The 72089-nt window shown below is 42.3% G+C and overlaps 1 protein-coding gene and 1 long non-coding RNA gene across 2 annotated transcripts in view; one reads left to right on the forward strand and one right to left on the reverse strand.

The window, feature by feature from the left end:
* The first annotated feature begins 1655 nt into the window (after positions 1-1655).
* Positions 1656-51925, forward strand: LOC137517939 (uncharacterized). Its single transcript, XR_011020716.1, has 3 exons — positions 1656-1736; positions 49709-49934; positions 51680-51925. It is a non-coding gene; the product is annotated as an uncharacterized lncRNA (long non-coding RNA).
* A 7816-nt stretch (positions 51926-59741) lies between these two features.
* LOC137519273 (uncharacterized) overlaps positions 59742-72089 on the reverse strand; it is a 21498-nt gene continuing 9150 nt past the window's right edge. Inside the window, exon 2 of the mRNA XM_068238183.1 lies at positions 59742-63886. Within this exon, the coding sequence (XP_068094284.1) occupies positions 61573-63882 (2310 nt within the window). The 5' untranslated portion in view covers positions 63883-63886 and the 3' untranslated portion in view covers positions 59742-61572. The remainder of the gene's footprint in view (positions 63887-72089) is intronic.

Genomic DNA, 72089 nt, shown 5'->3' on the forward strand with positions numbered 1-72089 from the left:
CAGCCAGTCTTGTCAGTCAGCACAGCCAGTGCTGTTACACTATACAGCCAGTGCTGTAAGGGTGGATGAGAGAACCGTACTGGTTGTGCAGGCTGACGGGACTGGCTGGACAGGCTCACAGACTCTCCCCTCAGCCCTCTATAACAGGACAGCCAGCCTGTCCAGCCAGCCCTAGCAGCCTTTTCAGCTACTCCTGTCAGCCTGTCCAGCCAGTCTTGTCAGTCAGCACAGCCAGTGCTGTTACACTGTACAGCCAGAGCTGTAAGGGTGGATGAGAGAACCGTACTGGCTGTGCAGCCTGACGGGACTGGCTGGACAGGCTCACAGACTCTTCCCTCAGTACTCTATAACAGGACAGCCAGCCTGTCCAGCCAGCCCTAGCAGCCTTTTCAGCTACTCCTGTCAGCCAGTCTTGTCAGTCAGCACAGCCAGAGCTGTAAGGGTGGACGAGAGTGCTGTCAGCCTCTCCAGCCATTCCTGTTATGGACAGTTATGTCAGCCAGTCCTCCTTTCAGCCTCTCCAGCTAGAAAGATGAGACACACCATTTCAAGATAATTGGTTTGAACTACATTACATCATGAATTATAATAATCATAATGTGTAGATAATTTCATACCAAGTTGAATGCTATGCAGTATGGCTGCACCTCACTGATAGAGAATTCACATGCAGTATTTTTTTCCCCATTACGCCACTCAAAATATTTTATTTGTTATAGTAATATCGTAGCATTACTTTCTATACAAAATCATAATGTCCATTAGATTAAAGAGGATCCGAGATGAACTTTTACTCATTGCATAATTGTGTTCCTTTCCTATCGTTTATAGGGCATTCCTCAAGCCAAATACTTTTGTGTTTTATTACTCTAATTCCCTATAAACTAAACACGCCTCGCCCACAGCTTTTCAGAGTGCTTTGGCATTCACAAACAGTAGCAAGGGCTCATGGGGATCTCAGTCTGGGCAGGAGGAGGGGGAGGTGTTACTAGCCAGAGATTTCAGAGGCAGAGGGGAGGAGGGAGGATTAGGTTTTTTTTGCTCAAGATACAGATAAGCCTGCCTCTGTGTAATGTTTACAAACAACATGGCTGCTGTCATTGTATCACAGGAAGAAATAATCATATTCTATTGAAGCAGTTTGTAGCTAGATTTGCTAAGATATATAGACAAGTTACTTGTTATAATTAGTTTTTCATCTCGGATCCGCTTTAAAGCAATATGGGATTGATATGCAAGGAGACTATGGGCCTGATTCACAAAGCGGTGCAAAGTGTTTGCACGCCTGTGAAAACCCCCTTATAATTCAGTTTCGGCGTGATAAAATGAAACTCGCGCGAAATTCCCGCGCGCAATCGCGCGGCGCACGGTGCAGTGTGCGCGATGCGCCCATTAAACCCTATGGGCGCTGCGTGCGGAATTACGCGATTGCGCGCGTAAAAGTCCCGCGCGATAAAGAGCACAAATCGGTGCTGACTCAGCGGTGCAAAGCTTATCACGCCTAAAGTCTTTTAGACGTGATAACTGAGTTATCACCGCTTTGTGAATCAGGCCCCATATATTTGAACGCCGTGCAACAAAATAAAATAATATTTATTCCATAGTTAATTGTATAATCATATAACTATATTGTATGTTATCCAATCTCCATGCAGTTGAGCAATACAAGCATGGCTGAAGCTCCTCAGAGAAGTCATCAGCCAGGACAATTCTCTTATCCCTCTAGAGACTCAGTGGTAGGTACCTTGTCTGCATCAATTATCCTTCTCAACTATAGACACTGTAGTCACAAGGATTATCTTCACCTGTCTGTCTGCTGCTGAGTCCCTCATTTGGGTGTAATGTGAAGGGGGACAAACATCATTTGACTTGGTGGCTAATTGATGATTAGATTTAATTATTTGGACTAAAATTAGAGCCCAAAAGTGCATGACTAATCATCCAAACAACCAATTTGGGGCCAAAATTTTAAGGTAGCCATACACTGGTCGATTGCCACCAGATCTACCAGCAGATAGATCCCTCTGTGATTGAATCTGATCAAAGAGGGATCTATTGGCTGCCTACACTGCAAAACAGATTTTGAATCGATTTCACTATGAAACCGATTCACCATCTGTGGAGTTGCCGCTGCCGCTGCCCCCCCCCGATACATTACCTGATCCGGCCGGCGCGAGTCCCCCGGTCTCAGCGATCGAGCAAAATCTTCCGCGCGGACAGATCGACGGGAACGATCAATTTTGGACGGAAACCGATCGTTCATTCGGCGTTTACGCAATGATTTTGCAGCAGATTCGATCACAGTGATCGAATCTGCTGTATATCGGTGGGAAATAGTATAAGTGTATGGGCCCCTTTACACATACAGTGGAGGAAATAATTATTTGACCCCTCACTGATTTTGTAAGTTTGTCCAATGACAAAGAAATGAAAAGTCTCAGAACAGTATCATTTCAATGGTAGGTTTATTTTAACAGTGGCAGATAGCACATCAAAAGGAAAATCGAAAAAATAACCTTAAATAAAAGATAGCAACTGATTTGCATTTCATTGAGTGAAATAAGTTTTTGAACCCCTACCAACCATTAAAAGTTCTGGCTCCCACAGAGTGGTTAGACACTTCTACTCAATTAGTCACCCTCATTAAGGACACCTGTCTTAACTAGTCACCTGTATACAAGACACCTGTCCACAGAATCAATCAATCAAGCAGACTCCAAACTCTCCAACATGGGAAAGACCAAAGAGCTGTCCAAGGATGTCAGAGACAAAATTGTAGACCTGCACAAGGCTGGAATGGGCTACAAAACCATTAGCAAGAAGCTGGGAGAGAAGGTGACAACTGTTGGTGCGATTGTTCGAAAATGGAAGGAGCACAAAATGACCATCAATCGACCTCGCTCTGGGGATCCATGCAAGATCTCACCTCGTGGGGTGTCAATGGTTCTGAGAAAGGTGAAAAAGCATCCTAGAACTACACGGGAGGAGTTAGTGAATGACCTCAAATTAGCAGGGACCACAGTCACCAAGAAAACCATTGGAAACACATTACACCGCAATGGATTAAAATCCTGCAGGGCTCGCAAGGTCCCCCTGCTCAAGAAGGCACCAGGGCCGGCGCTACCATTAAGGCAAAGGAGGCAGCTGCCCCAGGGCCCCAGAGCTTGTAGGGGCCCCCAGTGGCTACAAGAGGAAAAATTTTTTTTGCAAATCGGCCTTATAGTTTTTGAGAAAATCGATTTTAAAGTTTCAAAGGAAAAAAACAAAACACATTTAAAAACCTGTCGACTTTAATGGTTAATAGCAAATCCACCTTAAATGCTAGAAACCCTAAATTTGCAGGATATGTTAAGGAGATCGTTAGGAATAAGAGGAAAAAATAATTTTTCAAAAAGACCTTATAGTTTTTGAGAAAATCGATTTTAAAGTTTAGAAGGAAAAAAGTATACTTTTGAATGCTGTAAATGTCACTTTTAGTAGCAAACCTAACGGTAGTGTAATTTTACATGCATCAAACAAAAGCGCAATAAATTTTCTGACGGGGTTTCCAGGGGGTCTATACGCAGCCGCAGCGCTTTGGCCAGGGATCGCTATACAGCCGCAATATGGCTGTATGAAGATCCCTGGCATTTTTTCCTATTTTCCCAATTTTTTATGTTTCGAGTGTGGGAATTTAAAAAAAAAAAATTATGTGGGGTCCCCCCTCCTGAAACTTTTTAACCCCTTGTCCCCCATGCAGGCTGGGATAGCCAGAATGTGGAGCTCTGACCGATTGGGACTTTACACCCTGACTATACCAGCTGCAAAAAAGGTCCTCTAATGCCGACTTTTGTTCCAGGGTATATGTTGGGGGGTCCCCCAGGTTTATTTTGCCCTGGGGCCCCATTGTTGCTTAAACCGGCCCTGGAAGGCACATGTGCAGGCCCGTCTGAAGTTTGCCAATGAACACCTGAATGATTCTGTGAGTGACTGGGAGAAGGTGCTGTGGTCTGATGAGACCAAAATAGAGCTCTTTGGCATTAACTCAACTCGCTGTGTTTGGAGGAAGAAAAATGCTGCCTATGACCCCCAAAACACCGTCCCCACCGTCAAGCATGGGGGGTGGAAACATTTTGCTTTGGGGGTGTTTTTCTGCTAAGGGCACAGGACAACTTAATCGCATTAACGGGAAAATGGACGGAGCCATGTATCGTGAAATCCTGAACGACAACCTCCTTCCCTCTGCCAGGAAACTGAAAATGGGTCGTGGATGGGTGTTCCAGCACGACAATGACCCAAAACATACAGCAAAGGCAACAAAGGAGTGGCTCAAGAAGAAGCACATTAAGGTCATGGAGTGGCCTAGTCAGTCTCCGGACCTTAATCCAATAGAAAACCTATGGAGGGAGCTCAAGCTCAGAGTTGCACAGAGACAGCCTCAAAACCTTAGGGATTTAGAGATGATCTGCAAAGAGGAGTGGACCAACATTCCTCCTAAAATGTGTGCAAACTTGGTCATCAATTACAAGAAACGTTTGACCTCTGTGCTTGCAAACAAGGGTTTTTCCACTAAGTATTAAGTCTTTTATTGTTAGAGGGTTCAAAAACTTATTTCACTCAATGAAATGCAAATCAGTTGCTATCTTTTATTTAAGGTTATTTTTTCGATTTTCCTTTTGATGTGCTATCTGCCACTGTTAAAATAAACCTACCATTGAAATGATACTGTTCTGAGACTTTTCATTTCTTTGTCATTGGACAAACTTACAAAATCAGTGAGGGGTCAAATAATTATTTCCTTCACTGTACATTGTTGTGACATGTTCTAAGATGTTTATTTGACTTACTAGTTTGGATGCGTGGTGGAAAAACAAATTTGTGAAAAGCAACTAACACAACAAAACACCAAATGCTGTCCACAGAATGTACAATGTACCCCACCCACCTCAGTGCACAGTGTAATAAAATGTATTTGTATGTGGCTACCTCCTGCTATGTGCACCCTCAGACGTCCATACACTCTTTTTTCTTATCTCATTCCTATTAATTCCACATGCACACAAGTTACTAGTCAGACAAGTATTGCACATGTAATACAGGATCTTCTCAAAAAATTAGCATATTGTGATAAAGTTCATTATTTTCTGTAATGTACTGATAAACATTAGACTTTCATATATTTTAGATTCATTACACACAACTGAAGTAGTTCAAAGCCTTTTATTGTTTTAATATTGATGATTTTGGCATTTAGCTCATGAAAACCCAAATTTCCTATCTCAAAAAAATAGCATATCATGAAAAGGTTCTCTAAACGAGCTTTTAACCTAATCATCTGAATCAACTAATTAACTCTAAACACCTGCAAAAGATTCCTGAGGCTTTTAAAAACTCCCAGCCTGGTTCATTACTCAAAACCGCAATCATGGGTAGGACTGCCGACCTGACTGCTGTCCAGAAGGCCATCATTGACGCCCTCAAGCAAGAGGGTAAGACACAGAAAGAAATTTCTGAACGAATAGGCTGTTCCCAGAGTGCTGTATCAAGGCACCTCAGTGGGAAGTCTGTGGGAAGGAAAAAGTGTGGCAAAAAATGCTGCACAACGAGAAGAGGTGACCGGACCCTGAGGAAGATTGTGGAGAAGGACCGATTCCAGACCTTGGGGGACCTGTGGAAGCAGTGGACTGAGTCTGGAGTAGAAACATCCAGAGCCACCATGTACAGGTGTGTGCAGCAAAATGGGCTACAGGTGCCGCATTCCCCAGGTCAAGCCACTTTTGAACCAGAAACAGCGGCAGAAGCGCCTGACCTGTACTTGACACTGGACTTCAGGCATTTTGGCATTTCCCTCTCCCCAGTCTTCCTCCAGACTCTGGCACCTTGATTTCCGAATGACATGTAAAAGCTGCTTTCATCCGAAAAAAGTACTTTGGACCACTGAGCAAGAGTCCAGTGCCGCTTCTCTGTAGCCCAGGTCAGGCACTTCTGCCGCTGTTTCTGGTTCAAACGTGGCTTTACCTGGGGAATGCGGCACCTGTAGACCATTTCCTGCACACGGTGGCTCTGGATGTTTCTACTCCAGACTCAGTCCACTGCTTCCGCAGGTCCCCCAAGGTCTGGAATCGGTCCTGCTCCACAATCTTCCTCAGGGTCCGGTCACCTCTTCTCGTTGTGCAGCATTTTCTGCCACACTTTTTCCTTCCCACAGACTTCTCACTGAGGTGCCTTGATACAGCACTCTGGGAACAGCCTATTCGTTCAGAAATTTCTTTCTCTGTCTTACCCTCTTGCTTGAGGGTGTCAATGTTGGCCTTCTGGACAGCAGTCAGGTTGGCAGCCTTACCCATGATTGCGGTTTTGAGTAATGAACCAAGCTGGGAGTTTTTAAAAGCCTCAGGAATCTTTTGCAGGTGTTTAGAGTTAATTCATTGATTCAGATGATTAGGTTAATAGCTCGTTTAGAGAACCTTTTCATGATATGCTAATTTTTTGAGATAGGAATTTTGGGTTTTCGTGAGCTGTATGCCAAAATCATCAATATTAAAACAATAAAAGGCTTTTAACTACTTCAGTTGTGTGTAATGAATGTAAAATATATGAAAGTCTAAAGTTCATCAGTACATTACAGAAAATAATGAACTTTATCACAATATGCTAATTTTTTGAGAAGATCCTGTATATAGTGTAATGTTCCCGGAGGGGCAGGGAACAATAAACACTATGGGGGACAAGGTTATTGGTTTTGTTGTGTTTGGGGTTTGTCTCTATATTGATAATCATTACTTCAGCGTACCTGATCAATCACGCTGGCCTAACAGTTTGCTTCATTCCTGAAAACAATATATATGACTATGGTAGGATTAGAGTGTGAGCTCCTCTGAGGACAGTCAGTGACATGACTATGTACTCTGTAATGTGCTGCAGAAGATGTCAGTGCTATATAAATACATAATAATAATATGGTAGGACATTAGACTATGACTATGGTAGGATTAGAGTGTGAGCCCCTCTGAGGACAGTCAGTGACATGACTATGTGCTCTGTAATGTGCTGCAGAAGATGTCAGTGCTATATAAATACATAATAATAATATGGTAGGACATTAGACTATGACTATGGTAGGATTAGAGTGTGAGCTCCTCTGAGGACAGTCAGTGACATGACTATGTACTCTGTAATGTGCTGCAGAAGATGTCAGTGCTATATAAATACATAATAATAATATGGTAGGACATTAGACTATGACTATGGCAGGGATTAGAGTGTGAGCCCCTCTGAGGACAGTCAGTGACATGACTATGTACTCTGTAATGTGCTGCAGAAGATGTCAGTGCTATATAAATACATAATAATAATATGGTAGGACATTAGACTATGACTATGGTAGGGATTAGAGTGTGAGCCCCTCTGAGAACAGTCAGTGACATGACTATGTACTCTGTAATGTGCTGCAGAAGATGTCAGTGCCATATAATACATAATAATAATATGGTAGGACATTACACTATGATTATGGTAGGATTAGAGTGTGAGCTCCTCTGAGGACAGTCAGTGACATGACTATGTACTCTGTAAAGTGCTGCAGAAGATGTCAGTGCTATATAAATACATAATAATAATATGGTAGGACATTAGACTATGACTATGGTAGGATTAGACTGTGAGCTCCTCTGAGGACAGTCAGTGACATGACTATGTACTCTGTAATGTGCTGCAGAAGATGTCAGTGCTATATAAATACATAATAATAATAATATGGTAGGACATTAGGCTATGACTATGGCAGGGATTAGAGTGTGAGCTCCTCTGAGGACAGTCAGTGACATGACTATGTACTCTGTAAAGTGCTGCAGAAGATGTCAGTGCTATATAAATACATAATAATAATATGGTAGGACATTAGACTATGACTATGGTAGGATTAGAGTGTGAGCTCCTCTGAGGACAGTCAGTGACATGACTATGTACTCTGTAATGTGCTGCAGAAGATGTCAGTGCTATATAAATACATAATAATAATATGGTAGGACATTAGACTATGACTATGGTAGGATTAGACTGTGAGCTCCTCTGAGGACAGTCAGTGACATGACTATGTACTCTGTAATGTGCTGCAGAAGATGTCAGTGCTATATAAATACATAATAATAATAATATGGTAGGACATTAGGCTATGACTATGGCAGGGATTAGAGTGTGAGCTCCTCTGAGGACAGTCAGTGACATGACTATGTACTCTGTAAAGTGCTGCAGAAGATGTCAGTGCTATATAAATACATAATAATAATATGGTAGGACATTAGACTATGACTATGGTAGGATTAGAGTGTGAGCTCCTCTGAGGACAGTCAGTGACATGACTATGTACTCTGTAAAGTGCTGCAGAAGATGTCAGTGCTATATAAATACATAATAATAATATGGTAGGACATTAGACTATGACTATGGTAGGATTAGAGTGTGAGCTCCTCTGAGGACAGTCAGTGACATGACTATGTACTCTGTAATGTGCTGCAGAAGATGTCAGTGCTATATAAATACATAATAATAATATGGTAGGACATTAGACTATGACTATGGTAGGATTAGAGTGTGAGCTCCTCTGAGGACAGTCAGTGACATGACTATGTACTCTGTAATGTGCTGCAGAAGATGTCAGTGCTATATAAATACATAATAATAATAATATGGTAGGACATTAGGCTATGACTATGGCAGGGATTAGAGTGTGAGCTCCTCTGAGGACAGTCAGTGACATGACTATGTACTCTGTAAAGTGCTGCAGAAGATGTCAGTGCTATATAAATACATAATAATAATATGGTAGGACATTAGACTATGACTATGGTAGGATTAGAGTGTGAGCTCCTCTGAGGACAGTCAGTGACATGACTATGTACTCTGTAATGTGCTGCAGAAGATGTCAGTGCTATATAAATACATACTAATAATATGGTAGGACATTAGACTATGACTATGGTAGGATTAGAGTGTGAGCTCCTCTGAGGACAGTCAGTGACATGACTATGTACTCTGTAATGTGCTGCAGAAGATGTCAGTGCTATATAAATACATAATAATAATATGGTAGGACATTAGACTATGACTATGGTAGGATTAGAGTGTGAGCTCCTCTGAGGACAGTCAGTGACATGACTATGTACTCTGTAATGTGCTGCAGAAGATGTCAGTGCTATATAAATACATAATAATAATATGGTAGGACATTAGACTATGACTATGGTAGGATTAGAGTGTGAGCTCCTCTGAGGACAGTCAGTGACATGACTATGTACTCTGTAATGTGCTGCAGGAGATGTCAGTGCTATATAAATACATAATAATAATATGGTAGGACATTACACTATGACTATGTAGGATTAGATTGTGAGCTCCTCTGAGGACAGTCAGTGACATGACTATGTACTCTGTAATGTGCTGCAGAAGCTGTCACTGCTATATAAATACATAATAATAATATGGTGGGACATTAGACTATGACTATGGTAGGATTAGAGTGTGAGCTCCTCTGAGGACAGTCAGTGACATGACTATGTACTCTGTAATGTGCTGCAGGAGATGTCAGTGCTATATAAATACATAATAATAATATGGTAGGACATTACACTATGACTATGTAGGATTAGATTGTGAGCTCCTCTGAGGACAGTCAGTAACATGACTATGTACTCTGTAATGCGCTGCAGGAGATGTCAGTGCTATATAAATACATAATAATAATAATATGGTAGGACATTAGACTAGGACTATGGTAGGATTAGAGTGTAAGCTCCTCTGAGGACAGTCAGTGACATGACTATGTACTCTGTAATGTGCTGCAGAAGATGTCAGAGCTATATAAATACATAATAATAATATGGTAGGACATTAGACTATGACTATGGTAGGATTAGAGTGTGAGCTCCTCTGAGGACAGTCAGTGACATGACTATGTACTCTGTACAGTGCTGCAGGAGATGTCAGTGCTATATAAATACTAATAATAATATGGTAGGACATTAGACTATGACTATGGTAGGATTAGAGTGTGAGCTCCTCTGAGGACAGTCAGTGACATGACTATGTACTCTGTAATGTGCTGCAGGAGATGTCAGTGCTATATAAATACTAATAATAATATGGTGGGACATTACACTATGACTATGGTAGGATTAGAGTGTGAGCTCCTCTGGGGACAGTCAGTGACATGACTGTGTACTCTGTAATGTGCTGCAGAAGATGTCAGTGCTATATAAATACATAATAATATGGTAGGACATTAGGCTATGACTATGGTAGGATTAGATAGTGAGCCCCTCTGAGGACAGTCAGTGACATGACTGTGTACTCTGTAATGTGCTGCAGAAAATTTCAGTGCTATATAAATACATAATAATATGGCAGGACATTAGACTATGACTATGGTAGGATTAGAGTGTGAGCTCCTCTGAGGACAGTCAGTGACATGACTATGTGCTCTGTAATGTGCTGCAGAAGATGGCAGTGCTATATAAATACATAATAATAATATGGTAGGACATTACACTATGACTATGGTAGGATTAGATTGTGAGCTCCTCTGAGGACAGTCAGTGACATGACTATGTACTCTGTAATGTGCTGCAGAAGATGTCAGTGCTATATAAATACATAATAATAATATGGTAGGACATTACACTATGACTATGGTAGGATTAGATTGTGAGCTTCTCTGAGGACAGTCAGTGACATGACTATGTACTCCGTAATGTGCTGCAGGAGATGTCAGTGCTATATAAATACATAATAATAATATGGTAGGACCTTAGACTATGACTATGGTAGGATTAGAGTGTGAGCTCCTCTGAGGACAGTCAGTGACATGACTATGTACTCTGTAATGTGCTGCAGAAGATGTCGGTGCTATATAAATACATAATAATAATATGGTAGGACATTAGGCTATGACTATGGTAGGATTAGAGTGTGAGCTCCTCTGAGGACAGTCAGTGACATGACTATGTACTCTGTAATGTGCTGCAGGAGATGTCAGTGCTATATAAATACATAATAATAATATGGTAGGACATTAGACTATGACTATGGTAGGATTAGAGTGTGAGCTCCTCTGAGGACAGTCAGTGACATGACTATGTACTCTGTAATGTGCTGCAGAAGATGTCAGTGCTATATAAATACATAATAATAATATGGCAGGACATTACACTATGACTATGGTAGGATTAGAGTGTGAGCTCCTCTGAGGACAGTCAGTGACATGACTATGTACTCTGTAATGTGCTGCAGGAGATGTCAGTGCTATATAAATACATAATAATAATATGGTAGGACATTAGACTATGACTATGGTAGGATTAGAGTGTGAGCTCCTCTGAGGACAGTCAGTGACATGACTATGTACTCTGTAATGTGCTGCAGAAGATGTCAGTGCTATATAAATACATAATAATAATATGGTAGGACATTAGACTATGACTATGGTAGGATTAGACTGTGAGCTCCTCTGAGGACAGTCAGTGACATGACTATGTACTCTGTAATGTGCTGCAGAAGATGTCAGTGCTATATAAATACATAATAATAATAATATGGTAGGACATTAGGCTATGACTATGGCAGGGATTAGAGTGTGAGCTCCTCTGAGGACAGTCAGTGACATGACTATGTACTCTGTAAAGTGCTGCAGAAGATGTCAGTGCTATATAAATACATAATAATAATATGGTAGGACATTAGACTATGACTATGGTAGGATTAGAGTGTGAGCTCCTCTGAGGACAGTCAGTGACATGACTATGTACTCTGTAATGTGCTGCAGAAGATGTCAGTGCTATATAAATACATAATAATAATATGGTAGGACATTAGACTATGACTATGGTAGGATTAGAGTGTGAGCTCCTCTGAGGACAGTCAGTGACATGACTATGTACTCTGTAATGTGCTGCAGAAGATGTCAGTGCTATATAAATACATAATAATAATAATATGGTAGGACATTAGGCTATGACTATGGCAGGGATTAGAGTGTGAGCTCCTCTGAGGACAGTCAGTGACATGACTATGTACTCTGTAAAGTGCTGCAGAAGATGTCAGTGCTATATAAATACATAATAATAATATGGTAGGACATTAGACTATGACTATGGTAGGATTAGAGTGTGAGCTCCTCTGAGGACAGTCAGTGACATGACTATGTACTCTGTAATGTGCTGCAGAAGATGTCAGTGCTATATAAATACATAATAATAATATGGTAGGACATTAGACTATGACTATGGTAGGATTAGAGTGTGAGCTCCTCTGAGGACAGTCAGTGACATGACTATGTACTCTGTAATGTGCTGCAGAAGATGTCAGTGCTATATAAATACATAATAATAATATGGTAGGACATTAGACTATGACTATGGTAGGATTAGAGTGTGAGCTCCTCTGAGGACAGTCAGTGACATGACTATGTACTCTGTAATGTGCTGCAGAAGATGTCAGTGCTATATAAATACATAATAATAATATGGTAGGACATTAGACTATGACTATGGTAGGATTAGAGTGTGAGCTCCTCTGAGGACAGTCAGTGACATGACTATGTACTCTGTAATGTGCTGCAGGAGATGTCAGTGCTATATAAATACATAATAATAATATGGTAGGACATTACACTATGACTATGTAGGATTAGATTGTGAGCTCCTCTGAGGACAGTCAGTGACATGACTATGTACTCTGTAATGTGCTGCAGAAGCTGTCACTGCTATATAAATACATAATAATAATATGGTGGGACATTAGACTATGACTATGGTAGGATTAGAGTGTGAGCTCCTCTGAGGACAGTCAGTGACATGACTATGTACTCTGTAATGTGCTGCAGGAGATGTCAGTGCTATATAAATACATAATAATAATATGGTAGGACATTACACTATGACTATGTAGGATTAGATTGTGAGCTCCTCTGAGGACAGTCAGTAACATGACTATGTACTCTGTAATGCGCTGCAGGAGATGTCAGTGCTATATAAATACATAATAATAATAATATGGTAGGACATTAGACTAGGACTATGGTAGGATTAGAGTGTGAGCTCCTCTGAGGACAGTCAGTGACATGACTATGTACTCTGTAATGTGCTGCAGAAGATGTCAGAGCTATATAAATACATAATAATAATATGGTAGGACATTAGACTATGACTATGGTAGGATTAGAGTGTGAGCTCCTCTGAGGACAGTCAGTGACATGACTATGTACTCTGTACAGTGCTGCAGGAGATGTCAGTGCTATATAAATACTAATAATAATATGGTAGGACATTAGACTATGACTATGGTAGGATTAGAGTGTGAGCTCCTCTGAGGACAGTCAGTGACATGACTATGTACTCTGTAATGTGCTGCAGGAGATGTCAGTGCTATATAAATACTAATAATAATATGGTGGGACATTACACTATGACTATGGTAGGATTAGAGTGTGAGCTCCTCTGGGGACAGTCAGTGACATGACTGTGTACTCTGTAATGTGCTGCAGAAGATGTCAGTGCTATATAAATACATAATAATATGGTAGGACATTAGGCTATGACTATGGTAGGATTAGATAGTGAGCCCCTCTGAGGACAGTCAGTGACATGACTGTGTACTCTGTAATGTGCTGCAGAAAATTTCAGTGCTATATAAATACATAATAATATGGCAGGACATTAGACTATGACTATGGTAGGATTAGAGTGTGAGCTCCTCTGAGGACAGTCAGTGACATGACTATGTGCTCTGTAATGTGCTGCAGAAGATGGCAGTGCTATATAAATACATAATAATAATATGGTAGGACATTACACTATGACTATGGTAGGATTAGATTGTGAGCTCCTCTGAGGACAGTCAGTGACATGACTATGTACTCTGTAATGTGCTGCAGAAGATGTCAGTGCTATATAAATACATAATAATAATATGGTAGGACATTACACTATGACTATGGTAGGATTAGATTGTGAGCTTCTCTGAGGACAGTCAGTGACATGACTATGTACTCCGTAATGTGCTGCAGGAGATGTCAGTGCTATATAAATACATAATAATAATATGGTAGGACCTTAGACTATGACTATGGTAGGATTAGAGTGTGAGCTCCTCTGAGGACAGTCAGTGACATGACTATGTACTCTGTAATGTGCTGCAGAAGATGTCGGTGCTATATAAATACATAATAATAATATGGTAGGACATTAGGCTATGACTATGGTAGGATTAGAGTGTGAGCTCCTCTGAGGACAGTCAGTGACATGACTATGTACTCTGTAATGTGCTGCAGGAGATGTCAGTGCTATATAAATACATAATAATAATATGGTAGGACATTAGACTATGACTATGGTAGGATTAGAGTGTGAGCTCCTCTGAGTACAGTCAGTGACATGACTATGTACTCTGTAATGTGCTGCAGAAGATGTCAGTGCTATATAAATACATAATAATAATATGGCAGGACATTACACTATGACTATGGTAGGATTAGAGTGTGAGCTCCTCTGAGGACAGTCAGTGACATGACTATGTACTCTGTAATGTGCTGCAGGAGATGTCAGTGCTATATAAATACATAATAATAATATGGTAGGACATTAGACTATGACTATGGTAGGATTAGAGTGTGAGCTCCTCTGAGGACAGTCAGTGACATGACTATGTACTCTGTAATGTGCTGCAGAAGATGTCAGTGCTATATAAATACATAATAATAATATGGTAGGACATTAGACTATGACTATGGTAGGATTAGAGTGTGAGCTCCTCTGAGGACAGTCAGTGACATGACTATGTACTCTGTAATGTGCTGCAGGAGATGTCAGTGCTATATAAATACATAATAATAATATGGCAGGACATTACACTATGACTATGGTAGGATTAGAGTGTGAGCTCCTCTGAGGACAGTCAGTGACATGACTATGTACTCTGTAATGTGCTGCAGGAGATGTCAGTGCTATATAAATACATAATAATAATATGGTAGGACATTAGACTATGACTATGGTAGGATTAGAGTGTGAGCTCCTCTGAGGACAGTCAGTGACATGACTATGTACTCTGTAATGTGCTGCAGAAGATGTCAGTGCTATATAAATACATAATAATAATATGGTAGGACATTAGACTATGACTATGGTAGGATTAGAGTGTGAGCTCCTCTGAGGACAGTCAGGGACATGACTATGTACTCTGTAATGTGCTGCAGAAGATGTCAGTGCTATATAAATACATAATAATAATAATATGGTAGGACATACTATGACTATGGCAGGGATTAGAGTGTGAGCTCCTCTGAGGACAGTCAGTGACATGACTATGTACTCTGTAATGTGCTGCAGAAGATGTCAGTGCTATATAAATACATAATAATAATATGGTAGGACATTAGACTATGACTATGGCAGGATTAGAGTGTGAGCTCCCCTGGGGACAGTCAGTGACATGACTATGTACTCTGTAAAGTGCTGCAGAAGATGTCAGTGCTATATAAATACATAATAATAATATGGTAGGACATTAGACTATGACTATGGTAGGATTAGAGTGTGAGCTCCTCTGAGGACAGTCAGTGACATGACTATGTACTCTGTAATGTGCTGCAGAAGATGTCAGTGCTATATAAATACATAATAATAATATGGTAGGACATTAGACTATGACTATGGTAGGATTAGAGTGTGAGCTCCTCTGAGGACAGTCAGTGACATGACTATGTACTCTGTAATGTGCTGCAGAAGATGTCAGTGCTATATAAATACATAATAATAATATGGTAGGACATTAGACTATGACTATGGCAGGATTAGAGTGTGAGCTCCCCTGGGGACAGTCAGTGACATGACTATGTACTCTGTAAAGTGCTGCAGAAGATGTCAGTGCTATATAAATACATAATAATAATATGGTAGGACATTAGACTATGACTATGGTAGGATTAGAGTGTGAGCTCCTCTGAGGACAGTCAGTGACATGACTATGTACTCTGTAATGTGCTGCAGAAGATGTCAGTGCTATATAAATACATAATAATAATATGGTAGGACATTAGACTATGACTATGGTAGGATTAGAGTGTGAGCTCCTCTGAGGACAGTCAGTGACATGACTATGTACTCTGTAATGTGCTGCAGAAGATGTCAGTGCTATATAAATACATAATAATAATAATATGGTAGGACATTAGGCTATGACTATGGCAGGGATTAGAGTGTGAGCTCCTCTGAGGACAGTCAGTGACATGACTATGTACTCTGTAAAGTGCTGCAGAAGATGTCAGTGCTATATAAATACATAATAATAATATGGTAGGACATTAGACTATGACTATGGTAGGATTAGAGTGTGAGCTCCTCTGAGGACAGTCAGTGACATGACTATGTACTCTGTAATGTGCTGCAGAAGATGTCAGTGCTATATAAATACATAATAATAATATGGTAGGACATTAGACTATGACTATGGTAGGATTAGAGTGTGAGCTCCTCTGAGGACAGTCAGTGACATGACTATGTACTCTGTAATGTGCTGCAGAAGATGTCAGTGCTATATAAATACATAATAATAATAATATGGTAGGACATTAGGCTATGACTATGGCAGGGATTAGAGTGTGAGCTCCTCTGAGGACAGTCAGTGACATGACTATGTACTCTGTAAAGTGCTGCAGAAGATGTCAGTGCTATATAAATACATAATAATAATATGGTAGGACATTAGACTATGACTATGGTAGGATTAGAGTGTGAGCTCCTCTGAGGACAGTCAGTGACATGACTATGTACTCTGTAATGTGCTGCAGAAGATGTCAGTGCTATATAAATACATACTAATAATATGGTAGGACATTAGACTATGACTATGGTAGGATTAGAGTGTGAGCTCCTCTGAGGACAGTCAGTGACATGACTATGTACTCTGTAATGTGCTGCAGAAGATGTCAGTGCTATATAAATACATAATAATAATATGGTAGGACATTAGACTATGACTATGGTAGGATTAGAGTGTGAGCTCCTCTGAGGACAGTCAGTGACATGACTATGTACTCTGTAATGTGCTGCAGAAGATGTCAGTGCTATATAAATACATAATAATAATATGGTAGGACATTAGACTATGACTATGGTAGGATTAGAGTGTGAGCTCCTCTGAGGACAGTCAGTGACATGACTATGTACTCTGTAATGTGCTGCAGGAGATGTCAGTGCTATTTAAATACATAATAATAATATGGTAGGACATTACACTATGACTATGTAGGATTAGATTGTGAGCTCCTCTGAGGACAGTCAGTGACATGACTATGTACTCTGTAATGTGCTGCAGAAGCTGTCACTGCTATATAAATACATAATAATAATATGGTGGGACATTAGACTATGACTATGGTAGGATTAGAGTGTGAGCTCCTCTGAGGACAGTCAGTGACATGACTATGTACTCTGTAATGTGCTGCAGGAGATGTCAGTGCTATATAAATACATAATAATAATATGGTAGGACATTACACTATGACTATGTAGGATTAGATTGTGAGCTCCTCTGAGGACAGTCAGTAACATGACTATGTACTCTGTAATGCGCTGCAGGAGATGTCAGTGCTATATAAATACATAATAATAATAATATGGTAGGACATTAGACTAGGACTATGGTAGGATTAGAGTGTGAGCTCCTCTGAGGACAGTCAGTGACATGACTATGTACTCTGTAATGTGCTGCAGAAGATGTCAGAGCTATATAAATACATAATAATAATATGGTAGGACATTAGACTATGACTATGGTAGGATTAGAGTGTGAGCTCCTCTGAGGACAGTCAGTGACATGACTATGTACTCTGTACAGTGCTGCAGGAGATGTCAGTGCTATATAAATACTAATAATAATATGGTAGGACATTAGACTATGACTATGGTAGGATTAGAGTGTGAGCTCCTCTGAGGACAGTCAGTGACATGACTATGTACTCTGTAATGTGCTGCAGGAGATGTCAGTGCTATATAAATACTAATAATAATATGGTGGGACATTACACTATGACTATGGTAGGATTAGAGTGTGAGCTCCTCTGGGGACAGTCAGTGACATGACTGTGTACTCTGTAATGTGCTGCAGAAGATGTCAGTGCTATATAAATACATAATAATATGGTAGGACATTAGGCTATGACTATGGTAGGATTAGATAGTGAGCCCCTCTGAGGACAGTCAGTGACATGACTGTGTACTCTGTAATGTGCTGCAGAAAATTTCAGTGCTATATAAATACATAATAATATGGCAGGACATTAGACTATGACTATGGTAGGATTAGAGTGTGAGCTCCTCTGAGGACAGTCAGTGACATGACTATGTGCTCTGTAATGTGCTGCTGAAGATGGCAGTGCTATATAAATACATAATAATAATATGGTAGGACATTACACTATGACTATGGTAGGATTAGATTGTGAGCTCCTCTGAGGACAGTCAGTGACATGACTATGTACTCTGTAATGTGCTGCAGAAGATGTCAGTGCTATATAAATACATAATAATAATATGGTAGGACATTACACTATGACTATGGTAGGATTAGATTGTGAGCTTCTCTGAGGACAGTCAGTGACATGACTATGTACTCCGTAATGTGCTGCAGGAGATGTCAGTGCTATATAAATACATAATAATAATATGGTAGGACCTTAGACTATGGCTATGGTAGGATTAGAGTGTGAGCTCCTCTGAGGACAGTCAGTGACATGACTATGTACTTTGTAATGTGCTGCAGAAGATGTCGGTGCTATATAAATACATAATAATAATATGGTAGGACATTAGGCTATGACTATGGTAGGATTAGAGTGTGAGCTCCTCTGAGGACAGTCAGTGACATGACTATGTACTCTGTAATGTGCTGCAGGAGATGTCAGTGCTATATAAATACATAATAATAATATGGTAGGACATTAGACTATGACTATGGTAGGATTAGAGTGTGAGCTCCTCTGAGGACAGTCAGTGACATGACTATGTACTCTGTAATGTGCTGCAGAAGATGTCAGTGCTATATAAATACATAATAATAATATGGTAGGACATTAGACTATGACTATGGTAGGATTAGACTGTGAGCTCCTCTGAGGACAGTCAGTGACATGACTATGTACTCTGTAATGTGCTGCAGAAGATGTCAGTGCTATATAAATACATAATAATAATAATATGGTAGGACATTAGGCTATGACTATGGCAGGGATTAGAGTGTGAGCTCCTCTGAGGACAGTCAGTGACATGACTATGTACTCTGTAAAGTGCTGCAGAAGATGTCAGTGCTATATAAATACATAATAATAATATGGTAGGACATTAGACTATGACTATGGTAGGATTAGAGTGTGAGCTCCTCTGAGGACAGTCAGTGACATGACTATGTACTCTGTAATGTGCTGCAGAAGATGTCAGTGCTATATAAATACATAATAATAATATGGTAGGACATTAGACTATGACTATGGTAGGATTAGAGTGTGAGCTCCTCTGAGGACAGTCAGTGACATGACTATGTACTCTGTAATGTGCTGCAGAAGATGTCAGTGCTATATAAATACATAATAATAATAATATGGTAGGACATTAGGCTATGACTATGGCAGGGATTAGAGTGTGAGCTCCTCTGAGGACAGTCAGTGACATGACTATGTACTCTGTAAAGTGCTGCAGAAGATGTCAGTGCTATATAAATACATAATAATAATATGGTAGGACATTAGACTATGACTATGGTAGGATTAGAGTGTGAGCTCCTCTGAGGACAGTCAGTGACATGACTATGTACTCTGTAATGTGCTGCAGAAGATGTCAGTGCTATATAAATACATAATAATAATATGGTAGGACATTAGACTATGACTATGGTAGGATTAGAGTGTGAGCTCCTCTGAGGACAGTCAGTGACATGACTATGTACTCTGTAATGTGCTGCAGAAGATGTCAGTGCTATATAAATACATAATAATAATATGGTAGGACATTAGACTATGACTATGGTAGGATTAGAGTGTGAGCTCCTCTGAGGACAGTCAGTGACATGACTATGTACTCTGTAATGTGCTGCAGAAGATGTCAGTGCTATATAAATACATAATAATAATATGGTAGGACATTAGACTATGACTATGGTAGGATTAGAGTGTGAGCTCCTCTGAGGACAGTCAGTGACATGACTATGTACTCTGTAATGTGCTGCAGGAGATGTCAGTGCTATATAAATACATAATAATAATATGGTAGGACATTACACTATGACTATGTAGGATTAGATTGTGAGCTCCTCTGAGGACAGTCAGTGACATGACTATGTACTCTGTAATGTGCTGCAGAAGCTGTCACTGCTATATAAATACATAATAATAATATGGTGGGACATTAGACTATGACTATGGTAGGATTAGAGTGTGAGCTCCTCTGAGGACAGTCAGTGACATGACTATGTACTCTGTAATGTGCTGCAGGAGATGTCAGTGCTATATAAATACATAATAATAATATGGTAGGACATTACACTATGACTATGTAGGATTAGATTGTGAGCTCCTCTGAGGACAGTCAGTAACATGACTATGTACTCTGTAATGCGCTGCAGGAGATGTCAGTGCTATATAAATACATAATAATAATAATATGGTAGGACATTAGACTAGGACTATGGTAGGATTAGAGTGTGAGCTCCTCTGAGGACAGTCAGTGACATGACTATGTACTCTGTAATGTGCTGCAGAAGATGTCAGAGCTATATAAATACATAATAATAATATGGTAGGACATTAGACTATGACTATGGTAGGATTAGAGTGTGAGCTCCTCTGAGGACAGTCAGTGACATGACTATGTACTCTGTACAGTGCTGCAGGAGATGTCAGTGCTATATAAATACTAATAATAATATGGTAGGACATTAGACTATGACTATGGTAGGATTAGAGTGTGAGCTCCTCTGAGGACAGTCAGTGACATGACTATGTACTCTGTAATGTGCTGCAGGAGATGTCAGTGCTATATAAATACTAATAATAATATGGTGGGACATTACACTATGACTATGGTAGGATTAGAGTGTGAGCTCCTCTGGGGACAGTCAGTGACATGACTGTGTACTCTGTAATGTGCTGCAGAAGATGTCAGTGCTATATAAATACATAATAATATGGTAGGACATTAGGCTATGACTATGGTAGGATTAGATAGTGAGCCCCTCTGAGGACAGTCAGTGACATGACTGTGTACTCTGTAATGTGCTGCAGAAAATTTCAGTGCTATATAAATACATAATAATATGGCAGGACATTAGACTATGACTATGGTAGGATTAGAGTGTGAGCTCCTCTGAGGACAGTCAGTGACATGACTATGTGCTCTGTAATGTGCTGCAGAAGATGGCAGTGCTATATAAATACATAATAATAATATGGTAGGACATTACACTATGACTATGGTAGGATTAGATTGTGAGCTCCTCTGAGGACAGTCAGTGACATGACTATGTACTCTGTAATGTGCTGCAGAAGATGTCAGTGCTATATAAATACATAATAATAATATGGTAGGACATTACACTATGACTATGGTAGGATTAGATTGTGAGCTTCTCTGAGGACAGTCAGTGACATGACTATGTACTCCGTAATGTGCTGCAGGAGATGTCAGTGCTATATAAATACATAATAATAATATGGTAGGACCTTAGACTATGACTATGGTAGGATTAGAGTGTGAGCTCCTCTGAGGACAGTCAGTGACATGACTATGTACTCTGTAATGTGCTGCAGAAGATGTCGGTGCTATATAAATACATAATAATAATATGGTAGGACATTAGGCTATGACTATGGTAGGATTAGAGTGTGAGCTCCTCTGAGGACAGTCAGTGACATGACTATGTACTCTGTAATGTGCTGCAGGAGATGTCAGTGCTATATAAATACATAATAATAATATGGTAGGACATTAGACTATGACTATGGTAGGATTAGAGTGTGAGCTCCTCTGAGTACAGTCAGTGACATGACTATGTACTCTGTAATGTGCTGCAGAAGATGTCAGTGCTATATAAATACATAATAATAATATGGCAGGACATTACACTATGACTATGGTAGGATTAGAGTGTGAGCTCCTCTGAGGACAGTCAGTGACATGACTATGTACTCTGTAATGTGCTGCAGGAGATGTCAGTGCTATATAAATACATAATAATAATATGGTAGGACATTAGACTATGACTATGGTAGGATTAGAGTGTGAGCTCCTCTGAGGACAGTCAGTGACATGACTATGTACTCTGTAATGTGCTGCAGAAGATGTCAGTGCTATATAAATACATAATAATAATATGGTAGGACATTAGACTATGACTATGGTAGGATTAGAGTGTGAGCTCCTCTGAGGACAGTCAGTGACATGACTATGTACTCTGTAATGTGCTGCAGGAGATGTCAGTGCTATATAAATACATAATAATAATATGGCAGGACATTACACTATGACTATGGTAGGATTAGAGTGTGAGCTCCTCTGAGGACAGTCAGTGACATGACTATGTACTCTGTAATGTGCTGCAGGAGATGTCAGTGCTATATAAATACATAATAATAATATGGTAGGACATTAGACTATGACTATGGTAGGATTAGAGTGTGAGCTCCTCTGAGGACAGTCAGTGACATGACTATGTACTCTGTAATGTGCTGCAGAAGATGTCAGTGCTATATAAATACATAATAATAATATGGTAGGACATTAGACTATGACTATGGTAGGATTAGAGTGTGAGCTCCTCTGAGGACAGTCAGTGACATGACTATGTACTCTGTAATGTGCTGCAGGAGATGTCAGTGCTATATAAATACATAATAATAATATGGTAGGACATTAGACTATGACTATGGTAGGATTAGAGTGTGAGCTCCTCTGAGGACAATCAGTGACATGACTATGTACTCTGTAATGTGCTGCAGGAGATGTCAGTGCTATATAAATACATAATAATAATATGGTAGGACATTAGACTATGACTATGGTAGGATTAGAGTGTGAGCTCCTCTGAGGACAGTCAGTGGCATGACTATGTACTCTGTAATGTGCTGCAGAAGATGTCAGTGCTATATAAATACATAATAGTAATATGGTAGGACATTAGACTATGACTATGGTAGGATTAGAGTGTGAGCTCCTCTGAGGACAGTCAGTGACATGACTATGTACTCTGTAATGTGCTGCAGAAGATGTCAGTGCTATATAAATACATAATAATAATATGGTAGGACATTAGACTATGACTATGGTAGGATTAGAGTGTGAGCTCCTCTGAGGACAGTCAGTGGCATGACTATGTACTCTGTAATGTGCTGCAGAAGATGTCAGTGCTATATAAATACATAATAGTAATATGGTAGGACATTAGACTATGACTATGGTAGGATTAGAGTGTGAGCTCCTCTGAGGACAGTCAGTGACATGACTATGTACTCTGTAATGTGCTGCAGGAGATGTCAGTGCTATATAAATACATAATAATAATATGGTAGGACATTAGACTAGGACTATGGTAGGATTAGAGTGTGAGCTCCTCTGAGGACAGTCAGTGACATGACTATGTACTCTGTAATGTGCTGCAGAAGATGTCAGTGCTATATAAATACATAATAATAATATGGCAGGACATTACACTATGACTATGGTAGGATTAGAGTGTGAGCTCCTCTGAGGACAGTCAGTGACATGACTATGTACTCTGTAATGTGCTGCAGGAGATGTCAGTGCTATATAAATACATAATAATAATATGGTAGGACATTAGACTATGACTATGGTAGGATTAGAGTGTGAGCTCCTCTGAGGACAGTCAGTGACATGACTATGTACTCTGTAATGTGCTGCAGAAGATGTCAGTGCTATATAAATACATAATAATAATATGGTAGGACATTAGACTATGACTATGGTAGGATTAGAGTGTGAGCTCCTCTGAGGACAGTCAGTGACATGACTATGTACTCTGTAATGTGCTGCAGGAGATGTCAGTGCTATATAAATACATAATAATAATATGGCAGGACATTACACTATGACTATGGTAGGATTAGAGTGTGAGCTCCTCTGAGGACAGTCAGTGACATGACTATGTACTCTGTAATGTGCTGCAGGAGATGTCAGTGCTATATAAATACATAATAATAATATGGTAGGACATTAGACTATGACTATGGTAGGATTAGAGTGTGAGCTCCTCTGAGGACAGTCAGTGACATGACTATGTACTCTGTAATGTGCTGCAGAAGATGTCAGTGCTATATAAATACATAATAATAATATGGTAGGACATTAGACTATGACTATGGTAGGATTAGAGTGTGAGCTCCTCTGAGGACAGTCAGTGACATGACTATGTACTCTGTAATGTGCTGCAGGAGATGTCAGTGCTATATAAATACATAATAATAATATGGTAGGACATTAGACTATGACTATGGTAGGATTAGAGTGTGAGCTCCTCTGAGGACAATCAGTGACATGACTATGTACTCTGTAATGTGCTGCAGGAGATGTCAGTGCTATATAAATACATAATAATAATATGGTAGGACATTAGACTATGACTATGGTAGGATTAGAGTGTGAGCTCCTCTGAGGACAGTCAGTGACATGACTCTGTACTCTGTAATGTGCTGCAGGAGATGTCAGTGCTATATAAATACATAATAATAATATGGTAGGACATTAGACTATGACTATGGTAGGATTAGACTGTGAGCTCCTCTGAGGACAGTCAGTGACATGACTATGTACTCTGTAATGTGCTGCAGAAGATGTCAGTACTATATAAATACATAATAATAATATGGTAGGACATTAGACTATGACTATGGTAGGATTAGACTGTGAGCTCCTCTGAGGACAGTCAGTGACATGACTATGTACTCTGTAATGTGCTGCAGAAGATGTCAGTGCTATATAAATACATAATAATAATATGGTAGGACATTACACTATGACTATGGTAGGATTAGAGTGTGAGCTCCTCTGAGGACAGTCAGTGACATGACTATGCACTCTGTAATGTGCTGCAGGAGATGTCAGTGCTATATAAATACATAATAATAATAATATGGTAGGACATTAGGCTATGACTATGGTAGGATTAGAGTGTGAGCTCCTCTGAGGACAGTCAGTGACATGACTATGTACTCTGTAATGTGCTGCAGGAGATGTCAGTGCCATATAAATACATAATAATAATAATATCGGAGGACATTACACTATGACTATGGTAGGATTAGAGTGTGAGCTCCTCTGAGGACAGTCAGTGACATGACTATGTACTCTGTAATGTGCTGCAGAAGATGTCAGTGCTATATAAATACATAATAATAATATGGTAGGACATTAGCCTAGGACTATGGTAGGATTAGAGTGTGAGCTCCTCTGAGGACAGTCAGTGACATGACTATGTACTCTGTAATGTGCAGCAGAAGATGTCAGTGCTATATAAATACATAATAATAATATGGTAGGACATTAGACTATGACTATGGTAGGATTAGAGTGTGAGCTCCTCTGAGGACAGTCAGTGACATGACTATGTACTCTGTAATGTGCTGCAGAAGATGTCAGTGCTATATAAATACATAATAATAATATGGTAGGACATTAGCCTAGGACTATGGTAGGATTAGAGTGTGAGCTCCTCTGAGGACAGTCAGTGACATGACTATGTACTCTGTAATGTGCAGCAGAAGATGTCAGTGCTATATAAATACATAATAATAATATGGTAGGACATTAGACTATGACTATGGTAGGATTAGAGTGTGAGCTCCTCTGAGGACAGTCAGTGACATGACTATGTACTCTGTAATGTGCTGCAGAAGATGTCAGTGCTATATAAATACATAATAATAATATGGTAGGACATTAGACTATGACTATGGTAGGATTAGATTGTGAGCTCCTCTGAGGACAGTCAGTGACATGACTATGTACTATGTAATGTGCTGCAGGAGATGTCAGTGCTATATAAATACATAATAATAATATGGTAGGACATTAGACTATGACTATGATAGGATTAGAGTGTGAGCTCCTCTGAGGATAGTCAGTGACATGACTATGTACTATGTAATGTGCTGCAGGAGATGTCAGTGCTATATAAATACATAATAATAATATGGTAGGACATTAGACTATGACTATGATAGGATTAGAGTGTGAGCTCCTCTGAGGACAGTCAGTGACATGACTATGTACTCTATAATGTGCTGCAGGAGATGTCAGTGCTATATAAATACATAATAATAATATGGTAGGACATTAGACTATGACTATGATAGGATTAGAGTGTGAGCTCCTCTGAGGACAGTCAGTGACATGACTATGTACTCTATAATGTGCTGCAGGAGATGTCAGTGCTATATAAATACATAATAATAATATGGTAGGACATTACACTATGACTATGGTAGGATTAGATTGTGAGCTTCTCTGAGGACAGTCAGTAACATGACTATGTACTCTGTACAGTGCTGCAGAAGATGTCAGTGCTATATAAATACATAATAATAATATGGTAGGACATTACACTATGACTATGGTAGGATTAGATTGTGAGCTCCTCTGAGGACAGTCAGTGACATTACTATGTACTCTGTAATGTGCTGCAGAAGATGTCAGTGCTATATAAATACATAATAATAATATGGTAGGACATTAGACTATGACTATGATAGGATTAGATTGTGAGCTCCTCTGAGGACAGTCAGTGACATGACTATGTACTCTATAATGTGCTGCAGGAGATGTCAGTGCTATATAAATACATAATAATAATATGGTAGGACATTAGACTATGACTATGATAGGATTAGATTGTGAGCTCCTCTGAGGACAGTCAGTGACATGACTATGTACTCTATAATGTGCTGCAGGAGATGTCAGTGCTATATAAATACATAATAATAATATGGTAGGACATTAGACTATGACTATGATAGGATTAGATTGTGAGCTCCTCTGAGGACAGTCAGTGACATGACTATGTACTCTGTAATGTGCTGCAGGAGATGTCAGTGCTATATAAATACATAATAATAATATGGTAGGACATTAGACTATGACTATGGTAGGATTAGAGTGTGAGCTCCTCTGAGGACAGTCAGTGACATGACTATGTACTCTGTAATGTGCTGCAGGAGATGTCAGTGCTATATAAATACATAATAATAATATGGTAGGACATTAGACTATGACTATGGTAGGATTAGAGTGTGAGCTCCTCTGAGGACAGTCAGTGACATGACTATGTACTCTGTAATGTGCTGCAGAAGATGCCAGTGCTATATAAATACATAATAATAATATGGTAGGACATTAGACTAGGACTATGGTAGGATTAGAGTGTGAGCTCCTCTGAGGACAGTCAGTGACATGACTATGTACTCTGTAATGTGCTGCAGAAGATGTCAGTGCTATATAAATACATAATAATAATATGGGAGGACATTAGACTATGACTATGGTAGGATTAGAGTGTGAGCTCCTCTGAGGACAGTCAGTGACATGACTATGTACTCTGTAATGTGCTGCAGGCAGCAGGAGATGTCATTGCTATATAAATACATAATAATATGGTAGGACATTAGACTAGGACTATGGTAGGATTAGAGTGTGAGCTCCTCTGAGGACAGTCAGTGACATGACTATGTACTCTGTAATGTGCTGCAGGAGATGTCAGTGCTATATAAATACATAATAATAATATGGTAGGACATTAGGCTATGACTGTGGTAGGATTAGATTGTGAGCTCCTCTGAGGACAGTCAGTGACATGGCTATGTACTCTGTAATGTGCTGCAGAAGATGTCAGCGCTATATAAATACATAATAATAATATGGTAGGACATTAGACTATGACTATAGTAGGATTAGACTGTGAGCTCCTCTGAGGACAGTCAGTGACATGACTATGTACTCTGTAATGTGCTGCAGGAGATGTCAGTGCTATATAAATACATAATAATAATAATATGGTAGGACATTAGACTATGACTATGGTAGGATTAGAGTGTGAGCTCCTCTGAGGACAGTCAGTGACATGACTATGCACTCTGTAATGTGCTGCAGGAGATGTCAGTGCTATATAAATACATAATAATAATATGGTAGGACATTAGACTATGACTATGGTAGGATTAGATTGTGAGCTCCTCTGGGGACAGTCAGTGACATGGCTATGTACTCTGTAATGTGCTGCAGAAGATGTCAGCGCTATATAAATACATAATAATAATGTGGTAGGACATTAGACTATGACTATGGTAGGATTAGATTGTGAGCTCCTCTGAGGACAGTCAGTGACATGACTATGTACTCTGTACAGTGCTGCAGGAGATGTCAGTGCTGTATAAATACATAATAATAATATGGTAGGACATTAGACTATGACTATGGTAGGATTAGAGTGTGAGCTCCTCTGAGGACAGTCAGTGACATGACTATGTACTCTGTAATGTGCTGCAGAAGATGCCAGTGCTATATAAATACATAATAATAATATGGTAGGACATTAGACTATGACTATGGTAGGATTAGAGTGTGAGCTCCTCTGAGGACAGTCAGTGACATGACTATGTACTCTGTAATGTGCTGCAGGAGATGTCAGTGCTATATAAATACATAATAATAATATGGTAGGACATTACACTATGACTATGGTAGGATTAGAGTGTGAGCTCCTCTGAGGACAGTCAGTGACATGACTATGTACTCTGTAATGTGCTGCAGGAGATGTCATGTGCTATATAAATACATAATAATAATATGGTAGGACATTACACTATGACTATGGTAGGATTAGAGTGTGAGCTCCTCTGAGGACAGTCAGTGACATGACTATGTACTCTGTAATGTGCTGCAGGAGATGTCAGTGCTATATAAATACATAACAATAATATGGTAGGACATTAGACTATGACTATGGTAGGATTAGAGTGTGAGCTCCTCTGAGGACAGTCAGTGACATGACTATGTACTCTGTAATGTGCTGCAGGAGATGTCAGTGCTATATAAATACATAATAATAATATGGTAGGACATTAGACTATGACTATGGTAGGATTAGAGTGTGAGCTCCTCTGAGGACAGTCAGTGACATGACTATGTACTCTGTAATGTGCTGCAGAAGATGTCAGTGCTATATAAATACATAATAATAATATGGTAGGACATTAGACTATGACTATGGTAGGATTAGAGTGTGAGCTCCTCTGAGGACAGTCAGTGACATGACTATGTACTCTGTAATGTGCTGCAGGAGATGTCAGTGCTATATAAACACATAATAATAATATGGTAGGACATTAGACTATGACTATGGTAGGATTAGAGTGTGAGCTCCTCTGAGGACAGTCAGTGACATGACTATGTACTATGTAATGTGCTGCAGGAGATGTCAGTGCTATATAAATACATAATAATAATATGGTAGGACATTAGACTATGACTATGGTAGGATTAGAGTGTGAGCTCCTCTGAGGACTGTCAGTGACATGACTATGTGCTCTGTAATGTGCTGCAGAAGATGTCAGTGCTATATAAATACATAATAATAATATGGTAGGACGTTAGACTATGACTATGGTAGGATTAGAGTGTGAGCTCCTCTGAGGACAGTCAGTGACATGACTATGTACTCTGTAATGTGCTGCAGGAGATGTCAGTGCTATATAAATACATAATAATAATATGGTAGGACATTAGACTATGACTATGGAGGGATTAGATTGTGAGCTCCTCTGAGGACAGTCAGTGACATGACTATGTACTCTGTAATGTGCTGCAGAAGATGTCAGTGCTATATAAATACATAATAATAATATGGTAGGACATTAGACTATGACTATGGTAGGATTAGAGTGTGAGCTCCTCTGAGGACAGTCAGTGACATGACTATGTGCTCTGTAATGTGCTGCAGAAGATGTCAGTGCTATATAAATACATAATAATAATATGGTAGGACGTTAGACTATGACTATGGTAGGATTAGAGTGTGAGCTCCTCTGAGGACAGTCAGTGACATGACTATGTACTCTGTAATGTGCTGCAGGAGATGTCAGTGCTATATAAATACATAATAATAATAATATGGGAGGACATTACACTATGACTATGGTAGGATTAGACTGTGAGCTCCTCTGAGGACACAGTCAGTGACATGACTATGTACTCTGTAATGTGCTGCAGAAGATGTCAGTGCTGTATAAATACATAATAATAATATGGTAGGACGTTAGACTATGACTATGGTAGGATTAGAGTGTGAGCTCCTCTGAGGACAGTCAGTGACATGACTATGTACTCTGTAATGTGCTGCAGGAGATGTCAGTGCTATATAAATACTAATAATAATATGGTAGGACGTTAGACTATGACTATGGTAGGATTAGATTGTAAACTCCTCTGAGGGCAGTCAGTGACATGACTATGTACTCTGTAATGTGCTGCAGAAGATGTCAGTGCTATATAAATACACAATAATAAGATGGTAGGACATTACACTATGACTATGGTAGGATTAGAGTGTGAGATCCCCTGAGGACAGTCAGTGACATGACTATGTACTCTGTAAAGTGCTGCAGAAGATGTCACAGCTATATAAATACATAATAATAATATGGTAGGACGTTAGACTATGACTATGGTAGGATTAGAGTGTGAGCTCCTCTGAGGACAGTCAGTGACATGACTATGTACTCTGTAATGTGCTGCAGGAGATGTCAGTGCTATATAAATACATAATAATAATAATATGGTAGGACATTAGACTATGACTATGGTAGGATTAGATTGTGAGCTCCTCTGAGGACAGTCAGTGACATGACTATGTACTCTGTAATGTGCTGCAGGAGATGTCAGTGCTATATAAGACATAATAATAATATGGTAGGACATTAGGCTATGACTATGGTAGGATTAGATTGTGAGCCCCTCTGAGGACAGTCAGTGACATGACTATGTACTCTGTAATGTGCTGCAGGAGATGTCAGTGCTATATAAATACATAATAATAATAATATGGGAGGACATTACACTATGACTATGGTAGGATTAGATTGTGAGCTCCTCTGAGGACAGTCAGTGACATGACTATGTACTCTGTAATGTGCTGCAGGAGATGTCAGTGCTATATAAATACATAATAATAATAATATGGGAGGACATTACACTATGACTATGGTAGGATTAGATTGTGAGCTCCTCTGAGGACAGTCAGTGACATGACTATGTACTCTGTAATGTGCTGCAGGAGATGTCAGTGCTATATAAATACATAAGAATAATATGGTAGGACATTAGACTATGACTATGGTAGGATTAGAGTGTGAGCTCCTCTGAGGACAGTCAGTGACATGACTATGTACTCTGTAATGTGCTGCAGAAGATGCCAGTGCTATATAAATACATAATAATAATATGGCAGGACATTAGACTATGACTATGGTAGGATTAGAGTGTGAGCTCCTCTGAGGACAGTCAGTGACATGACTATGTACTCTGTAATGTGCTGCAGAAGATGTCAGTGCTATATAAATACATAATAATAATATGGTAGGACATTAGACTATGACTATGGTAGGAATAGAGTGTGAGCTCCTCTGAGAACAGTCAGTGACATGGCTATGTACTCTGTACAGTGCTGCAGGAGATGTCAGTGCTATATAAATACATAATAATAATATGGTAGGACATTACACTATGACTATGGTAGGATTAGAGTGTGAGCTCCTCTGAGGACAGTCAGTGACATGGCTATGTACTCTGTAATGTGCTGCAGAAGATGTCAGTGCTATATAAATACATAATAATAATATGGTAGGACATTAGACTATGACTATGGTAGGATTAGACTGTGAGCTCCTCTGAGGACAGTCAGTGACATGGCTATGTACTCTGTAAAGTGCTGCAGGAGATGTCAGTGCTATATAATTACATAATAATAATATGGTAGGACATTACACTATGACTATGGTAGGATTAGAGTGTGAGCTCCTCTGAGGACAGTCAGTGACATGACTATGTACTCTGTAATGTGCTGCAGGAGATGTCAGTGCTATATAAATACATAATAATAATATGGTAGGACGTTAGACTATGACTATGGTAGGATTAGAGTGTGAGCTCCTCTGAGGACAGTCAGTGACATGACTATGTACTCTGTAATGTGCTGCAGGAGATGTCAGTGCTATATAAATACATAATAATAATAATATGGTAGGACATTAGACTATGACTATGGTAGGATTAGATTGTGAGCTCCTCTGAGGACAGTCAGTGACATGACTATGTACTCTGTAATGTGCTGCAGGAGATGTCAGTGCTATATAAATACATAATAATAATAATATGGGAGGACATTAGACTATGACTATGGTAGGATTAGAGTGTGAGCTCCTCTGAGAACAGTCAGTGACATGACTATGTACTCTGTAATGTGCTGCAGAAGATGTCAGTGCTATATAAATACATAATAATAATATGGTAGGACATTAGACTATGACTATGGTAGGAATAGAGTGTGAGCTCCTCTGAGGACAGTCAGTGACATGGCTATGTACTCTGTACAGTGCTGCAGGAGATGTCAGTGCTATATAAATACATAATAATAATATGGTAGGACATTACACTATGACTATGGTAGGATTAGAGTGTGAGCTCCTCTGAGGACAGTCAGTGACATGGCTATGTACTCTGTAATGTGCTGCAGAAGATGTCAGTGCTATATAAATACATAATAATAATATGGTAGGACATTAGACTATGACTATGGTAGGATTAGAGTGTGAGCTCCTCTGAGGACAGTCAGTGACATGACTATGTACTCTGTAATGTGCTGCAGAAGATGTCAGTGCTATATAAATACATAATAATAATATGGTAGGACATTAGACTATGACTATGGTAGGATTAGAGTGTGAGCTCCTCTGAGGACAGTCAGTGACATGACTATGTACTCTGTAATGTGCTGCAGATGATGTCACAGCTATATAAATACATAATAATAATATGGTAGGACATTAGACTATGACTATGGTAGGATTAGAGTGTGAGCTCCTCTGAGGACAGTCAGTGACATGACTATGTACTCTGTAATGTGCTGCAGGAGATGTCAGTGCTATATAAATACATACCAATAATATGGTAGGACATTAGACTATGACTATGGTAGGATTAGAGTGTGAGCTCCTCTGAGGACAGTCAGTGACATGGCTATGTACTCTGTAAAGTGCTGCAGGAGATGTCAGTGCTATATAATTACATAATAATAATATGGTAGGACATTACACTATGACTATGGTAGGATTAGAGTGTGAGCTCCTCTGAGGACAGTCAGTGACATGACTATGTACTCTGTAATGTGCTGCAGGAGATGTTAGTGCTATATAAATACATAATAATAATATGGTAGGACATTAGACTATGACTATGGTAGGATTAGAATGTGAGCTCCTCTGAGGATAGTCAGTGACATGACTATGTACTCTGTAATGTGCTGCAGAAGATGTCAGTGCTATATAAATACATCATAATAATATGGTAGGACATTAGGCTATGACTATGGTAGGAATAGAGTGTGAGCTCCTCTGAGGACAGTCAGTGACATGACTATGTACTCTGTAATGTGCTGCAGAAGATGTCAGTGCTATATAAATACATAATAATAATATGGTAGGACATTAGGCTATGACTATGGTAGGAATAGAGTGTGAGCTCCTCTGAGGACAGTCAGTGACATGACTATGTACTCTGTAATGTGCTGCAGAAGATGTCAGTGCTATATAAATACATAATAATAATATGGTAGGACATTAGACTATGACTATGGTAGGATTAGAGTGTGAGCTCCTCTGAGGACAGTCCGTGACATGACTATGTACTCTGTACAGTGCTGCAGGAGATGTCAGTGCTATATAAATACATAATAATAATATGGTAGGACATTAGACTATGACTATGGTAGGATTAGAATGTGAGCCCCTCTGAGGACAGTCAGTGACATGACTATGTACTCTGTAATGTGCTGCAGGAGATGTCAGTGCTATATAAATACATAATAATAATATGGTAGGACATTAGACTATGACTATGGTAGGGATAAGATTGTGAGCTCCTCTGAGGACAGTCAGTGACATGACTATGTACTCTGTAATGTGCTGCAGAAAATGTCAGTGCTATATAAATACATAATAATAATATGGTAGGACATTAGACTATGACTATGGTAGAAACAGAGTGTGAGCTCCTCTGAGGACAGTCAGTGACATGACTATGTACTCTGTAATGTGCTGCAGAAGGTGTCAGTGCTATATAAATACATAATAATAATAATATGGTAGGACATTAGACTATGACTATGGTAGGAATAGAGTGTGAGCTCCTCTGAGGATAGTCAGTGACATGACTATGTACTTTGTAATGTGCTGCAGAAGATGTCAGTGCTATATAAATACATAGTAATAATATGGTAGGACATTAGACTATGACTATGGTAGGATTAGAGTGTGAGCTCCTCTGGGGACAGTCAGTGACATGACTATGTACTCTGTAATGTGCTGCAGGAGATGTCAGTGCTATATAAATACATAATAATAATATGGTAGGACATTAGGCTATGACTATGGTAGGATTAGAGTGTGAGCTCCTCTGAGGACAGTCAGTGACATGACTATGTACTCTGTAATGTGCTGCAGAAGATGTCAGTGCTATATAAATACATAATAATAATAATATGGTAGGACATTACATTATGACTTTGGTAGGATTAGAGTGTGAGCTCCTCTGAGGACAGTCAGTGACATGACTATGTACTCTGTAAAGTGCTACAGAAGATGTCAGTTCTATATAAATACATAATAATAATATGGTAGGACATTAGACTATGACTATGGTAGGGATTAGAGTGTGAGCTCCTCTGAGGACAGTCAGTGACATGACTATGTACTCTGTAAAGTGCTGCAGGAGATGTCAGTGCTATATAATTACATAATAATAATATGGTAGGACATTACACTATGACTATGGTAGGATTAGAGTGTGAGCTCCTCTGAGGACAGTCAGTGACATGACTATGTACTCTGTAATGTGCTGCAGGAGATGTCAGTGCTATATAAATACATAATAATAATAATATGGGAGGACATTACACTATGACTATGGTTGGATTAGATTGTGAGCTCCTCTGAGGACAGTCAGTGACATGACTATGTACTCTGTAATGTGCTGCAGGAGATGTCAGTGCTATATAAATACATAATAATAATATGGTAGGACATTAGACTATGACTATGGTAGGAATAGAGTGTGAGCCCCTCTGAGGACAGTCAGTGACATGACTATGTACTCTGTAATGTGCTGCAGGAGATGTCAGTGCTATATAAATACATAATAATAATAATATGGGAGGACATTACACTATTAATATGGTAGGATTAGATTGTGAGCTCCTCTGAGGACAGTCAGTGACATTACTATGTACTCTGTAATGTGCTGCAGGAGATGTCAGTGCTATATAAATACATAATAACAATATGGTAGGACATTAGGCTATGACTATGGTAGGATTAGATTGTGAGCTCCTCTGAGGACAGTCAGTGACATTACTATGTACTCTGTAATGTGCTGCAGGAGATGTCAGTGCTATATAAATACATAATAATAATATGATAGGACATTAGACTATGACTATGGTAGGATTAGAGTGTGAGCTCCTCTGAGGACAGTCAGTGACATGACTATGTACTCTGTAATGTGCTGCAGGAGATGTCAGTGATATATAAATACATAATAATATGGTAGGACATTAGACTATGACTATGGTAGGATTAGAGTGTGAGCTCCTCTGAGGGCAGTCAGTGACATGACTATGTACTCTGTAATGTGCTGCAGAAGATGTCAGTGCTATATAAATACATAATAATAATATGGTAGGACATTAGACTATGACTATGGTAGGATTAGAGTGTGAGCTCCTCTGAGGGCAGTCAGTGACATGACTATGTACTCTGTAATGTGCTGCAGGAGATGTTAGTGCTATATAAATACATAATAATAATATGGTAGGATATTAGACTATGACTATGGTAGGATTAGAGTGTGAGCTCCTCTGAGGACAGTCAGTGACATGACTATGTACTCTGTAATGTGCTGCAGAAGATGTCAGTGCTATATAAATACATAATAATAATATGGTAGGACATTAGACTATGACTATGGTAGGATTAGAGTGTGAGCTCCTCTGAGGACAGTCAGTGACATGACTATGTGCTCTGTAATGTGCTGCAGAAGACGTCAGTGCTATATAAATACATAATAATAATATGGTAGGACATTAGACTATGACTATGGTAGGATTAGAGTGTGAGCTCCTCTGAGGACAGTCAGTGACATGACTATGTACTCTGTACAGTGCTGCAGGAGATGTCAGTGCTATATAAATACATAATAATAATATGGTAGGACATTAGACTATGACTATGGTAGGATTAGAATGTGAGCCCCTCTGAGGACAGTCAGTGACATGACTATGTACTCTGTAATGTGCTGCAGGAGATGTCAGTGCTATATAAATACATAATAATAATATGGTAGGACATTAGACTATGACTATGGTAGGGATTAGATTGTGAGCTCCTCTGAGGACAGTCAGTGACATGACTATGTACTCTGTAATGTGCTGCAGAAGATGTCAGTGCTATATAAATACATAATAATAATATGGTAGGACATTAGACTATGACTATGGTAGGAATAGAGTGTGAGCTCCTCTGAGGACAGTCAGTGACATGACTATGTACTCTGTAATGTGCTGCAGAAGATGTCAGTGCTATATAAATACATAATAATAATAATATGGTAGGACATTAGACTATGACTATGGTAGGAATAGAGTGTGAGCTCCTCTGAGGATAGTCAGTGACATGACTATGTACTTTGTAATGTGCTGCAGAAGATGTCAGTGCTATATAAATACATAATAATAATATGGTAGGACATTAGACTATGACTATGGTAGGATTAGAGTGTGAGCTCCTCTGGGGACAGTCAGTGACATGACTATGTACTCTGTAATGTGCTGCAGGAGATGTCAGTGCTATATAAATACATAATAATAATATGGTAGGACATTAGGCTATGACTATGGTAGGATTAGAGTGTGAGCTCCTCTGAGGACAGTCAGTGACATGACTATGTACTCTGTAATGTGCTGCAGGAGATGTCAGTGCTATATAAATACATAATAATAATAATATGGTAGGACATTACATTATGACTATGGTAGGATTAGAGTGTGAGCTCCTCTGAGGACAGTCAGTGACATGACTATGTACTCTGTAAAGTGCTACAGAAGATGTCAGTGCTATATAAATACATAATAATAATATGGTAGGACATTAGACTATGACTATGGTAGGGATTAGAGTGTGAGCTCCTCTGAGGACAGTCAGTGACATGACTATGTGCTCTGTAATGTGCTGCAGAAGACGTCAGTGCTATATAAATACATAATAATAATATGGTAGGACATTAGACTATGACTATGGTAGGATTAGAGTGTGAGCTCCTCTGAGGACAGTCAGTGACATGACTATGTACTCTGTACAGTGCTGCAGGAGATGTCAGTGCTATATAAATACATAATAATAATATGGTAGGACATTAGACTATGACTATGGTAGGATTAGAATGTGAGCCCCTCTGAGGACAGTCAGTGACATGACTATGTACTCTGTAATGTGCTGCAGGAGATGTCAGTGCTATATAAATACATAATAATAATATGGTAGGACATTAGACTATGACTATGGTAGGGATTAGATTGTGAGCTCCTCTGAGGACAGTCAGTGACATGACTATGTACTCTGTAATGTGCTGCAGAAGATGTCAGTGCTATATAAATACATAATAATAATATGGTAGGACATTAGACTATGACTATGGTAGGAATAGAGTGTGAGCTCCTCTGAGGACAGTCAGTGACATGACTATGTACTCTGTAATGTGCTGCAGAAGATGTCAGTGCTATATAAATACATAATAATAATAATATGGTAGGACATTAGACTATGACTATGGTAGGAATAGAGTGTGAGCTCCTCTGAGGATAGTCAGTGACATGACTATGTACTTTGTAATGTGCTGCAGAAGATGTCAGTGCTATATAAATACATAATAATAATATGGTAGGACATTAGACTATGACTATGGTAGGATTAGAGTGTGAGCTCCTCTGGGGACAGTCAGTGACATGGCTATGTACTCTGTAAAGTGCTGCAGGAGATGTCAGTGCTATATAATTACATAATAATAATATGGTAGGACATTACACTATGACTATGGTAGGATTAGAGTGTGAGCTCCTCTGAGGACAGTCAGTGACATGACTATGTACTCTGTAATGTGCTGCAGGAGATGTCAGTGCTATATAAATACATAATAATAATAATATGGGAGGACATTACACTATGACTATGGTAGGATTAGATTGTGAGCTCCTCTGAGGACAGTCAGTGACATGACTATGTACTCTGTAATGTGCTGCAGGAGATGTCAGTGCTATATAAATACATAATAATAATATGGTAGGACATTAGACTATGACTATGGTAGGAATAGAGTGTGAGCCCCTCTGAGGACAGTCAGTGACATGACTATGTACTCTGTAATGTGCTGCAGGAGATGTCAGTGCTATATAAATACATAATAATAATAATATGGGAGGACATTACACTATTAATATGGTAGGATTAGATTGTGAGCTCCTCTGAGGACAGTCAGTGACATTACTATGTACTCTGTAATGTGCTGCAGGAGATGTCAGTGCTATATAAATACATAATAACAATATGGTAGGACATTAGGCTATGACTATGGTAGGATTAGATTGTAAGCTCCTCTGAGGACAGTCAGTGACATGACTATGTACTCTGTAATGTGCTGCAGGAGATGTCAGTGCTATATAAATACATAATAATAATATGGTAGGACATTAGACTATGACTATGGTAGGATTAGATTGTGAGCTCCTCTGAGGACAGCCAGTGACATGACTATGTACTCTATAATGTGCTGCAGGAGATGTCAGTGCTATATAAATACATAATAATAATATGATAGGACATTAGACTATGACTATGGTAGGATTAGAGTGTGAGCTCCTCTGAGGACAGTCAGTGACATGACTATGTACTCTGTAATGTGCTGCAGGAGATGTCAGTGATATATAAATACATAATAATATGGTAGGACATTAGACTATGACTATGGTAGGATTAGAGTGTGAGCTCCTCTGAGGGCAGTCAGTGACATGACTATGTACTCTGTAATGTGCTGCAGAAGATGTCAGTGCTATATAAATACATAATAATAATATGGTAGGACATTAGACTATGACTATGGTAGGATTAGAGTGTGAGCTCCTCTGAGGGCAGTCAGTGACATGACTATGTACTCTGTAATGTGCTGCAGGAGATGTTAGTGCTATATAAATACATAATAATAATATGGTAGGATATTAGACTATGACTATGGTAGGATTAGAGTGTGAGCTCCTCTGAGGACAGTCAGTGACATGACTATGTGCTCTGTAATGTGCTGCAGAAGACGTCAGTGCTATATAAATACATAATAATAATATGGTAGGACATTAGACTATGACTATGGTAGGATTAGAGTGTGAGCTCCTCTGAGGGCAGTCAGTGACATGACTATGTACTCTGTAATGTGCTGCAGGAGATGTTAGTGCATGTTATTTGTACATCAATAAAAGTGAGAACAAATCTGCAAATCAGTGGCGTGGTTATGATAATGTGATAAAGAATCCCAAGGGTGCACAAAAACATGCAATTGTGGTTTGTTAATTTTACCATGTCACGTAGTATACAGGTGAGTATACATCAGTCGACCCGGTGTTTGATTGTACATCCGATTTCATTATTCTAATTGTATTTGATGAAAATCGTTGTGGCGACAAGTGCATGTACGACCAACAATGTGAACAATTTTTTGACGAACATTGTTTGGATTATCGATTGATCATTCTGCAAGATATTACACCGACTTGATGGACTCGGTGCGTAGCGGGAACTGTGTGCAATTACGGGACAATCCACCTGGTGATGTCCCCCCCCAAAGTATACATTACCTGTCTGCGGCGTGCACTAGTCCCTCCGCTGCTCTTGGACCTGTTTCCTAGTAATGGTATACCTGTGACCTCGCACAGGCACACACTTGCTTGGAAACTACTTGGGGAAAGCGTGTATGCAGAGAGCTCAGCAAGCAGCAGAAGGACAAATGCACGCTACCTACAGGTAATGAATTATGTACACTGGGCACCGTGAGCAAAATGTTACATTATGGACTGTGGGAACGCTTTACATTCTGTAAAAATATTGCATAGGAAAAGCGGCAGATGGGGCGCACAAGGCCGATTACTGATCCAATTCAGCTTGGTATAGCTCAACAGCCGGCCTGCGGCGTATGGACAGATCCATCTCTCTCTAATAATTTTAGATCAGAGAGAGATTGGTCTCTTTGTTGAATCTCCCCGTAAGTCCAGCTATAGTAAGGCCATAATGATAGTTGCTTCATATAAAGATAACAGCCTCGATTCATCAAGATTTACCCAATCAATTACCGACAGCTCAGTACAATACTGAACTCGATAATTTGATTTCAGGATTCATCCAAGTTATCTACAGCTGTTAGCGAGCATTCGGTAATCATTCGGTAGTGATGCGATCAAACGGACAAAAAGTGCAATTGATGAAAATGAAAGTGGGCGTGGTTTAGCGTTACATTTAGGATTAGTTATCTCTTTTCACTGCTCTGTCGTTATTCCTGTCAGATCATTGCTGACAGAGAAGATGGAGCCATGTGAAGTGGTTATGTATCAGCTGAGAGTGATTCAAAGGCGCAGAAGGGCAATAATAAGGTCTAGAACCATATAAATTTGTAAGAGAATAGATTTATTTGCTATAACACGACATCTGTATTTCTCTTGAATCATCTTGTAAGAGAACACAGGCAGTGTCAGGGTTAACTAAATTGCTAGCTGCACTAAATGTTTTCACAAAAGGCTCCTATCAAGCCGCAGCTGGCGAAATTGTGGGATTGTCCCAAGTCACTTCCAGAATCCTGGTCCAGGTGTTACGCCCTATTCAGAATCTTGCTACGTGGTGTTCAAAGGACTGCCTTTTACCCACAGTTCCATGGGAATCGTATGGCCTTGTGTTAAATTACCGCTGTAAAATGGAAATATCGACATGTTACCGAATGGTTACCGCATTGTTATCGAAGTCACACCGAATGCCGAAAAACCTTGATGAATACAACTAGAAATCGCTAAACTTCGAATTCTGTAATTCAACGAACTGGAAAAAGTTATCGCAAAGACAATGATGAATCGAGTTCTATGTGTCTGTCTACCTACTTGATGAATCGAAATACAGAGGCGCCAGTAGGATAAAAAATACTAAAAGATTTAAAATATCTAGGTGGTGGTGGTGGACCAACCGACCTAAAATAGACACGATGCTGTCGATTGAAGTCAACAATAATTTATTCACATACTCCAAATAACACTGCAGTGTTATTTGGAGTATGTGAATACATTTTTGTTGACTTCAATCGACAGCATCGTGTCTATTTTAGATCGGTTGGTCCACCACCACCACCTAGATATTTTAAATCTTTTAGTATTTTTTATCCTACTGGCGCCTCTGTATTTCGATTCATCCAGTGAACCACCCTTGGTGGAAGGGTGTTGTACCCTCCGTTCTCCTATCACAGAGAGCGACATCTTAATCCTGAGTGGGGACAGGTCTATACTCCCCACCTGCCTATACAGTGGTTGCCTCAGCGGTAACCCGTGTTTGTAAGTATAATACTTACCTGTCATTTCCATCCTCCTGGGCTAAAACCTACTACACTATATTGGTCTCTCGGTTTGTCTGTTTATACTGTCTACCTACTTGTTTGTCAAATCTCTTAAACTGCGAAAATTCCAAAAATACAGACAATATAAAGTAGCAGATAATATTGTCTTGGTGAAGCAAGTGCATGATTTATATTCAGTCATGTTACCTGGCCTAACAACAAGAAACGTTGAAAATCTAAATTCAAATTCTGTTTTTATGTACAATTGTAAAAACGTGTTGACAAGAGTATGCATGATGGAAAATAAAACCAATTTTGTTTAGTTGTATTGATTGGACAAGCCTTAATATGTAGACAAGATAAGGTAAAAGACAGTGGGAGCCTAACATTATGGGGGGTGGAGAGGGGGGTGGGGACAGTGTAAAGATTAAGGAGGTTGGTAAAAATTCAAGTAGCCCATTTCATGTAAACAAAATTGGTAAATGTGGTGGTAAAAATATAAAGTGCATGGTAACCAATGCTCGGAGCCTTGCAAATAAAATAGACGAACTAGAGTTCATTCTGAATGACAAAGGCTATGACATTGTGGGAATAACCGAGACATGGATGGATGAAAGCCATGACTGGATAGCTAATTTAAAAGGATACAATGTGTTTAGGAGCGATAGAACAGGGAAAAAAGGTGGAGGGGTTTGTCTCTTTGTTAAGAATTCTCTTACAGCTGTCCTCAACGATGAGATGGAGAAAGATTGCGAAGATGTGGAGTCCGTTTGGGTAAATATTCATGGTGGAAATAAAAGTTGCCAATTGCTTATTGGGGTATGCTACAGACCACCTCTTATTAATGAAGCTGCAGAACTGCGATTACTACAGCAGATTGAAAAAGCTGCAAGTAAAAATGAGGTCATAATTATGGGCGACTTCAACTTTCCAGACATTGACTGGGGTATTGAGGCTACCCATTCTGGTAAAAGCAGCAGATTTCTGGCAGCACTACAGGACAATTACTTGACTCAAATGGTAACGGAACCAACTAGGGGCAATGCGTTACTGGATCTGATCATTTATAATAAACCAGATAATGTATCAAATGTGCAGGTTCAAGAACATTTGGGAAATAGTGATCACAACATGATAACGTTTGATCTGGTGACTGATAGGCCACGGGGCGGCGGGACCACTAAAACTATGAATTTTAGAAAAGCAAAGTTCAATCAAATTAGGCAGGCACTAAGTTTGGTGAACTGGGATAATGTACTACAAGGGGAGGACACTGAAGGGAAATGGCAAGCTTTTAAACTTATTCTCAATCAATATTGTAGTATGTATATCCCATATGGAAACAAAATGTCTAGGAATAAAAAAAAGGCCTCTATGGATGAATAGAAAGGTTAGGGATAAAATGAAGAGGAAAAGGAATGCCTATAAGGTCCTAAAACAGGAGGGGACTGAGGCTGCACTAAGCAATTCTAAGGAGTGCAATAAAAATTGTAAAAAAGAAATTAGGCTGGCAAAGATCGAAGCTGAAAATCAAATCGCTAGGGATATCAAATCTAACCCAAAAAAGTTTTACAAGTACATCAACTCTAAAAAAAGAAAGGTTGACTGTATAGGACTAGTGTTGGGCGAACAGTGTTTGCCACTGTTTGGGTTCTGCAGAACATCACCCTGTTCGGGTGATGTTCGAGTTCGGCCGAACATCTGATGGTGTTCGGCCAAACTGTTCGGCCGTATGGCCGAACTAAGAGCGCATGGCCGAACGTTCCCCGAACGTTCGGCTAGCGCTGTGATTGGCCGAACAGGTCACGTGTAGTGTTGGGCGAACATCTAGATGTTCGGGTTCGGGCCGAACATGGTCGCGATGTTCGGGTGTTCGAGCCGAACTCCGAACATAATGGAAGTCAATGGGGACCCGAACTTTCGTGCTTTGTAAAGCCTCCTTACATGCTACATACCCCAAATTTACAGGGTATGTGCACCTTGGGAGTGGGTACAAGAGGAAATTTTTTTTAGCAAAAAGAGCTTATAGTTTTTGAGAAAATCGATTTTAAAGTTTCAAAGGGAAAACTGTCTTTTAAATGCGGGAAATGTCTGTTTTCTTTGCACAGGTAACATGCTTTTTGTCGGCATGCAGTCATAAATGTAATACAGATAAGAGGTTCCAGGAAAAGGGACCGGCAATGCTAACCCAGCAGCAGCACACGTGATGGAACAGGAGGAGGGCGGCGCAGGAGGAGAAGGCCACTCTTTGAGACACAACAACCCAGGCCTTGCATGAGGACAAGAAGCGTGTGGATAGCAATTTGCATTTTGTCGCCATGCAGTCATAAATGTAATACAGATGAGAGGTTCAATAAACAATAAACAGTAATTGGTGTTGTCCAGAATGCGCACAATGCGTGGGTCGCGTTCAATGCAGTCCTAGGCCGAAGAGGTCATAGCCTAGGGTCACAAAAACCTGTTTATTTGGGCAATTTCAATGGTGGCGAGTCTGACGTACATAAATCGCAGCAATGGCCGTTAGTAACGTCTGAATCTCACGAAATGTCTCATGCAGGTAGAAGACATATTGTTAGACTTGGGCTCCAAAGATGGGTTCCCTACATCTCTGCAAACCAGAGTTACAGGGCTCCAAATTTGGTAAAATCCCCCATAGGCTTTCATTGGGCCTCCTATTTACAGTTCCAAAATCTCACATCTTTTCAAAGGGCAATTGCTCAGCAGTGGCAAATTTTCTAGCATTGTAGGGACCCTTAGGGGGAACATGACTGGTGAGTTTCGGGCCCCTAGGCCAAAGAGGTCATAGCCTAGGGTCACAAAAACCTGTTTATTTGGGCAATTTCAATGGTAGTTATGCTGACGTACATAAATCTCAGCCATGGCCGTTAGCAACGTCTGAATTTCACGAAATGTCTCATGCAGGTAGAAGACATATTGTTAGACTTGGATTCCAAAGATGGGGTCCCTACATCTCTGCAAACCAGAGTTACAGGGCTCCAAAATTGGTAAAATCCCCCATAGGCTTTCATTGCCTCCCTATTTCACTTTCCAAAATCTCACATCTTTTCAAAGGGCAATTGCTCAGCAGTGGCAAATTTTCTAGCATTGTAGGGACCCTTAGGGGGAACATGACTGGTGAGTTTCGGGCCCCTAGGCCAAAGAGGTCATAGCCTAGGGTCACAAAAACCTGTTTATTTGGGCTATTTCAATGGTGGCGAGTCTGACGTCCATAAATCGCAGCAATGGCCGTTAGCAACGTCTGAATCTCACAAAATGTCTCATGCAGGTAGAAGACATATTGTTAGACTTGGATTCCAAAGATGGGGTCTCTACATCTCTGCAAACCAGAGTTACAGGGCTCCAAAATTGGTAAAATCCCCCATAGGCTTTTATTGGGCCTACTATTTACCGTTCCAAAATCTCACACCATTTCAAAGGGCAATGGCTCAGCAGTGGCAAAACTCACCAGTCATGATCCCCCTAAGAGTCCCTACAATGCTAGAAAATTTGGTACTGCTGAGCCATTGCCCTTTGAAAAGATGTGAGATTTTGGAAAGTGAAATAGGGAGGCAATGAAAGCCTATGGGGGATTTTACCAATTTTGGAGCCCTGTAACTCTGGTTTGCAGAGATGTAGGGAACCCATCTTTGGAGCCCAAGTCTAACAACATGTCTTCTACCTGCATGAGACATTTCGTGAAATTCAGACGTTGCTAACGGCCATGGCTGAGATTTATGTACGTCAGCATAACTACCATTGAAATTGCCCAAATAAACAGGTTTTTGTGACCCTAGGCTATGACCTCTTTGGCCTTGGGGCCCGAAACTCACCAGTCATGTTCCCCCTAAGGGTCCCTACAATGCTAGAAAATTTGCCACTGCTGAGCAATTGCCCTTTGAAAAGATGTGAGATTTTGGAAAGTGAAATAGGGAGGCAATGAAAGCCTATGGGGGATTTTACCAATTTTGGACCCCTGTAACTCTGGTTTGCAGAGATGTAGGGACCCCATCTTTGGAATCCAAGTCTAACAATATGTCTTCTACCTGCATGAGACATTTCGTGAAATTCAGACGTTGCTAACGGCCATGGCTGAGATTTATGTACGTCAGCATAACTACCATTGAAATTGCCCAAATAAACAGGTTTTTGTGACCCTAGGCTATGACCTCTTTGGCCTAGGGGCCCGAAACTCACCAGTCATGTTCCCCCTAAGGGTCCCTACAATGCTAGAAAATTTGCCACTGCTGAGCAATTGCCCTTTAAAAAGATGTGAGATTTTGGAACTGTAAATAGGAGGCCCAATGAAAGCCTATGGGGGATTTTACCAATTTTGGAGCCCTGTAACTCTGGTTTGCAGAGATGTAGGGAACCCATCTTTGGATCCCAAGTCTAACAATATGTCTTCTACCTGCATGAGACATTTCGTGAGATTCAGACGTTGCTAACGGCCATTGCTGTGATTTATGTACGTCAGACTCGCCACCATTGAAATTGCCCAAATAAACAGGTTTTTGTGACCCTAGGCTATGACCTCCTCGGCCTAGGACTGCATTGAACGCGACCCACGCATTGTGCGCATTCTGGACAACACCAATTACTGTTTATTGTTTATTGAACCTCTCATCTGTATTACATTTATGACTGCATGGCGACAAAATGCAAATTGCTATCCGCACGCTTCTTGTCCTCATGCAAGGCCTGGGTTGTTGTGTCTCAAAGCGTGGCCTTCTCCTCCTGCGCCGCCCTCCTCCTGTTCCATCACGTGTGCTGCTGCTGGGTTAGCGTTACCGGTCCCTTTTCCTGGAACCTCTTATCTGTATTACATTTATGACTGCATGGCGGCAAAATGCATGCTATCCGCATGCTTCTTGTCCTGATGCAAGGCCTGGGTTGTTGTGTCTCAAAGTGTGGCCTTCTCCTCCTGCGCCGCCCTCCTCCTGTTCCATCACGTGTGCTGCTGCTGGGTTAGCGTTGCCGGTCCCTGTTTATGGAACCTCTTATCTTTGTTACATTTATGACTGCATGCCGACAAAAAGCATGTTACCTGTGCAAAGAAAACAGACATTTCCCGCATTTAAAAGACAGTTTTCCCTTTGAAACTTTAAAATCGATTTTCTCAAAAACTATAAGCTCTTTTTGCTAAATTTTTTTCCCTCTTGTACCCACTCCCAAGGTGCACATACCCTGTAAATTTGGGGTATGTAGCATGTAAGGAGGCTTTACAAAGCACGAAAGTTCGGGTCCCCATTGACTTCCATTATGTTCGGAGTTCGGCTCGAACACCCGAACATCGCGGCCATGTTCGGCCTGTTCGGCCCGAACCCGAACATCTAGATGTTCGCCCAACACTATATAGGACTCCTAAAGGATGAGGGTGGGAACTCAATGGTGGATGACCAAGGTAAGGCAGAGTTATTAAATGCTTTCTTTGCTACTGTCTTCACAAAGGAAACAGCACTGTTGCAAATTACAGAGGCAGAAGAGTCTCAATCTTCTAACTGTAATATTAAATACTTAACGCAGGAAGAAGTGAAGGCAAGACTAAATAAATTAAAAATAGACAAGGCACCTGGCCCGGATGGCATGCATCCTCGGGTCCTAAGGGAATTAAGTTCAGTTATAGCTAAACCCCTTTATCTTATCTTTTGTGACTCTGCAACTGGCAGAGTCCCAGTGGATTGGCGTACAGCCCACGTTTTCCCATTATTTAAGAAGGGCAAAAAATCAGATCCAGGAAATTATAGACCTGTAAAGCCCCATACACACATCGGATTTCCGCGAACGACGGGTCGTTTGAACGTACCGTCGTTCGCCCGCTAAATCGGGCGTGTGTACAGACTGTCGTTCGCTTGATAAGCATGAGTTTGAGCGATCCGCCGGGCGGATCGCTCAAACTCACGCTTATCAAGCGAATGACAGTCTGTACACACGCCCGTTTTAGCGGGCGAACGACGGTACGTTCAAACGACCCGTCGTTCGCGGAAATCCGACGTGTGTATGGGCCTTAAGCTTAACATCAGTTGTATGCAAACTATTTGAGGGGTTACTAAGAGATACTATACATGACTTCATAGTATAAAATAATCTTATTTCTCAGCATCAACATGGGTTTACTAAAGACAGGTCCTGTTTGACTAACATGCTCAGATTTTATGAGGTAGTGAATGCTAATATGGATATTGGGAATGCTGTAGATGTGATATACTTGGACTTTGCAAAGGCCTTCGACACTGTTCCCCACAAACGTCTGGTGCAAAAGTTGAGGATGCAAGGACTGGGGAAGAGTCTGTGTTCATGGATAGGGAACTGGCTAATGGACAGAAAACAAAGCGTTGTGGTCAATGGATCGTACTCAAAATGGGAGACTGTTAGCAGTGGGGTCCCACAGGGGTCTGTACTGGGTCCAGTGCTCTTCAATTTATTTATTAATGACCTAGTAGATGCAGTAGTGAGCAATGTTGCTATTTTTGCAGATGATACAAAATTGTGCAGAATCATCAACTCTCAGGAAGATAGTGTCATATTGCAACAGGATCTGGATAGGATGGCTATATGGGCACATAAATGGCAGATGAAATTCAATGTTGACAAATGTAAAGTCATGCATTTTGGTCGTACCAATGGTCTAGCACCATACAAAATAAATGGGATACAGTTGGGAACATCAAACTTGGAGAAGGACTTAGGAGTACTCATCGACAACAAGTTAAATAATCGTACTCAATGCCAAGCCGCTGCAGCTAAAGCTAACAAAATTTTGGGATGCATTAAAAGGGAAATAAAAACTCGAGATGCTAGCATAATATTGCCCCTGTTTAACTCTCTAGTAAGGCCACATCTGGAATATGGAATTCAGTTCTGGGCACCACATTACAGGAAAGATATTGCCGTTTTAGAGCAGGTGAGACGAGCAACAAAATTGATACGTGGGATGGAAGGTCTCGCTTACCAAGAAAGGTTAGATAAACTAGGTTTATTTAGTCTAGAGAAAAGACGCCTTAGAGGAGATCTAATTAACATGTATAAATACATCAGAGGGCAATATAATAGCTTGGCGGATGAGCTTTTTGTCCCTAGGCCTTCTCAAAGGACTAGAGGACATGATCTGCGCATGGAGAAAAAACGTTTTAGCCATTTATTTAGGAAAGGGTTCTTTACAGTAAGAGTGATTAAGATGTGAAACGCATTGCCACAGGAAGTCGTTATGGCAAACTCTATACCTGCATTTAAAGGGGGCTTAGATGCTTTCCTTGCGTTGAAAGACATCCATGGCTACAATTACTAGGTTATGCCTAATTTATGTTGATCCAGGGATTTTATCTGATTGCCATCTGGAGTCGGGAAGGAATTTTTCCCTCTTGGGGCTAATTGGACCATGCCTTGTAAGTTTTTTTTCGCCTTCCTCTGGATCAACAGGGATATGTGAGGGAGCAGGCTGGTGTTGTGCCTTCCTCTGGATCAACAGGGATATTTGAGGGAGCAGGCTGGTGTTGTACTTTGTACTGGTTGAACTCGATGGACGTATGTCTTTTTTCAACCAAAGTAACTATGTAACTATGTAACCTGTTGATATGACATACTAGATTGGGCGTTTATTGCTATGTAAATACTGGCTTTATAAAAAGTTAAGTGAATGCGCCATTTTCAAAATTCATTACTAATAATATATGCGAAGTAACTTATGATAATTGTACATACATTTTTTTTTTTGTATTTTTGTTTAGTTTTTATAGATCGCAAGACTGCAGCACCAATTGAAAGAGATTAATGGACAGAACGTAAGATCTAATAGCTTTCCGATAAATCCTTTACGAGAACCTGGAAGCAACCAATACTACGATGATTACAACAGCGAGCGTATTGGCAATACACAATGGTGTTCTTGCAGGAATTGTATTCCGATGTTAACTGACATGGAGTCATTTTGTTGTCAGGAATTGTCAAGCATAGGTGAGATATTGGATCAAGTTACTTGTGTTACTGAACACAGCTATTTCCCTATGCTGGGACACAGTAAAGACTGGGCACAAATGTTTACATTTCTATGCAATGGTTGCGAGAAAATATGAAGGATAAAAAGAAGTGAGTTTATTTATACTTTTTTTGAAAAAGATTGAACATTTTTTTTTTTAAATGGACACGATATATTACTGAAATATAATTAGGCCTTTTCTGTTGCCACTCTCTATATAGTATTTGTCAAGAACCAACCCCCCCCCCCCCAGCATATGTAGCCCCAGGGGTCCCTAATATGGATAATGAAATTGAGCACACACACAGCAACAGACAGGCCCGCCACCAGGGCCCATCAAACACCATTGGTCTTGCTCCACCCCCTCTCCCGGGCACATCCACCACAAGCGAGTCCGGACAGTAATAGCTTTCATAACCAAACCGTAGTGGAAAGTAAAATGAAGAATTGGGTGAGCATGCATTTTCAGTGGGCCCTCCTCATGCCCACCGCTCCCCCCCCCGTTCTCCTACATTCACCTCCCTTAGTTATTGGTGACCAGCACAACTGAAGGCTGGTTCAGACGGACGCTTGCAGAGCGTTTAGCGCAAGCCTTCGGAACGTGGCGGTAAACGCTCCCATTCATGTGAATGGGATCGTTTACACCGAGCTTTTGCGCGGTTACACAATCGCGGCGTTCGGGTCCCGATTTTCACTAGCGTTTCAGCTGCCCTTAGAAGCGACATTAGCTTCCAGGTGGCGGCCAACCGCGATGGCTAATATCCCCCTAGGGGAAGAAAAAACCGCGACCGCGAAGGCTACTGAAAGCCTGACCACGCAGCCACCGCAACGCCCCCCCAAAATGCGACGCCACGCAGACGTCCGTCTGAACCTGCCCTTATTTTAGGGTCGGGATGGACGCAGTTTACTGTGCAGGCGCTGACCATCAAAGTGTACTCTTGAACCCGTTCACATGGCCTTGAGTGCTCTGCGCACGTGCAATGCGCCGTTGTGACGTCACAACTACATATAGCACCTGCTCAGAGCATTCCTTCCCTCCTGACCACGTGAGCGCGCACAAGGATCTGCTTCACAGGGCAGCACCTGGGCAGTAAGCCACAAACATTTTTTATTTTATTTAACACTAAGGTCTCTTTTGGAAGCCTGGTATCCCTGGTGGGCCCCTCACACTAGTGTTATTAGTTCCCACCCACCCCTGATGGCTGTCCTGGCAAAAGCAAACCCCAATTGTTATAGTGGATCCGAGATGAACTTTTACTCATTGCATAAATGTGTTCCTTTCCTATTGTTTATAGGGCATTCCTCAAACCAACTACTTTTTTTGTTTTTGTTTTAATACTCTAATTCCCTATAAACTAAACAAGCCTTGCCCACAGCTTTTCATAGAGCCTTGGCATTTTCAGACAGTAGCAAGGGCTCATGGGAGCTTAGTCTGGGCAGGAGGAGGGGGAGGTATTACTAGCCAGAGATTTCAGAGGCAGAGGGGAGGAGGAGGGGGGATTAGGGGAATTTCTGCAGGGGGGCCCAGCGATTCCTATTTACGCCCCTGAACATGATGAAATGTTGATGACAGTTAATACATGTGTATGTGCATACAATACTTCTCTGTATGGTCAGAGAAATATATATTTTTTTGACAGTCTGGACATACATAGCCAGTTTAATTTCTGTTATTTTTAATGTAATTTTTTTTTTCAATTTGTTTGTTTCATACATTTTTTAGGACGCTGAGGAAATCCTGCTATCGTGCTTTCACTGGGAGGGTTCACGGCCACCTAGGAAGAGGAGACCGGCGTCGTATTACTGCCATGCGTAGTAACAAAAATACGGGAAGCGTTTGCCAATCCCGAGGGGATATATGTTGGTTTCAAACCGTATCGTGAATCAGCTGCTGAATCTTTAATGTAATTAGATAATTTTTTATACTTTACAAATACAAATTGTGTACAACTGGTAATTGCACTTTACATCAGTCATTTCATTTTTAGAATTTTTGATAATTTTTATAATTGTGAAATAAAAAATTGTTTTGTTATAAATAAATGCTTTTTAAACTGGAGTCTATGTTTAATTAATTTAATAATTATATACATAAAATAAAGGTGTCCATACATTGGTTAGACCTTCAGATAGATTTCTGTCAGATGCCCGAGTCACACTAGGCACAGATTTCCACTACATTTCAGCTTGGAAACTATTTGAAATCTATTGAAAATCACTGACGTTTTTTTTGCCATTAGATCAAAAGCAACTCAGTGGGTGATGGATCTGCTGCAGCACCAGAGATGTAGATTTTGAGAGGATACGGTTATGCGTGTTGTGGAAGTCATGCAATGGCCCTGGTACATTGATAACCCATAATTCTCCTCTCATGTGATCAGCTTTCATTCTGTGGGTTGGTGGACAGAAGGTGAAACATATATCACTATTTACAAGGTTCTAAGGCAGACTGATATTGCTAAATCAGTGGTTTGGAGCGCAAACACTTGTGTCTTTCTATGTCTGAGGGGGACAAGGGTTGCAAATATGGCTATATATGGTGGTAAATTGGTCACATTTGGTTAAATTAATGGGCAATCTATAAACAAACAAACACAGAACATTTATATCGCGCTTTTCTCCTGGTGGACTCAAAGCACCAGAGCTGCAGCCTCTAGGGGGCGCTCTATAGGCAGTAGCAATGTTAGGCCAGAGCTGCAGCCACTAGGGGGCGCTCTATAGGCAGTAGCAGTGTTAGGCCAGAGCTGCAGCCACTAGGGGGCGCTCTATAGGCAGTAGCAGTGTTAGTCCAGAGCTGCAGCCACTAGGGGGTGCTCTATAGGCAGTAGCAGTGTTAGTCCAGAGCTGCAGCCACTAGGGGGCACTCTATAGGCAGTAGCAGTGTTAGGCTGGAGCTGCAGCCACTGGGGGGCGCTCTATAGGCAGTAGCAGTGTTAGGCCAGAGCTGCAGCCACTAGGGAGCGCTCTATAGGCAATAGCAGTGTTAGGCCAGAGCTGCAGCCACTAGGGGGCGCTCTATAGGCAGTAGCAATGTTAGGCCAGAGCTGCAGCCACTAGGGGGCGCTCTATAGGCAGTAGCAGTGTTAGGCCAGAGCTGCAGCCACTAGGGGGCGCTCTATAGGCAGTAGCAGTGTTAGTCCAGAGCTGCAGCCACTAGGGGGTGCTCTATAGGCAGTAGCAGTGTTAGTCCAGAGCTGCAGCCACTAGGGGGCACTCTATAGGCAGTAGCAGTGTTAGGCCAGAGCTGCAGCCACTAGGGGCGCTCTATAGGCAGAAGCAGTGTTAGGCCAGAGCTGCAGCCACTAGGAGAAGCTCTATAGGCAGTAGCAGTGTTAGGCCAGAGCTGCAGCCACTAGGGAGCGCTCTATAGGCAGTAGCAGTGTTAGGCCAGAGCTGCAGCCTCTAGGGAGCGCTCTATAGGCAGTAGCAATGTTAGGCCAGAGCTGCAGCCACTAGGGGGCGCTCTATTGGCAATAGCAGTGTTAGGCCAGAGCTGCAGCTACTAGAGGGCGCTTTATAGGCAGTAGCAGTGTTAGGCCGGAGCTGCAGCCACTAGGGGGTGCTCTATAGGCAGTAGCAGTGTTAGGCCAGAGCTGCAGCCACTAGGGAGTGCTCTATAGGCAGTAGCAGTGTTAGGCCAGAGCTGCAGCCACTAGGGGGCACTCTATAGGCAGTAGCAGTGTTAGGCCAGAGCTGCAGCCACTAGGGGGCGCTCTATAGGCAGTAGCAGTGTTAGGCCAGAGCTGCAGCCACTGGGGGGCGCTCTATAGGCAGTAGCAGTGTTAGGCCAGAGCTGCAGCCACTAGGGAGCGCTCTATAGGCAATAGCAGTGTTAGGCCAGAGCTGCAGCCACTAGGGGGCGCTCTATAGACAGTAGCAGTGTTAGGCCAGAGCTGCAGCCACTAGGGGGCGCTCTATAGACAGTAGCAGTGTTAGGCCAGAGCTGCAGCCACTAGGGGGCGCTCTATAGGCAGTAGCAGTGTTAGGCCAGAGCTGCAGCCACTAGGGAGTGCTCTATAGGCAGTAGCAGTGTTAGGCCAGAGCTGCAGCCACTAGGGGGCGCTCTATAGGCAGTAGCAGTGTTAGGCCAGAGCTGCAGCCACTAGGGAGCGCTCTATAGGCAGTAGCAGTGTTAGGCCAGAGCTGCAGCCACTAGGGGGAGCTCTATAGGCAGTAGCAGTGTTAGGTCAGAGCTGCAGCCACTAGGGGGCGCTCTATAGGCAGTAGCAGTGTTAGGCAGAGCTGCAGCCACTAGGTGGCGCTCTATAGGCAGTAGCAGTGTTAGGCCAGAGCTGCAGCCACTAGGGGGCACTCTATAGGCAGTAGCAGTGTTAGGCCAGAGCTGCAGCCACTAGGGGCGCTCTATAGGCAGAAGCAGTGTTAGGCCAGAGCTGCAGCCACTAGGAGAAGCTCTATAGGCAGTAGCAGTGTTAGGCCAGAGCTGCAGCCACTAGGGAGCGCTCTATAGGCAGTAGCAGTGTTAGGCCAGAGCTGCAGCCACTAGGGAGCGCTCTATAGGCAGTAGCAGTGTTAGGCCAGAGCTGCAGCCACTAGGGGGAGCTCTATAGGCAGTAGCAGTGTTAGGTCAGAGCTGCAGCCACTAGGGGGCGCTCTATAGGCAGTAGCAGTGTTAGGCTGGAGCTGCAGCCACTAGGGGGCGCTCTATAGGCAGTAGCAGTGTTAGGCTAGAGCTGCAGCCACTAGGGAGCGCTCTATAGGCAGTAGCAATGTTAGGCCAGAGCTGCAGCCACTAGGGGGCGCTCTATAGGCAGTAGCAGTGTTAGGCCAGAGCTGCAGCCACTAGGGGGCGCTCTATAGGCAGTAGCAGTGTTAGGCCAGAGCTGCAGCCACTAGAGGGCGCTCTATAGGCAGTAGCAGTGTTAGGCCAGAGCTGCAGCCACTAGGGAGCGCTCTATAGGGAGTAGCAGTGTTAGGCCAGAGCTGCAGCCACTAGGGGGAGCTCTATAGGCAGTAGCAGTGTTAGGTCAGAGCTGCAGCCACTAGGGGGCGCTCTATAGGCAGTAGCAGTGTTAGGCTGGAGCTGCAGCCACTAGGGGGCGCTCTATAGGCAGTAGCAGTGTTAGGCCAGAGCTGCAGCCACTAGGGGGAGCTCTATAGGCAGTAGCAGTTAGGCCAGAGCTGCAGCCACTAGGGGGCGCTCTATAGGCAGTAGCAGTGTTAGTCCAGAGCTGCAGCCACTAGAGGGCATTCTATAGGCAGTAGCAGTGTTAGGCCAGAGCTGCAGCCACTAGGGGGCGCTCTATAGGCAGTAGCAGTGTTAGGCCAGAGCTGCAGCCACTAGGACACGCTCTATAAGCAGTAGCAGTGTTAGGCCAGAGCTGCAGCCACTAGGGGGTGCTCTATAGGCAGTAGCAGTGTTAGGCCAGAGCTGCAGCCACTAGGGGGCACTCTATAGGCAGTAGCAGTGTTAGGCCAGAGCTGCAGCCACTAGGGGGCGCTCTATAGGTAGTAGCAGTGTTAGGCCAGAGCTGCAGCCACTAGGGGGCGCTCTATAGGTAGTAGCAGTGTTAGGCCAGAGCTGCAGCCACTAGGGGGCGCTCTATAGGCAGTAGCAGTGTTAGGCCAGAGCTGCAGCCACTAGGGTGTGCTCTATAGGCAGTAGAAGTGTTAGGGAGACTTGCCCAAGGTCTCCTGCTGAATAGGTGCTGGCTTACTGAACAGGCAGAGCCGAGATTCGAACCCAGGTCTACTTAACCATTACACTATCCAGCCATCTAACTTCCTAAACGGTGTGTGAAGTGGGGTACATGTTGGTGGGGTTGTGAAATCGGGTTTGGGATGTGGATAACCTTATACTGTCGGCAAGTCTAGATTTATGTAATGGGGGGGGGGGGGGGGGGTTAATTACTGTTTGAAAATAGAACAGACTGTTCTATATTATGGTTTGAACATTAGTGTAACAGATTTGATGCCTGTAGGTTCTTGTCCAGGCCCGGGCCGCCCATGAGGCAGGTTCCTCAGGCGGAAAGTCCCACCTTGCTGGGGGGGGACGCGGAGCTGGGGTGATTAGCAGCCATGAAGAGAGAGCAGAAGGCACAGCTGCAGGGAGAGGGGTCAGAGGCACCTTCCCTCACCTTGTGCTCCTCCAACCACCCTCCCCCTCCAGCTATTTGTCCAGTGTTCAGAAGCTACATTAGAAGCAAGCGGGGAAGGAAGCGATGACCTCCTTCCACTCCGGCGTGCGTTCCACCCTTGCGTCAGTTACTGCAATGCTTCCCACTGTATTTCAATGGGTGGAATTGCAGGAAGTACCTCTCGATGGAACGCACACTGGAGAGGAGTCATTGCTCACCTTTCAGCTTGATTCTACCCTAGCTTCTGAACGCTGGCCGCATACCTGGAGGGGAAGCATGGTCCAGTGACCCAAGGTGAGGGGTGTTCTGACCGCCTCCACCTTCCTGGCTGCTACCCGTTCCAGGCTACCTATATTGGAGGTCCTTATTAATACCAGGGGGGGGGGGGGGGGGTGTCAGGGTTTGGAGACGGTGGCATCCTCACAAGTTTGCCATTCCACAAATCCCCCCTTCCCTTTTTTTCAAAGCCAACTTTATGTGGCTGAGTTTATCTGGCCATTTTAGATAGACAGTCATATGCAACACAGTATAGGTTATCCAGCCATAGACTAGCATGATATATGTGGCCCCCCACAGACAGGCAGTGGGATAACAGAGGAGGAGTAGCGGCACAATGGGAATCATGCACGGAGAGGGGTGCCAGACTAATGCCTTCATTCTTTTTATTTGCCCCTCCGTCCTTCTTACTCCTTAGAAGAAATGCACGGCAGCAGCTGCGACAGGCAATGTGTAACATTTTACTTTCCATGCTCCAGTTGCTGATCACATGACGTCACGCTACTCTATGCGCATTGCAGCTCACCAGAAAGGGTCTTATCTAGTTCTACTACTACTACTTAAGGGGCCCATACACTTAACGATTTTCCCGCCGATATACAGCAGATTCGATCACTGTGATCGAATCTGCTGTGAAATTGTTGCACAAACGCTGACCAAACTATCGATTTCCATCCAAAATCGATTGTTCCCGTCGATCTGTCCGCGTGGGAGATTTCGCTTGATCGCCGGCGGGTCAGGAGTGCATCGGTAGCGGCGTTCGAATGTCTGACGACCTACGCTAGCAGCAATACATTACCTCTTTCACCAGCGCGCGTCCCCACTGTCCCTTCTCTGCTGGGCTCCGGCTGGCTTCACTTACTTCCTGTCCCAACAGGAAGTTTAAACAGTAGAGCGCCCTCTACCGTTTAAACTTCCCCGGACAGGAAGTAAAGTGAAGCTGGAGGCCAGCCGAAGAGGAGACAGCTGAGACCAGGGGACTCGCGCCGGCCGGATCAGGTAATGTATTGGGGGGGGGGCAGCGACAGCAGCAGCTCCACAGATTGTGAATCGGTTTTATAGTGGAATTGATTCAAAATCTGTTTGCAGTGTAGGCAGCCAATAGATCCCTCTTTGATCAGATTCGATCACAGAGGGATCTATCTGCTGGTCAATCTGGTGGCAATCGACCAGTGTATTGCAGCATAAAGAAATGGGAGATGAGTCAAGGCCCCTCTCCTAGCAGCTGCTAAACCTTGTTCCATTGGTCCACCTCCCTCACTCACTCCGCCCCTCTCTTTCACATTGGTCCGTCTGGACAGCCAGAGACGGTATTATGTCAGTTTCAAACCTTGTAGTTTCAATGTACTTCGGTATAATTCATGATTGCAAAAACATCCCATATGATTATTTATTGACAAAAAAATATAACAAATTTCTAAAAATCATATAGGACCTGTCTAAAAAAATAGTTTTGAAACATCTTCTGGTATGTAGTTGTAAACTGAAGTGTATCATGCACTAATAATGCATGCTTATTCCTCACACATTATTAAAGCGGATCAGAGATGAAAAACTATAACAAGTAACTTGTCTATATATCTTATCTAAAGTTTAGATAATTTACACAGCATATCTACCTGTAAACTGCTTCAATAGAATATGATTATTTCTTCCTGTGATACAGTGACAGCAGCTATGTTGTTTCTAAACATTACACACAGCATTCAGCCTCTGAAAAAACCTAATCCCCCTTTCCTCCTCCCCTCTGCCTCTGAAACCTCTGGCTAGTAATACCTCCCCCTCCTCCTGCCCAGACTAAGCTCCCATGAGCCCTTGCTACTGTCTGAAAATGCCAAGGCTCTATGAAAAGCTGTGGGCGAGGCTTGTTTAATTTATAGGGAATTAGAGCATTAAAACAAAAAAGTATTTGGCTTGAGGAATGCCCTATAAACAATAGGAAAGGAACACAATTATGCAATGAGTAAAAGTTCATCTCGGAAAAACTTTAATGAAACAGTTCCACTGCTGGTTGAACAGAACTTTTCACAAGTGTCGCGTTACCCCCTCATGTACATTTATTTCCTTTGTGCTGCCATAACCACACAGAGTGTAGTGTTTATGGTAGGTACACACGATTAGATTTTATTGCAGATTTTATGCTAGATCGTTCCCAGCATGTCCGATCGATTTACTGGTAACTTCTGAGTAAAATGAATTGGAACATTATGGGACATGTTGGAAATAATTGTTCAGGCAGGAATTCTTCAAGAAAATCTCATCGTGTGTACCTAGCACTAACCCATGCTGTAATATGACATATACATTTCTCATTACACAGACTCCGGATTCATATACACAGAGCGCGACCCTTCTTCACAACAGGCCCAATATCGTATTGCTTTTCTGCAATCTGATCACTACTAATCGGTAAAGTAAATTTATGATTAAAGGGGCACTATGGCGAAAAATGTTAAATTTAAAATATGCGCAAACCTATACAAATAAGAAGTACATTTTTTTCTGGAGTAAAATGAGCCATAAATTACTTTTCTCCTGGGTTGCTGTCACTTACAGTAAGTAGTAGAAATCTAACAGAAGTGACAGGTTTTGGACTAATCCATCTCTTTATAGGGAATTCTCAGGGATTTATTTTCAAAAGCACTTAGTAATGGCAGTTGCTCTGTCCAACTGCCAAAAAACTGTGTAGCGAGCAGGGAAGCTGGCCAGTGTCATTGTTTAAATGCTTTTTAGGGAATATCTTTATAAAGATTGAAAGCCTTGCTGAGAATCCCCTATGAAGAAATGGACTAGTCCAAAACCTGTCAGTTCTGTTAGATTTCTATTACCTACTGTAAGTGACAGCAACATAGGAGAAAAGGAATTTGTGTATATAGATTTATATATTTTTTTTCATTCACGTAAACAAATATAATAATGTTATAAAAAAAATTGTAATGATTTTTATTCGATAATCATCTGTAACTAATAAACACAAGAAAAGAACAAACCAATAAAGAATCCTTTACAAATGTATAATTGAAAGAATACAAAAATAAATAAAGAAATCGAATGACATCGTCAAGTCCATGTCGCAGAATTCTCATAGGAACATTTCTTTTCAAAGCCCAATTATGAGCTGGAGCCAAATCTAGATTGCATTTGGTGTATCATCTCCTGTGTATCGGGCCATGGGAGAGATGCAATGTTTTGTGGCAAAGTTAAAGTACTGAATACCCATTAACCACCCTGGCGTTCTATTAAGATCGCCAGGGCAGCTGCATGAGGGTTTTTTTTAAATAAAAAAAAAACTATTTCATGCAGCCAACTGAAAGTTGGCTGCATGAAAGCCCACTAGATGGCGCTCCGGAGGCGTTCTTCTGATCGCCTCCGGCGGCCAAAAGTAACACGGAAGGCCGCAATGAGCGGCCTTCCGTGTTTTGTTTACTTCGTCGCCATGGCGACGAGCGGAGTGACGTCATGGACGTCAGCCGACGTCTGCCGCCTCCGATCCAGCCCTTAGCGCTGGCCGGAACTATTTGTTCCGGCTGCGCAGGGCTCAGGCGGCTGGGGGGACCCTCTTTCGCCGCTGCTCGCGGCGGATCGCCGCAGAGCGGCGGCGATCGGGCAGCACACGCGGCTGGCAAAGTGCCGGCTGCGTGTGCTGCTCTTTATTTGATCAAAATCGGCCCAGCAGGGCCTGAGCGGCACCCTCTGGCGGTAATGGACGAGCTGAGCTCGTCCATACCGCTAAGGTGGTTAAAGGACAACCGAGGTGACATGTGACATGATGAGATAGACATGTGTATGTACAGTGCCTAACACACAAGTAAAGCAGGCCATACACTGGCTCGATTCCCGGTCGTTTTGACAGCAGATTCGATTCTGGGATCGAATCTGCTGCCAATCGTTCGCGGTAAACGCAGCCGCCGATCCGATTTCCTCCCGAAATCGGATCGGTCCGTCGATCGCGCCGTGCGGGAAATTACCCTCGATCGCCCGCGGGTAAAGTGCGCGTCGCTAGCGGCGGCCGATCCGATCAAGTATACATTACCTGATGCTGGCTGCCGGGCGTCTTCTCCGCACTGCACCGCTCTGTTCCGGCTCCATCCCGGCGCTTCCTGAGTCACTGTAGTGACCAGGAAGTATAGAGGGCGCTCTATTTGAACTTCCTGGTCACGGAGTAACACAGGAAGCGCCGGGATGGATCCGGAACAGAGCCGTGCAATGCGGAGAACACGCCCGGGAGCCAGCCTCAGGTAATGTATACGGGGGGGGGGGGGGGGGACAGGCGGCAGGAGCAGCTCAGCAGATGGTGAATCGGTTTCAGGCTGAAATCGATTCACAATCTGTTTGCAGTAAAGGCAGCCATACGATCCCTCTCTGATCAGATTCGATCAGATAGGGATCTGTCAGCTGGTCGATCTAATGGCACATCGACCAGTGTATGGCTACCTTAAATATGCTGTGTTCCTTTTGTTTCCTTCTCTGCCTGAAAGAGTTAAATATCAGGTATGTAAGTGGCTGACTCAGTCCTGAAGTGACTACAGTGATAAGAAATTCCCCTTTTTATCTCTTTCTTGCTCTCAGAAGCCATTTTCTGCTGGGAAAGGGTTTTATAGTAGGAATTTCTATCAGTGAGGGTCACACTGTAGTCACTTTCTGTTGGACTGAGTCAGCCACTTACATACCTGATATTTAACTCTTTCAGACAGAAAAAAAAAAAAGAACAGCATAGTTATTTGTGCTCTAGGCACTGTACATACACAGGTCTATCTCAACATGTCACATGTCACTTCGGGTATCCTTTAAAGCGGATCCGAGATGGTAAACTAACTAGAACAAGTAACTAGTCTATATAGCCTATCTAAAAGTTTAGATAGTTTACACAGCAAATCTAGCTGCAAACGGCTTTAATAGAAAATGATTATTTCTTCCTGTGATACAATGACAGCAGCCATGTTGTTTGTAAACATTACACAGAGGCAGGCTTATCTGTATCTTCAGCACTCAGCCTGTGAAAAAACCTAATCACCCTCCTCCTCCGAAATCAATGACTAGTAACACCTCCTCCTCCTCCTGTCCAGACTGAGCTCCCATGAGCCCTTGCTACTACCAAGGCTCTCTGAAAACCTGTGGGCATGGTTTATTTAGTTTATAGGGAATTAGAGTATTAAAACAAAAGTATTTGGCTTGAGGAATGCCCTATAAACGATAGGAAAGGAACACAATTATGCAATGAGTAAAAGTTCACTTCGGACCCACTTTAAGTCAACAAAGTGCCTTGGCAAACTCTTAGAGTGTCTTCCAAAATGGGACCAATGAAAGTGTATAGTTTGGCGTCGTACACTTTTCGTGTAACCCATTTCTTTTTCCTTTTTGGTGCAGCGAATCTGTATCTTTTGCTTCCACGAGGGGCACTTTTTTGGTGCTCTTTTTTAACCACCGCCTGCTTTCTCCCCACATTGTGGTTGTTTGATAATGCAGCTAGCACTGCTCTAGCTTGCATTGAATCCATTCCACAGTGTATTCGTTTTGTTCTAGGTTTGAGAACGTTACTATGGAAGACCTCAAGAGGCCCAGTATGGCAAAACCAGATCAAGTTTTTCAGATCAGCCAAAATTTGTCGATGGCTGACAATTGCTTCCAGTCGGTTGTAAGAAGAACTGTTTACGTGGAGCCAGATACCAAGATTGTGTTCAGTGTCGGTTATAGGATCATGATCACATTTCTCAAGATTGCCATTTTCCATCCACTCATGCTCGTCAACTACATGATGTAAAAGGGACAGCCAAAGTTTTCTCAGTTTTTCTTCGTTATTTTCACAGTGTTGAACTGACCACCAGAAGTGGTTGTAGATTTTGTCAATCCATGGAATCAAACTTTCGTTCACCTTTTTTTTTGAAGCTGCTCTAATTTTTTTACTGATGTTCTTAGCGTAATGCCATACATCAAATTGATGTATGATGTGTCCATATTTCTCACGCATCATTTTTTGTATTCCTGGATGTTTATCCGATGCAAACAGCATGACTTCTACACCCTCAGAGATAACCCTATTCATGCAAATGTCAAAGCCTAATTTTTCCATAGCTGCGGATGATGAACATTGAGTAGACTGTACTACTTCAAAATCAATGATTTTACGTGTCACTACATCCATTAGACTGTATATACAATATTTTGCGCTATGTCCTGGGCGGTCACATTGCCCGTCTCCAGCTAGTGTGACAGGTTGTACCTTTGCTTCTTGTACATTTTTTTTTCTTTCTTTCTCCCACGCCAAATTTATTGCGGGAAAGCAGAATTTTTTTTGATAGTTGAAAAATGTTTTTTCACAGATTTGAGAAACTCCTAAAAGTTTGAATAAGTGATACGTTTTTGAAAAATCTGCCCCACTGCAAACGATTCCTGCAGCTAAAAGTATATTGCCAGAATAATGACGTTTTATTTTGGGTTGGGACTCAAATATTTTAAATCTATGTCCAGCCTCACAAACTCCTCTAATAATCACCGCTGATCCTCTTAGTTGTTTATTTATTTTGACAATTTTTTGGTGACATGTTGGTGATTGTTGACATTGGACTTTTCTGATCAATTCGTCTAAGCAGGATTCGAATACTAAGAATTTTCGCATTTGTGTAACGTTTGTTATAAAATCTGGATTATCTTCATCAATGGTTGAAAGCAGACTATCTATGCGTACTGGCCGTAGGGTGCCATCAGGATCTTCTGTGATGATGCATGGGAAGTATTCTTCATCACCATTTGGTAGATTTTCTTCTGGGGATGTAGATTGTTCCATTTCTTCAGATAGGTTTGTCTGTTCTTGAAATTGATGTTTATTTTGACGAGTAGAATCTTCTCCCTCAATCGTTGATCTTTTCCTTTTGCGTAAATTACCACTTTCACCTTCAATCGGATTATCGGGAAGCAATTCAATTATTGGGGGTTGATATTGCGAACCCGTTGCTTGTTCTTGAGTTTTTTGTGGTATGGATACAAGCTGACGATATGATGGAGCAGAAGTCTGAGAATACTTGAAATTAGAATACACTAAAATTGTAGGAAAATAAGAAACGTTGACATCTTCCGTTTGGGTGGATACTTCAGTTGTGAGAACATCTGTTTGGCTTGATGCATCAGTGCTGCAGATCTTTTTAGCAGTGAGTGGAATGTTTCCACAAAGGGTGCATGCATTTGAAGTCCCACCCTTTTTTTTGGGCTTCTGTTTTTTTCTTTTGAAGTTCAGAACAGAGTCTTCATTGATGTAGATGTTATTCTCTGCTGTAGCAAATATGGTTGGTATGGAGCCCTTTTGAAGTATTTTATGTTTGGAAGTGGTTTTATAGCACTGAGGTTCAAAGTGGGCTGAACAAATTCTGAAGACATCTGTATTTTTTCCATCTAGGATTTTCTGTGCTACGCCCTCTAAATCACCAAATTGTTGGCCGGTTTTCATCATCCATAGTTTAATCTTTTCGATGGATGTTGGGAAAACATGATAGATACATTTTTCATCGCAGTCTGGGTTCACTCTTCTATTTGGACAACTCTCAATCAGACAGTACGGCATTGTTCTAAAATGAATAAAAAAAAAAAAAAATTAGCATAATTTTAATCATGTTATGGATAAAAATTGTCCATATGTGTTACATTAATGCAGAACAAATGGGCACAATAAATTCATATTGATCACACACTAAACAATGATGCACAACAACACTATATTGCAAAGTACACTTCAGCTACAGCCATTCCACCTTCTCTCTAGTGCAGAGTGCCACCTTAGGCCACTGTTGTCAACACAAGAGAGTAGTATTGTCACTTCACTGTAGTCAGAGGTTTAATTCTGTGTTGTGTTGGCTTTGAAACATTGAAGTTGATGGAAAACTAGGTAAACATACACCATGTAGAGACCTCTGCCATACAGACACCACTGCCCTGGATAATGCATAGTAGAAATACTTCATCAAGATCTTCAGAACACTATGTTCCAAACGCCTTGTGTCTCTTTGCCATTCTCAACTTGATTAAACACACCCACCATCCGTTTACTCCCTCTCTGCCACCAATTTAGATACAGACAAGATGACCAAGTTTTACTACATTCTGCAGGAAATATCAAGCTTGCGATTCCACTCTCTCACTTCAAGTTCCTCCTCCATACTATCTACCCCACCTCCTCCACTCCTACTACCATTGAGGAAGTGAGACAGCAACCGCAGACTTTTTAATCACACTACCTTCCCCCTTTAACCCCTTCCCTTCTCACTTACTCCATCACCACTTTCTGGCTTTGGCCCCATTCCTCATTGCTCTTTTTTAACCTCTCCCTATCCACAGGCAACTTCCCCTCAGAATTCAAGCAGGCCACTGTACTACGCCGGCTAAATAAACAAACACTCATTTAACCGGCTAAATAAACAAACACTCATTTAACCACGCACTACCCGCCAATATCAATCTTCCTCTTTGACTCAAAACTCCTTGATCGTGTGGTACACACAGACTTGACCCAATAACTCAATGCCAACTCCCTACTGGATCAACTGAAACCTGGATTTTGGACTACCCATTCAACAGAAACTGCTCATACCAAAGTGGTCAATGACCTAGCCTTTTCTAAAGCTGAAGGCAAATACGCCATTCTATTACTTCTTAGCATTTTGGCAGCTTTTGACACAGTGGACCATCCCTTACTCATGTGGTCACTGAAGTCCATGTAAATTCATGGCCTTGTCCTGGCCTAGGTCTCATCCTACCTGTCCAAATGCTCCTTCACCACCTCCTTCATCCACCCAACCACCTTTTGGTGGGAATCTACCAAGGCTCGGTCCTTGAACCCCTATTGTCCTCCCTATATACATATCAACCATTGTAAAGGATATCTCGTCCATGAGTTTTAACTCATCTGTATGCAGATGACACCCAGATCTACCTCCAAACCACTGAACTAACCACCACTCCCATGGACAAGATCTCCTCCTTTGTTTCAGCCATCACCTCCTAGATGTCTGCTTGGTTAATGAAAATAAACCTGAACAAAATGAAACAGATGATCTTCCCACCCCGGCCATCCATGACCCTTCCAAATGTGCATGTTACTGTTAACCAATCTACCTACCTTTCAAGGCCGCTGTCTTGCTTTCAACCTTGACTACACACTCTTCTTCACCCCCTACATCAATCATCACACAAACTCCTGCAACTTCCACCTCCACAACATCTGGAAAGACCACTCTTTCCTGACCTCTATCACCACCAAACTCCTCATCCATGCCATCATATTATCATTCCTGGACTACTGCAATGCACTTCTACCTTATCTCCCTATGACTTGAATTGCCCCGCTGCAGTCCATCATGAATAAGGCAGCAAGATTTATCCATTCCTCCCATTGTTCCACCACAGCGGCTCCACTCTGTGAATCCATCCACTGTCTTCCTATACAGTCCAGAATAAGATTCATGATTCTGTTTTTGAACTACAAATCTGTCCTCAAAACTGGACTAACCTATATTTCCAATCTCACTGTTCGGTAAACTGGTACACAATGCTTTGTGAAGGATTGTTGATCAATGGCGATCATAAAAGTGATGCTGCTACTGTATCCATAAAGATATTTGGCCCAGGCTAGAGACAGAACATTGTAGCGGACATTACATTTTCAAATCCCACTGTACTTGATCAAGTGTGAACCAAGACAAACTGTATGAGTGTGTGTGTGTGTGGTGAGTGTGAGTGAGTGAGTGAGTGAGAGTGTGTGTGTGTGTGAGTGTGAGTGTGAGTGTGTGTGTGTGTGTGTGTGTGTGTGTGTGTGTGTGGTGTGTATGTGAGGTGTGTGTGTGGAGGTGTATGTGAGGTGTGTATGGTGTGTATGTGAGGTGTGTGTGTGTGAGGTGTGTGTATGTGTGTGGTGTGTATGTGGTGTGTATGTGTGTGTGGTGTGTATGTGAGGTGTGTGTGTGTGTACAGTGTGTGGTGTGTGTGTGTGTGTGTGTGTGTGTATGTGAGGTGTGTGTGTGTGTATGTGAGGTGTGTGTATGTGAGGTGTGTGTGTGTGAGGTGTGTGTATGTGAGGTGTGTGTGTGTGTGTATGTGAGGTGTGTGTGTGTGTGTGTGTGTATGTGAGGTGTGTGTGTGTGTGTGTGTGTGTATGTGAGGTGTGTGGTGTGTGTGTGTGTGTGTATGTGAGGTGTGTGTGTGTGTGTGTGTGTGTGTGTGTGTGTGTGTATGTGAGGTGTGTGTGTGTATGTGAGGTGTGTGGTGTGTGTGTGTGTATGTGAGGCGTGTGTGTGTGTGTGTGTGTGTGTGTGTATGTGAGGCGTGTGTGTGTGTGTGTGTGTATGTATGTGAATGTGAGGTGTGTATATGTGTGTATGTGAGGTGTGTATGTGTATGTGAGGTGTGTATGTGTATGTGAGGTGTGTATGTGTATGTGAGGTGTGTATGTGTATGTGAGGTGTGTATGTGTATGTGAGGTGTGTATGTGTATGTGAGGTGTGTATGTGTATGTGAGGTGTGTATGTGTATGTGAGGTGTGTGTTTGTGTGTGCATGTGAGGTAGGTGTGTGTGTGTGTGTGGTAGGTGTGTGTGTGTGTGAGGTAGGTGTGTGTGTGAGGTGTGTGTGTGTGTGAGGTAGGTGTGTGTGTGTGTGTGAGGTAGGTGTGTGTGTGTGTGTGAGGTAGGTGTGTGTGTGTGTGTGTGTGTGTGAGGTGTGTGTGAGGTGGGTGGTGTGGTGTGTGGTGTGTGGTGGGTTGGTGTGGTGTGGTGTGTGTGGGTGGGGTGTGTGTGTGGGGGTGTGTTGTTGTGTGTGGTGTGTGTGTGTGGTGTGGTTGTGTGTGTGTGTGTGTGGTGTGTGTGGTGGTGTGGTGTGTGTGTGGGTGGGTGTGTGTGTGTGGGGGTGGGGGTGGTGTGTGTGTGGTGGGGGTGGTGTGTGTGTGGGTGGTGTGGTGGGGTGGTGTTGTGTGTGTGTGGGGGTGTGGTGTGTGGAGGTAGGTGTGTGTGTGTGTGTGTGAGGTAGGTGTGTGTGTGTGTGTGAGGTAGGTGTGTGTGAGGTAGGTGTGTGTGTGTGTGTGTGAGGTAGGTGTGTGCGTGTGTGAGGTAGGTGTGTGCGTGTGTGAGGTAGGTGTGTGTGTGTGTGTGAGGTAGGTGTGTGTGTGTGTGTGTGTGAGGTAGGTGTGTGTGTGTGTGTGAGGTAGGTGTGTGTGTGTGTGGTAGGTGTGTGTGTGTGTGTGGTAGGTGTGTGTGTGTGTGTGTGAGGTAGGTGTGTGTGTGTGTGTGTATGTGAGGTGTGTGTGTGTGTGTGTATGTGAGGTGTGTGTGTGTGTGTATGTGAGGTGTGTGTGTGTATGTGAGGTGTGTGTATGTGAGGTGTGTGTGTGTGTGTGTGTGAGGTGTGTGTGTGTGTGTGTATGTGAGGTGTGTGTGTGTATGTGAGGTGTGTGTGTGAGGTAGGTGTGTGCGTGTATGTGAGGTGTGTGTGTGAGGTAGGTGTGTGTGTGTATGTGAGGTGTGTGTATGTGAGGTGTGTGTGTGTGTGTGTGTATGTGAGGTGTGTGTGTGTGTGTGTGTGTGTGTGTGTGTGTGTATGTATGTGAGGTGTGTGTGTGTGTGTGTGTATGTGTATGTGTATGTGAGGTGTGTGTGTATGTGAGGTGTGTGTGTGTGTGTGTGTGTGTGTGTGGTGTGTGTGTGTGTGTGAGGTGTGTGTGTGTATGTGAGGTGTGTGTGTGTGTATGTGAGGTGTGTGTGTGTGGTGTGTATGTGAGGTGTGTGTGTGTGGTGTGTATGTGAGGTGTGTGTGTGTGTGGGTGTGTGTATGTGAGGTGTGTGTGTGTGAGGTGTGTGTGAGGTGTGTGTGTGTGAGGTGTGTGTGTGTGAGGTGTGTGTGTGTGTGTGTGTGTGTGTGTGTGTGTGTGTGTGTGTGTGTGTGTGTGTGTGTGTGTGTGTGTGTGAGGTGTGTGTGTGTGTGTGTATGTGAGGTGTGTGGTGTGTGTGTGTGTATGTGAGGCGTGTGTGTATGTGAGGCGTGTGTGTGTGTGTGTGTGTGTGTGTGTGTGTATGTATGTGAATGTGAGGTGTGTATATGTGTATATGTGAGGTGTGTATGTGTATGTGAGGTGTGTATGTGTATGTGAGGTGTGTGTGTGAGGTGTGTGTTTGTGTGTGCATGTGAGGTAGGTGTGTGTGTGTGTGTGTGTGTGTGTGTGAGGTAGGTGTGTGTGTGTGTGTGTGTGTGTGTGTGTGTGTGTGAGGTGTGTGTGTGTGTGTGTGTGAGGTAGGTGTGTGTGTGTGTGAGGTAGGTGTGTGTGTGTGAGGTAGGTGTGTGTGTGTGTGTGTGTGGTAGGTGTGTGTGTGTGTGAGGTAGGTGTGTGTGTGTGTGAGGTAGGTGTGTGTGTGTGTGTGAGGTAGGTAGGTGTGTGTGTGTGTGAGGTAGGTGTGTGTGTGTGTGTGTGAGGTAGGTGTGTGTGTGTGTGTGTGAGGTAGGTGTGTGTGTGTGTGTGTGTGTGTGTGTGTGTGTGTGTGTGTGTGTGTGTGTGTGTGAGGTAGGTGTGTGTGTGTGTGTGTGTGTGTGTGTGTGGTAGGTGTGTGTGTGTGTGAGGTAGGTGTAGGTGTGTGTGTGTGTGTGAGGTAGGTGTGTGTGTGTGTGTGTGTGTGTGTGTGGTAGGTGTGTGTGTGTACGTGTGTGTGTGTGAGGTAGGTGTGTGTGTGTGTGTGTGTGTGAGGTAGGTGTGTGTGTGTGTGTGAGGTAGGTGTGTGTGTGTGTGTGTATGTGAGGTGTGTGTATGTGAGGTGTGTGTGTGTATGTGAGGTGTGTGTGTGTGTGTATGTGAGGTGTGTGTATGTGAGGTGTGTGTGTGTGTATGTGAGGTGTGTGTATGTGAGGTGTGAGTGTGTGTATGTGAGGTGTGAGTGTGTGTATGTGAGGTGTGAGTGTGTGTATGTGAGGTGTGAGTGTGTGTGTGTGTGTGTATGTGAGGTGTGTGTATGTGAGGTGTGTGTGTATGTGAGGTGTGTGTGTGTGTGTGTGTGTGTGTGTGTGTGTGTGTGAGGTAGGTGTGTGTGTGCGTGTATGTGAGGTGTGTGTGTGTGTGTGAGGTAGGTGTGTGTGTGTGCGGTAGGTGTGTGTGTATGTGAGGTGTGTGTATGTGAGGTGTGTGTATGTATGTGAGGTGTGTGTGTGTGTGTGTGTGTGTGTGTATGTGAGGTGTGTGTGTGTGTGTGTGTGTGTGTATGTATGTGAGGTGTGTGTGTGTGTGTATGTGAGGTGTGTGTGTATGTGAGGTGTGTGTGTGTGTGTGAGGTGTGTGTGTGTGAGGTGTGTGTGTGTGAGGTGTGTGTGTGTATGTGTGTATGTGAGGTGTGTGTGTGTATGTGAGGTGTGTGTGTGTATGTGAGGTGTGTGTGTATGTGAGGTGTGTGTGTATGTGAGGTGTGTGTGTATGTGAGGTGTGTGTGTGTATGTATGTGAGGTGTGTATGTGTATGTGAGGTGTGTGTGTGTGTGTATGTGAGGTGTGTGTGTGTGTGTGTGTGTGTATGTGAGGTGTGTGTGTGTGTATGTGAGGTGTGTGTGTGTGTATGTGAGGTGTGTGTGTGTGTGTATGTGAGGTGTGTGTGTGTGTATGTGAGGTGTGTGTGTGTGTATGTGAGGTGTGTGTGTGTGTATGTGAGGTGTGTGTGTGTGTGTGTATGTGAGGTGTGTGTGTGTATGTGAGGTGTGTGTGTGTGTGAGGTGTGTGTGTGGTGTGTGAGGTGTGTGTGTGTGGTGTGTGTGGTGTGTGAGGTGTGTGTGTGGTGTGTGAGGTGTGTGTGTGTGTGTGTGTGTGTGTATGGTGTGAGGTGTGTGTGTGTGTATGGTGTGTGTGTGTGTGTGTGTATGGTGTGTGTGTGTATGGTGTGAGGTGTGTGTGTGTGTATGGTGTGAGGTGTGTGTGTGTGTATGGTGTGTGTGTGTGTGTGTGTATGGTGTGTGTGTGTATGGTGTGAGGTGTGTGTGTGTGTATGGTGTGAGGTGTGTGTGTGTGTGTATGGTGTGTGTGTGTATGGTGTGAGGTGTGTGTGTGTGTGTATGTGAGGTGTGTGTGTGTATGTGAGGTGCGTGGTGTGAGTGTGTGTATGTGAGGTGTGTGGTGTGTGTGTGTATGTGAGGTGTGTGGTGTGAGTGTGTGTATGTGAGGTGTGTGGTGTGAGTGTGTGTATGTGTGAGGTGTGTGTGTGTGAGGTGTGTGTGTGTGTGTGTATGTGAGGTGTGTGTGTGTGTGTGTGGTGTGTGTATGTGAGGTGTGTGTGTGTATGGTGTGAGGTGTGTGTGTGTATGGTGTGAGGTGTGTGTGTGTATGGTGTGAGGTGTGTGTGTGTGTATGTATGTGAGGGGTGTGTGTGTGTGTGTGTGTGTATGTATGTGAGGGGTGTGTATGTATGTGAGGTGTGTGTGTGTATGTATGTGAGGTGTGTGTGTGTGTGTATGTATGTGAGGTGTGTGTGTATGTATGTGAGGTGTGTGTGTGTGTGTATGTGAGGTGTGTGTGTGTGTGTGTGTGTGTGTGTATGTGAGGTGTGTGTGTGTATGTGAGGTGTGTGTGTGTGTGTGTATGTGAGGTGTGTGTGTGTGTATGTGAGGTGTGTGTGTGTGTATGTGAGGTGTGTGTGTGTGTATGTGAGGTGTGTGTGTGTGTATGTGAGGTGTGTGTGTGTGTATGTGAGGTGTGTGTGTGTGTATGTGAGGTGTGTGTGTGTGTATGTGAGGTGTGTGTGTATGTATGTGAGGTGTGTGTGTGTGTATGTATGTGAGGTGTGTGTGTGTGTATGTATGTGAGGTGTGTGTGTGTGTGTATGTGAGGTGTGTGTGTGTGTGTATGTGAGGTGTGTGTGTGTGTGTATGTGAGGTGTGTGTGTGTGTGTATGTGAGGTGTGTGTGTGTGTGTATGTGAGGTGTGTGTGTGTGTGTGTGTGTATGTGAGGTGTGTGTGTGTGTGTATGTGAGGTGTGTGTGTGTGTATGTGAGGTGTGTGTGTGTATGTGTGTATGTATGTGAGGTGTGTGTGTGTGTGTGTATGTGTGTATGTATGTGAGGTGTGTGTGTGTGTGTGTATGTGTGTATGTGAGGTGTGTGTGTGTGTGTGTATGTGTGTATGTGAGGTGTGTGTGTGTATGTGTGTATGTGAGGTGTGTGTGTGTGTGTATGTGAGGTGTGTGTGTGTGTGTGTATGTGAGGTGTGTGTGTGTGTGTGTGTATGTGAGGTGTGTGTGTGTGTATGTGTGAGGTGTATGTGTGTGTGTGTGTATGTGAGGTGTGTGTGTGTGTGTATGTGAGGTGTGTGTTTGTGTATGTGAGGTGTGTGTGTGTGTGTGAGAGGTGTGTGTGTGTGTGTGTGTGTATGTATGTGAGGTGTGTGTGTGTGTGTGAGGTGTGTGCACACACCCTGCCGCTCCATGCCCTGCACACACCCTGCCGCTCCATGCCCTGCACACACCCTGCCGCTCCATGCCCTGCACACACCCTGCCGCTCCATGCCCTGCACACACCCTGCCGCTCCATGCCCTGCACACACCCTGCCGCTCCATGCCCTGCACACACCCTGCCGCTCCATGCCCTGCACACACCCTGCCGCTCCATGCCCTGCACACACCCTGCCGCTCCATGCTCTGCACACACCCTGCCGCGCCATGCTCTGCACACACCCTGCCGCTCCATGCTCTGCACACACCCTGCCGCTCCATGCCCTGCACACACCCTGCCGCTCCATGCCCTGCACACACCCTGCCGCTCCATGC

The sequence above is a fragment of the Hyperolius riggenbachi genome, chromosome 5 (assembly GCF_040937935.1).
Source record: "Hyperolius riggenbachi isolate aHypRig1 chromosome 5, aHypRig1.pri, whole genome shotgun sequence".
NCBI classification, from domain to species: Eukaryota; Metazoa; Chordata; class Amphibia; order Anura; family Hyperoliidae; genus Hyperolius; species Hyperolius riggenbachi.